The following is a 65,107-nucleotide window of genomic DNA, read 5'->3' on the forward strand; positions in this document are numbered from 1 at the left end:
TTTGGCAGAATCAGAATAGGTGGTGTTTAAATACAAAACTGAAAAACACAAACTACAAATATGACATAGACGATTAACAAGAAGTAGGAATGGTCACTTGATATAGTCTGTATTTCTTGAGTTTTCCTTTTCAGATTTTCTCTGTATCCTTCACCAAAATACAAATCACTAACTTTCTGTTTTATTTATTTCCCCTAAAATTATCTCAAGTCATCAAAAAACAAGACATTTAGCACTGTGATGTTTTGAATTCCTTTCTGCAATTGACACAGAAAGGATAAATTATTATATATGGATTATATAAAAAGTATGTAACCACAAGAGGCGTTCTGTAATACCAGGTAGAAGAAGCAATGGATTCAATAGCTTATTGTATACAAATTATGGCTAAAGTTTTCAAATAAACATCAGTCAAGGCATAAATAATCATTAAATTGATATTTTAACAATAAATTCTAAGATAATATTTCTTACTGATCTAAGGACAGTGAATAATTATGGGTTGGTTAAATAAAACTTAACTGTGTCCAAGTCACCAGATATTTGGCTTACATCTAAGGTACATGCAATGATTCAAAACTACCACACTCAGAATCAAGCATAAAGTCATTGAATGTGTCTTAATGAATTTCATTTTGTAGACTGTTCCGAAGAATCCTGAAGCTACAACTTACCTGCTCTCTAAGGTAGGGTGTCCAGTTTTCTTCTAAAGCAAATTCAAGAGTCTTCCCAGTTATATTTTAATACTCAGTAGAGGAAGAAACTGATATCTACAGCATTCATGTTGGCAACTATTCTTTATCACTCCTCAAATAGCACTTTTATGGCATTCTCTGGGGGAAATGAAAACAAAGACAATACATGGTTCTTATCTGATTCCCAAACAGCTTTACCTGGGAGATACCTAACTTGCAGAAATTTATTGCAGTATATTTGTGAGGTTAGAAATCCCCATTGGGATCATTGGACGAATGTGAAGCTGAACTTTTTTTTAATGTTTAAAAATGTTTTAACTTTATTCCAAGACCTAAAAATAATTTTATTTATCAAGGCAAATTTCTCTTGTTTGTATATGGAAACTAAGACCAGCTCAGATTCCATTTAATATGGGAATAGTTATACAGAAATTCTGATGTAAAGTTCCGTTATTCATCAGTTGCATATAACACCCAGTGATCATCACATCGCATGCCTTCCTTAAGGCCCATCATCCAATTACCCATCCCCCCACCAAACGCCCCTCCAGCAACCCTCAGGTTGTTTCCTAGAGTTAAGAGTCTCTCATGGTTTTTCTCCCTCTCTGATGACTTCCCAATCAGTTTTCCCTCCCTTCCCCTATGATCTTCTGTGTTGTTTCTTATATTCCACATATGAGTGAAACCATATAATTGTCTTTTTCTGATTGACTTATTTCACTTAGCATAATACACTCCAGTTCCATCCACGTCCATGTAAATGGTAAGTATCCATCCTTTCTTACGGCTGAGTAATATTCCATTGATTATATATATCACATCTTCATTATTCATTCATCTGTCAATGGACATCCCAGTTCTTTCCACAGTTTGGCTATTGTGGATATTTATTGCTGCTATGAACATTGGGGTGCAGGTGCCCCTTCAGATCACTACATTTGTATCTTTGGGGTAAATACCCAGTAGTGCCATTGCTGGGTCATAAGATAGCTCTATTTTTAACTTCTTGAGTAACCTCCATAGTGTTTTCCAGAGTGGCTGTACCAGCTTACATTCCCACCAACAGTGAAACAGGATTTCCCTTTCTCCACATCCTCTCCAACATTTGTTGTTTCGTGTCTTGTTAATTTTAGCCATTCTGACTGATGTGAGGTGTATCTCATTGTGGTTTTGATTTGTATATCCCTGATGCCAAGTGATGTGGAGCATTTTTTCATGTGTCTGTTGATCATTTGTACGTCTTCTTTGGAGAAATGTCTGTTCATGTCTTCTACCCATTTCTTGACTGGATTATTTGTTTTTTTGGGTGTTGAGTTTGAGAAGTTCTTCATAGATCTTGGATAGTAACCCTTTATCTGATATGTCATTTCCAAATATCTTCTCCCATTCTGTAGGTTGCCTTTTAGTTCTGTTGACTGTTTCCTTTGCTGTGAAGAAGCTTTTTATCTTGATGAAGTCCCAATAGTTCATTTTTTCCTTTTGTTTCCTTTGCCTTTGGAGACATGTCTAGCAAGAAGTTGCTGCGGCCATGGTCACAGAGGTTGGTGCCTGTGTTCTTCTCTAGGACTTTGATAGATTCCTGTCTCACATTTAGGTCTTTCATCCATTTTGAGTTTATCTCGGTGTATGGTGTAACAAAACGGTCCAGTTTCCTTCTTCTACATGTGACTGTCCAATTTTCCCAGCACCATTTATTGAAGAGACTGTCCTTTTTCCATTGGATATTCTTTCCTGCTTTGTCTAAGATTAGTTGACCATAAAGTTGAGGATCCATTAATGGTTTCTTTATTCTGTTCCATTGATCTCTGTGTCTGTTTTTGTGCCAGTACCATCCTGTCTTGCTAATTATAGCTTTGCGATATAGCTTGAAGTCTGACACTGTGACTCTCCCAGCTTTGGTTTTCTTTGTCAACATTCCTCTTGATATTCAGGGTCTTTTCTGGTTCCATACAAATTTTTGGATTATTTTTTCCAGCTCTGTGAAAAATGTTGATGGTAATTGGATAGGGCTTGGAATTGAATATGTAGATTGCTCTGGGTAGCATAGACATTTTAACAATATTTATTCTTCCAATCCATGACCATGGTATGTTTTTCCAACTCTTTATGTCTTTCTAAATTTCTTTTATAAGTGTTCTGTAATATTTAGAGTATAGATCATTTATCTCTGGTTAGGTTTATTCCTAAGTACCTTATGGTTTTTGGTGCTATTGTAAATGGAATTGATTCCTTAATTTCTCTTTCTTCAGTCACATTGTTAGTGTATAGAAATGCAACTGATTTCTGTGCATTGATTTTGTATCCTGCCACATTGCTGAATTCCTGTATGAGTTCTAGCAATTTTGTGGTGGAGTCTTTTGGGTTTTCCACATAGAGTATCATGTCATCTGCAGAGTGAGAGTTTAACTTCTTTACCAATTTTATTCTATTTTTGTCTGATTGCTGAGGCTAGGACTTCTAGTACTATGTTGAACAATAGTGGTGAGAGTGGGCATCCTTGTCATGTTCCTGACCTTAAGGGAAAAGCTCTCAGTTTTTCCCCATTGAGAATGTTATTTGCTGTGGGCTTTTCATAGATGACTTTTATGACATTGAGATATGGTGATCTACACAAGCTCTATCCCTCTATCCCTACACTGTGGAGAATTTTAATCAAGAAATGACACTGTACTTTGTCAAATGCTTTTTTCTGTATCAATGGAAAGAATCATATGATTCCTGTCCTTTCTTTTTTTTTTTTAAAGATTTTATTTATTTATTCAACAGAGAGAGTGAAAGAGTACAAGCAGGGAGGAGTAGTAGAGGGATGTCCTTTCTTTTATTAATGTGATGTATCACGTTGATTGATTTGCAAATGTCGAGCCACCCTTGCAGCTCAGGAATAAATCCCACTTGGTCATGATGAATAATCCTTTTAATGTACTGTTGGATCCTATTGGCTAGTATCTTTGTGAGAATTTTGGCATCCATGTTCATCAGGGATATTGGTCTATAATTCTCCTTTTTGATGGGATCTTTGTCTGGTTTTGGGTTCAGGGTAATGCTGGCCTCATAGAACAAGTTTGGAAGTTTTCCTTCCATTTCTATTTTTTTTAAACAGCTTCAAAAGAATACGTATTAGTTTTCTTTAAATATTTGGTGGAATTCCCCTCGGAAGCCATCTGGCCCTGAACTCTAGTTTGTTGGGAGATTTTTGATTACTGCTTCAATTTCCTTGCTGGTTATGGGTCTGTTCAGGTTTTTTATTTCTTCCTGTTTCAGTTTTGGTAGTTTATAAGTTTTCAGGAATTCATCCACTTCTTCCAGATTGTCTACTTTGTTAGCATATAGTTGCTCATAATATGTCCTTAAGATTGTTTGTATTTCCTTGGTATTGGTGTTGATCTCTCCCCTTTCATTCATGATTTTATTAATTTGGGTCTGGCTAGGGGTTTGTCAATCTTATCAATTCTTTCAAAGAACCAGCTTCTGGTGTCATTGATATGTTCTACTGTTCTTCTGGTTTCTATTCCATTGATTTCTGTTCTAATCTTTATTATTTCTCTTCTTCTTCTTGGTTTAGGCTTTATTTGCTGTTCTTTCTCCATCTCCTTTAGGTGTTAGTTTAGCTTGTGTATTTGAGACTTTTCTAATTTTTTGAGAAAGACTTTTATTGCTATGTACTTCCCTCTTAGGACTACCTTTGATGTATCCCAAAGGTTTGGAGCAGTCGTGTTTTCTTTTGTTTCCATGATTTTTTAATTCTTCTTTAATTTCCTGGCTGACCCATTCATTCTTTAGTAGGCCACTCTTTAACCTCCAAGTGTTTGAAATCCTTCCAAAGTTCCTCTTGTGATTGAGTTCAAGTTTCAAAGCATTGTGGTCTGAAAATATGCAGGGAATCGTCCCAATCTTTTGGTACTGGTTGAGATATGATATGTGACCCAGTATGTGATCTATTCTGGAGAATGTTCCATGTGCACTTGAGAAGAATATGTATTTTGTTGCTTTAGGATGAAATACTCTGCATATATCTGTGAAATCCATCTGGTCCAGTGTGTCATTCAAAGCCCTTGTTTCCTCGTTGATCTTCTGCTTAGATGATCTGTCCATTGCTATGAGTGGAGTGTTGAAGTCTCTTACTATTATTGTATTATTATCAAGTGTCTCTTTAATTTTTTATTAATTGGTTTATATAGTTGGTTGCTCCCAAGTTAGAAGCATAAATATTTATAATTATTAGATCTTCTTGTTGGATAGACCCTTTAAGTATGTTATAGTGTCCCTCTTCATCCCTTACTACAGTCTTTGGTTTAAAATCTAATTTGTCTAATATGAGGATTGCTACCTCAGCTTTCTTTTGATATCCATTAGCATAATAAATCATTCTCCACTCCCTCACTTTCAATTTGGGGTGTTTTTGGGTCTAAAATGAGTCTCTTGTAGACCACATATGGATGGGTCTTGCTTCTTTTATCCAATCTGATACCTTGTGTCTTTTGATTGGAGTATTTGGCCCATTTACATTCAGAGTAACTATTGAAAAATATGAATTTAGTGCCATTATATTACTTATAAAGTCCCTGTTTCTGTAGATTGTCTCTATTTCTTTCTGGTCTATGTAACTTTTGGGCTCTCTCTTCACTTACAGGGTCTCCTTTAATATTTCTTGCAGGGCTAGTTTAGTGATCACAAATTCTTTTAGTTTCTGTTTTTCCTGGAAGTTCTTTATCTCTCCTTCCATTCTGAGTGACACCCTTGCTGGATAAAGTATTCTTGGCTGCATGTTTTTTTCATTTAGCACCCTGAATATGTCATGCTAGCCCTTTCTGGCCTGCCAGGTCTCTGTGGGTAGGTCTGCTGCCAGCCTAATGTTTATACCTATGTAAGTTAAGAACCTCTTGTCTCAAGCTGCTTTCAGGATTTTCTCTTTATCTCTGAAATTTGCAAGCCTCACTATTTTATATCAGGGATCCTCTCTACATCTTGGACTTGAATGCCTGTTTCCTTCCCTAGATTAGGGAAGTTCTCAGCTATGATTTGTTCAAATATACCTCTGTCCTTCTGTTTCAGTCTTTCTTCTTCCTCAGAGACCCCAATAATTCTAATACTGTTTAACTTTATGGTATTGCTGATTTCTTGAAGTCTCCCCTCATGGTCCATTAGTTGTTTTTCTCTCTTTTCCTCAGCTTCCTTCCTTTCCATCAACTTATTTTCTTTGTCACTTACTTTCTCTTCTGCCTCACTTATTCTTGCTTTTAGAGCATCCAATTTAGACTGCATCTCAATTAGAGCATTTTTAATTTTGGCCTGATTAGATTGTATTTCTGCACTAAGAGATTCTCTAGTATCTTTTCTGCCTTTTTCAAGCCCAGCTAGTAACTTGATAATTTTTATCCTGAATTCCAGCTCTGATATTTTATTTATATACATATCAATTAGATCTGTGGCAGAGAGTATTATCTCTGGTTCTTTTGTTGTGAATTCCTTCTTATAGTCATTTTACTCAAGAAGAATGGATGAATGAGGGAACAAAATCAAAAATATCAACCCAAGTGAAACACACTAGATAAATTTGAAGAAGTTGGAAACTAAAAAAGAAAAGAAAAAAAAAGTGAGGGTAGAGAATATAATTTCCCAGGTGGACAAAACAGGGTGATCCACTTAGTCCTGGGTGTATTTTGGTTTGTTTGTTAGAAGACACTAAGTCCCAAAATTGTAAAGAAAGCCAAACATATATATATATATATATATATATATATATATATATATATGTTTTTTTTCTGTATATATATACAGAAAAAAAATGAACACAGTGAAAGGAAGCCAAAAATGTAGAGTATATCTACAAATTGTAAATGCAAAAAATGAGAGTTAAAAAAAGACAAAGACAAAGAGTTGATAAAACAAGAAACTAGTTGAAAAGGAAAAAAGAAAAAAGAAAAGGAAAATTTTGAACTGAAAAGTAAATGAATCATGAGAAAAAAACCCTCGAATTCTATATATTACTTTCCCCTAGCACTGGAGTTTTGTGGTCCTGTATACTCCATAAACAGTATTCACCTGTTGTTTCAGCTGGTCTTCTGGGTGAGGGGCCTTCTGCACTGTTTTTCAGGAGTCTTTGCCTGTGCAGAGTTGCACTGCTCCTTGCCAGGGGCCCAGGCTCAAGGTAGGCTGCTTCTGGTTGCTCTATGTGGCTTTTGTTTCCTGAAGTCTTTCTGTACCTCTTTAGAGGGGAAAAAAAAAAAATGGCCACACCCTGATCTCCAGCCCTGGTTCTGAAACAATCCTGGTCCCCTCTCTTTAGTAAACCCTCAGGGATAAGCCTTCAATTTTGTGTGTGCCAAACTCTGCAGGTTTCTGCGGTGCATGCCTGCATGATCCTCCCTGGGGAAGGTTGAGGGCCACCAGATTTCTGCCCTTTGCAGGGCTCCCACACAGGGAGCTATCACCCAATCATGACACCCAATCATGGAGGTTTATGGTGATTCCAGCTGAGAGCCCACTCCCGGGCTCACTGACAGTAACTGGTTTTCCTACTCCAGTGCTTGGGACCTCTGCAGGCTCAGGCATCCTGTTCATGCACAGAGAAAAGGCTACACAGAAAGGCTAAAATTCTTGGTAGCAAGAATTTTAACAAAATGACCACACATCTGTAACCAACACAGAGATCAAAAAGCAGGACGTTAACAAAACTCAGAAGAAAAAAAAAAACACTTGAACTTTTTTTCATTCATTAGCCTTCCTTTCACCAAAATAAAATTCAAATTTGTAATACCAATATTTTACTTTTTTTTAACTTTATATAAATGAAACTATACCGAACATGTCTTTTTAATTTTTTTTTTAAATTTTTTGTATCTGGCTTCCTTCGATCAGCATTGTTTATAACATTTACTCATCTTGTTGTTTGCAAATTCCTTTATTCTCTTTGCTGTATAGTACTCACTGAATAAATATACCCCAAATTTTATCCATAAAAATGTTGATGGCTTTCTAAGTTTTAGAAGTATTATAAATAATGACATTATGAAGAATCGTGCCATATTGTTTGGTGAACATAAATATACTTCTGTTGGTTATATACCTGGGTAAATTTTCTGGTAAATTTTGCATGTGTTCATCTATTTTAGGTATTGTAAAAATGTATACAAAGCAAACTGTCTAAAGAAAGCTCATGCAGTTATAATAATATAAGACATTATAGATTTTAAGTAAAATAAAATTACTGAAGATAGAGGATTATTTCACAATGATATAGGGATTTACCTAATAAGAAGAGATTACAATTGAGTTTCCATGCACTCAACAATAGGTCTTCAAAATAAGTAAAGAAAAAAAAATCCAGAGCTAGAAGAAATAGATAAGCCCTTCATCATTGTGTGGGATTTTAACATTTTTTTTTTCAATTAATGAATAAACAGCAATATGATGTCTAATAATATGGAAGTTCTAAATGACATAATTTGCATATTTGACTTAGTTAACTTTTATAGAATATGACTCCCAACAAAAATAGAACACATGTGTTTCTCAGTGCACATAGAAAATTTATCACAAGTGAGCATTTGCTGGATTATAAAGCAAACAACAACAAATTTCAAAGGACTCAAATCAGTCAGAATATTTTCTGTGAGAACAAAGAAACTAATTTAGAAATCACTAATTTATTCCTTAATTTTAACTTTGCTGAATCTCTTTGCTTACGAGTTTCTCTGGTATATAGAACAGTGTTGGATTTAACTTTGTCATTAAATCTACCAACGTGTTCTGTTTCCATTCTGTAATAATGTCAGACTTGATATTTTACATCATATACATGCATATGTGGACATGACACTCGTGTATATATAAATAGATAAATGTTTTTTCACCATTTAGTTTGTTTTATTTGCTTTTTTTTTTTTTTAGGAAGGTTTGTATTTTCATAAGGATTTTTATCTTTATAATAAAATCTTTATATATTATTAACACCCTTTTGATTTGTGTATTTACTCATTACAAGTAAATTGCAATAAACTGTTAACATTCTTTATTCCCCAAACTCTGTGATTGTGTAAGTGATCAAAAGCCAACACACATTACTTCTCGCTCAAAATTAATAAATGGGAAAATAAGGATAAATGTGAGTCAATGCTTGAATGTGGTCAAGTGATTTACGATCTTTGAACATTTATTCCTTTATCTCTGAAAGTAAGGTATGTGGAATGAACAATCTTCAAGGTATATTCAAGCTATGAACATGTTTTCTATTTGTTTCTCCTACTCTCTTTAAAGCAATTAATACAGAGATTTGAGTGTCTTGATTTAAATTATGGTATCATCCTGCCATCTAGTGGATAGTATATTTGTTTCACTTGTAAGAGAAAGAAACACTATTTTGACTGTATGAGATTGAGATGTTTATATGTTAAGACACGGCAGCATCTTAAATAATAGATATATTATTATTTCCATAAACCCAAATTATAAAATGAAAAATAGAGTAATAGCTTTTTTTCAGTTTCAGTAATAAATGTAAACATTGAAAATACTGTGGTCACATTTGGAAGAGTGATGCAAACTGTTATTTGTTTAAGAAAATCAGTGGTTTTCATAGAAAATGAAGCTCACAATATAATGTTAAATTTTTAAAAGGATAATAAACAATATAACTATATAATATGATACTTACTGTATACATTTTATATCCAGATACACACTGATAAATATATAACCTTATGGAGAGGGAAATCCACAAATACAACAAAGATTAAGTGTATTTATATCAGGATTATTGCACAGCAGCTGACTTTTGTACATTTCTGTATTTTACAGGTATTTCAGGACATATCATCTGGTTCAACATTTTTAAAAGACCAATGGAGGGGCGCCTGGGTGACTCAGTTGGTTAAGTGTTTGATCTCAGGGTTGTGAGTTCAAGCCCCATGTTGGGCTCCATGCTGAGCGTGGAACATACTTAAAAAAAAAAATTAAAAATAAATAAACAAATAACCAATGTATTAAAGTTCATGATGAAATGACTCCCCAGTCTTCAGAAGAAATCATATATGACCAAAATATCACATGGGACATTACTTTATCTAATTGCTGTGTTTGTGCCCTCCAAGGCAATATCAGTGATATTCTCGAGGGTTGACATCCCTAAGGTCTTGGTGGCATATATGTAGGATAAGTTTGGTATTAGGATTCAGCTTTTTGGTCTCCCTTTCTCTCTGTCATCTCTGAGTTTATTTTTTAATAGATTAGAGGAAAAAATCATTTCCCTGAAATATTCACTATAATATACTGTAGAAGTCTTTTACTATTTTTTCAGGTTTGTTACTGTTTTTTTTTTTTAAGTTGAATTCTCAGCAGGAAGTTTCCTGGAGTCCTTTAATCACAGCAAAGAAGTGTCAGTAAATGAATAAGCCAAATTATTCTGCACTCAGGTGAGTTGATTCATTCTTATTTTATTTTCCTTTAGAAAGAAAATAATGTGTTCCAATAATTTTGCAGGAGACAAACACATGTGTAAATTTAACTGTCCTGAGACTTAGTTCAGCTAAGTAGAAATACTCAGTTCTTTATCTTTAACCACATTTATTATTATTCACTGATCTTTATCACTAGGGAGTATTTTTCAGTTTTTCTGGATCATGATATTATCTGTCTTTATAAACACAAATTAAATTTTAATAACAATAGGAATTATATGTTGTAATATATCATTTGTAATATGTATCATTCCTCAGAATAATTCTCAGAAGAAAAACAATTTTGAAGATAAAGCCCACATTTTATCATTTTATAGTTTTTAAATTGTCCCTTACAGTGCTAAGTACATAGTGGAGATGCAATGAGAAAGCTTGACAGATGTCACTGGAAAGGAGGGAGAGAGTCTGCACAGCACGTTATGCTGTCCTTCAGCTGAACATGGTGGACACCTCCTAGAGCTAAATGGGGGACTGTGAACCTTGACCCCAAGTCTGTTGGTATAAATACAGAGTGCGGGAGATGGAGTGGAAAGCTACATGTGTGGAAAAGAGATGTGTGGGAAAAAAAAAAAGAAAGAAAAGAATGAGCTAAATATAAATCAGAAATTATCTTTTTTATTGTTTTTTAATTTGAGTATAGTTGACATACAATGTTACATTGGCTTAGTTTCAGGTGTACAACAGAGTCAACATCTCTATATGTTATGCTGAGCTCACCACAAGCAAAGCTACCATCTATCACCATACAACACTATCACAATATCACACATGGATGGAGCTAGAGTGTATTATGCTAAGTGGAGTAAGTCAGACCGAGAAAGACAAATACCATATGATGTCATTCATATGTGGAATCCAAAAAACAAAAACAAAACAAAACAAAGCAAATGAGAAACAGACAAACAAAAAGCAGAATCAGACCTATAAACGCAGAGAACAAACTGATAGTTGCCAGAGTGAAGGGCTGGGGTGTGGAAAAAATGGGTGAGGGGAGTGGGAGATACAGACTTCCAGTTATATTTGTCTTTGATGGTGATGATGTTCCCCTCAATCTTGAGCTGCTCAGACTTTCTTGCCACAGCCATATGGAACTAATACAGATTTTGGAAGAAGTATGTTCGGTTATGGAATTTGTACTTAACGAGTTTTATATTATATTGAAAAATATTTTCAGGAAATGATGATAAATGTGGTGGAAGATTAAGTCACGAGTATCAGAGAACTCTTAAAAGAGCAATTGGAGAAGAAAAAGTGCAGGGGTGTGGGAATGATATCTTTATATATATATACGCTTTCCTGCATACTTTTAAGTGCAGAGGAGGATAAAATCGTAACAACTGAGTGAAAACCACAGACTTTAATTTCAGCTCATAATAAGACATAGAAGGTTCACAGAACTCTGTGTGGAATGGTATTCCCTTCTATGCCTTGTGCTATTTTAGATTTCAGGAAGTGGTCAGAAAGTGGCTTTGAGAATAACTAATTGCATTGGCAGAAAAAGGCAGTTCAGTCAGTTTGGAGGAATATGGGATAACTTAAGAAAAGAATCCAGTGCTTCCTTTCTCCCCCCAAATGTCCTCATTTTATGCTAATTAAGGAAGTTTAAGTCCCTTGGGGTTTCACTGTTTCTACTTGTTTTGTAGGACTCAAGGTGTGTCTCAGTGCGTTGTGTGTGATGCTGATTTAATAGGCAAGCCTAAGTTTTTTAGCATTATTATAAGCTTTTACCTCAATACATGTATATTATATGCCTAGAGTTCACTCATTCACATGCTCATATTTTATTTATTCAGTAAATGTTATTGAATACTCACTCTTGCTTTAATGTCCCAAATTTGCTTTCACAAATTTATTTTGATGTGGAACAGACAATGATAAAATGGTAAATGATTTAAAAATAAGCAAAATACAAGTATGTTACAGATGTGGATAAAATTTGCATTTTTGAGGACTTACTTAATGGCATGAAGAGTATGACCATGGCCATGAGTAAAAGATCAAGTGGAAGTAAAATTATTGTAAGAGATCAAGAAATTAAGAGAAAAGGGCATTAGAAGGATTATCTTTATGTTTATGAAACCAGCTCAATGCCAAAAAGAAAAAAAATTCCTAACCAAATAACAACCACACTATATACTTCAGGAAGCAGTGGCCCATCTTTGGAGGTTTTGTGGTAGACTAATTGGAGCATGATGATAATGTGGTAGAAATATCTCCAGCATAATAAAAATAGTCTGTGCATATTATGATTAAGTCTCTTTCTTCACACATTTTGCTAAATACCTGATATTGCAATACACCAAGAAAGGGTAATAGATTTTTACAATTTTAAGAACACAAAGATAAGTTAGGAAGCTTGAGGGTGTATCATGGAATATTTGGTATAAATCAATAAGGTCTCTAATATTAAAAATTAGAATATTTTCTAATTTTAAATGCTGATTTTGAAGTTATGTAACTTGGAGTTTGGTACTTTAATTAGTTTTCTGTCTTTTAGTGGAAAATAAAACAAAAACAAGAAAAAGTGAAGTGTTGCAAAATCCTTTTAGAACAGGATGTTCTTTTATTTTGTAAATGCTCTTGCATATGCAGTTTATTTACACAAATATAATGCAAAATGCTTTTCAATAAACCTCAGGTTGTACTTTCATCCTTAAAGTTGACATTCTAATCTTGAAGCTAAACATATGTTAGGTAATATGCTAGTTCACTAATGGCTGTGTTAAGTGATGGTTATGGGCTATTTTTTTCTACCAGTGGATTTATATGCTACTCTTGCTTTAAAATTTTGGATGCAGTAGGCATAAGTGTGACTTTCTCTTCTCCAAGGCCTGTGGCAGAACAGGTCAATATTTAACACTATTTTCTTTCTTTCTTAATATGTGGCCTAGAGAAGGAGGTACAGGAATGACATAGATGGACTTAAAATGTCAGCACTATGACATCTGTGGCTGGACCTAAAGAATACAGCTGGATCTATAGCCAAGATCAGGATAACTAACATATCCCCACTCTCCCAAACCCCTGCTGAAGGCAAGCATATAAGCATATCACAAACAATAAGTCTTAATGGCTGAATGTAAAAACATATAGAGTATAATGTTAAGTGTGCTTCTATATAAATCCATGTAGAAGCACATAAGCAAAAGTGAGAGACTAAAAAAAGAATATCATAGCAACTATAATTATGCTAGGGTCATTGGGATAGATAGGACTATAATTTTTCATGATTCTAATAAGTTTAATGTCTATACAGGGGCAAATTATTATTATTATTATTTTATTTTACTTTTGAGAGAGAGAGAGTGCAAGCAGGGAGGGGCAGAGGGAGAGAGAGAATCTTAAGCATGCTCCACATCCAGCGCAGAGCCCAATGTGGGGTCGATCTTATGACCTTGAGATCATGACCTGAGCTGAAATAAAGAGTTGGATGCTTAACTGACTGAGCCACTCATGTGGCCCCTGGGCAAATTATTTTTTAAGAAGTAAAGATCAATATGTCAATGATTTAGAAGAAATTATAGTCCAAGTTGCCGAAGAGGAAGTTCTCTCTAATTATTTTGTTTGTAGCTCATGACAACACATGCTGTCAGGATTCTCTGGGATCTGTGTCCCCAAGGTTAGGTATTTAGAATAAAACAAACACCATCATGGAGTATAGATTCCAGGTCTGTCTACTCCTGAAGGACATCTCTATACTCCCTCCAAAATTTCTTGACCATTGCAAAAATGAAATTTCTTGATATCTTTATTGAATGATATTTTGTAAGAATCATCAACCCTCTGATCAAAGAACTAAAACATTTAAACAGAAATTTCAATTTTGAGACATTATGCAGCTTATTCATACAAGCAAAGACGCCTTCAATAAAAACACATCAAGAAAATTTGGCTTTTGGTGAGTTGATTAAACCTACATCAACATCATTCTGATGTGAGGGAAAATGGAATCCAGCACATTGTGGGCAGGAGCAACTTATGTGAGCTGAGTAACAGCAATATCTACTTGGTTTATGTTTATGTTTATGTTTATGTTTATGTTTATATTCAACCAGCTGCATTCTGCTTGCATTATCCCCAGGACTATTGTCCTGAACTTGAAAATATGTCTCCAGTTGCTAAGCTAAACACATTAGGGGGTCATAGAAGAAATGTTAAGCATAGGTGTTATCCTAAATAAGTGACATTCTTCAGGGAAAAAGCTAATGCACACACATACACTCATACCTGCACACACACACAGGCACATACATGTAACAAATGTGTAGCATTGCACAGACATTGTGGTAATGTAAGTGGAAAGAACATAGAGTAAGAGAAAAGATATTTAGATTAACCAGCAGTTTTCTTGGAAGAAGAATGTGGTACCTCATAAAGTGGCAACACAATATGAAATAAGGGTAAAGATGCCATTTCAGAGGGATGAATGGTAGAAGATTAGAAGATACAAATGCTTGTTTTTGTACAATAAAGATTTAAAACCCTACTATGCTAACCCATCCCCCCACGAGGGCACATACTGAATGGAGCACTGGGTGTTATACGCAAACAATGAATCATGGAACATTACATCAAACACTAATGATGTAATGTATGGTGACTAACATAACATGATAAAATTAAAAATAAAAATAAAAAAATAAAACCCTACTATGAATGAAGCAGTATTGTAGGCGCCGAAGGATGTGGTTATACAGTGCCTGGAGATATTAAAGACATCTAGGAAGAAGAGTTTTAATTTGATTCTTTTAGTATAAAATGCCCTCAAAAATGTTTACACTGTTGCATTCCAGGCCAAGTGAGAGTCAACAAAAATTAATCTTACAGGTTGGACTGCAGTTTGACGGCACAGTTGGAAATCTTATATCCAAAGAAGTGGATAGTGGATATAGTGGAAATGAAGAGGGAGGTACGCTTTGACTATTTCCCTCTTTCCAGCTTTCCTTGATTGCCTTTCTCACTATCACAGATACGAGATGGCAGAAAGGTCAGAAAGAGTAGGCAGGGTTAGGAAAGCAAAGGCAAATTAAGATTATATGTTGATGGGTTACAAATAGACACAATTGGGAATCCCAGATTCAGTGAAAAATCTAAAATTAAAAGGAGTCCAGGACATACAATTCTTTTCCAAATATGCACTGCAAAAACATTTAAGAACTCAAAATTCATACTATTTCCATGGAGATTAATTAACAGCATTAGACAATTAAGATGGAAGGAAGCTGGTATTTGTGGACGCCTTAACCAAGTGCAGGATTTGTTCCCAGATATTTTAAAGTCAGACCTCAGTTAAGACGTTTACACTAAACATTAAATGAGCTAGCATAGTATTATTACCTACATTATGTAGATGATAGAATTGAGGCCCATAAAATTAAACCATTTGTGAAAGCTGCTTATGTGGTACGTGATGTAGGTTGAATCTGAACTAATGGGATTTGTTTCCTAAACCCATGTTCTCTATAAAATAGCAGGATGTGAGGCTGCCTTTTCTCCACTCATTCAAGTTAGACCCTTCTTCTGAATGAGAAGAACAAAGAAGGTTGATAGTAGAGTTTTATAAGAAAAGTTTCTGATGAGAAATGCTAAGTGGGGGCGTGTCTGGGTGGCTCGGTCAGTTGGGCAACAGCCTTCAGCTCAGGTCATGATTGTCTGATCCTGGGATTGAGCCCTGTATCTGCCTCCTTGCTCAGCAGGGAGTCTGCCTCTCCCTCTGCCTCTGCCCCTCTCCCAGCTCATGCTCACGCACTCTCTCTCTCTCAAATAAATAAACAAAATCTTAAAAAAAAGAAAAGGTAAGTGGGATATTTTATTTTCCTTTTTCTGTGCTGTGAACAAGGATATAGTCTCTTTATTCAACCCCAGTCATACTCCCAGATACCAAGCTAAGTTAGTTAAAAACAATACCCAAATTGCTTTGATAAAATCATCACCATAACACCATAAAATCAACGTATAACATTATCCATTTCCATTTTTCCATTCTTCATATAACACCATAACATTATCTTAACAATTATTATCTTCTTTATGTATTTTTGTACCTGTATACTTTGTGAACTAACAAATATATATATTTGTGATATGTATATATACACATATATATATGTGTGAACTAACAAATATATATATTTGTGATATACATATATATATCACATAAACAATGTGAGACTGACCCTCGAAAGGATTGTGGCTTGGATGAAGAAGTCTCACATTCATTGTAAGTGACCTTGCATTCTTCTAGGTCGTTAAGAAATCCTGTGATTCTTTCATTTAAAGTTTATGTGGGGTACATGTGAATACAACATGTGCACTCTTCAGAAGTGAAGGTGAAAGAATATTTACCAAAATTTTAACAAATAGCCCCAATAGTAACATGAATGGGATGGGCACTGGTGATTGGTAATATGAATGGAACATGAAGGCATTCTGGGCAGACAGAGTGGCCTGAGGAAAGGCAAAAAGTAATGTTGTCTTTAGCAATTCAGTTAGACTGAAAGGCCATGCAGACAGTGAAGAGAAGAAAGGAGTCAACAGTGCATGAAATTTAATAATAAATGCACAACCCTCAACTTTGAACATTCCAAGTGCACATTCCAAGTCTGGGATTTGTTGCTTACTGGTAAATCCTGGACAAAGCTTGGCAGGGCATTAAATTGACCTAACACAGTTCAAATATTTGACTACAGGACTCCGGCATTATTATTAGATATATAGCAAGTGAAAGCAGATTGCCGAGTTCATTGCCTTTTGGCATGACAAGATATCCCTGAAAAGATCAGTTTAGTTCTTCGCTTCAATATTGCCTCAGAGGGGTCAATGCTCTACCCAGAATATTGAATAGGTCCTCCGGAATATTTAGAAATCAGTGTGAGGATGAAAATGGAAAAACAAAACATAACAAAACAAAAGACCAACACTAAAAATGTTACCCAGAGAATAAAAGAACAAGAGATCTATTTTAATGTCTTCAAATATTTGAAAGTCTCTTTATATAGAGGGTTAGCTTTAATTTCTGTGAATTCCAGAGAGTGAGAGAGACAGAGCCATTTGGACCTTGGAAGCACCAGAAAATACAATAGGAAGAATACTACTCATGATAAATTTTCAAACATAGAATTGACTACTTTGGTAAGTTCTACTGACAGACTTTGAAGAGAGACCATTAGATGTGAGGACAGGAGCTTTAATATAAGAAAGGAGCAGGGGAAGTATTACTAAAGAAGACTGCCCAAAAGACACATGAAAATACTCAGGAATTCTCTGCCTTTCAACTGTACCAAGTCTTGCCTTAATCTTGGTTTAGAGTCCCTACAAAGATGATGTAATGATTTCCTCTAACATTCTGGCAGTAATAGCAGATTGTATCTCAGAATTCTTAACGTGCATGAACGTGACCCAATAAAAGCTATCTAAGTTCCTGAATTTAGAGAAGACTTCTTTTTTTTTTTTTTTTATCAATACATATAACTAAATACATGAAGTTCACAACAGGTCAACCCAGTCTGCTATGTAATGGAAAATGTGGTCACATAACGGATGCAATGTTCCTGGATTAATGGTAGCTTAATGATAAGCTGTTGCTTGTAACAGACAAAGCTAAAAGTCGTGTGAGTTCATGGATGTGTTCAAGATGACAGAAGCGTATTTACTGTGTCTCCACCTCAACTTCTAGATTTAATCATGTGAAGTTTTTTTAATTTAATCATGTGAAATTTGTATTATTTAAACTTTAAACTTAACAATATAAACAAACTATTTATATTTTTTAATCTAACACATTTTTTCCATTCTTCATGGATGACCACACATAGGCTTGCTGCATCAGAAAATCAGAAAAAGGTTTTTGGTTGTTGTAGTAAGAGATATTTCTTTTTCACATTTTTTCCATTTTAATACAATATGCACTACAGATTGCATAACCAACAGATGATACTTGATGTGAAACTTTCAAGACTATTTTCAAAACACTCCCTCAGAAAACAGTTTTAAATCATTGAGTATTTGAGCCTTAAAAATGATGATATGGTGGGGATGTAATTGACAGAACATAGTTATCAGTGGAATTTTTGACCAGACCACTTAGCCTCTTAAGTAGACATTTTATGCACCCCTGATAATGGGATGCACCTAGAATGGGTAAACATTCAATATATCAATACAGATGATATAATTTCTCCCAAAGAAATTTACTATTGTGTTTTTTTTATGTATTAAAAGTGTTTAATCTTCTCAAAGCCACTTCTGCATGGTCATTTGACTACTAAGATATGCTCAGTATATTTTCTGATTTTGCTCTATGTCTCCATTGTTCTCATATAATTCTATTTTATCATGGGGGCATTCAATGCTCTAAGGATCATATATATTTGCAGATCTTTTATTGTACATACTACTGATAAGTCCTATTTTTTTTTTCTTATTTTCCAGATGAGGAAACTAAAGTACTGAAGGATACAGCTAATTGCACATAATCGAAAAGTCAGTAAATTGTCAAGTAAGACTCCAAAGCGAAGCAGAACACTCATGAGTACCCGCTGACTGCATTACCGTCACTGGCTTACACTGACCTGTCCTGATTTCCTTTTACTCTTCCTTCTCAAATTCTGCTCCTCAATTCTCTTTTCTTCTCCTTTATTTATTTTTTAACATCAAGAGCCATGTCACTGGGTGACGGGAATCAGAGCTCTGTGACCACATTCATCCTCCTGGGTTTCTCGGAATACCCACACCTCCAGACACCCCTCTTCCTGGTGTTCTTGACCATCTACACAGTCACTCTGGTGGGGAACCTGGGCATAATTGTGGTCATAAAGATCAATCCCAAACTCCACACGCCCATGTACTTTTTCCTCAGCCATCTATCCTTTTTGGATATTTGTTATTCCAGCGTCTTTACACCTAAACTGATAGAAATCTTGGTCATGGAAGACAGAACTATCTCCTTCAAAGGATGCATGGTGCAGTTTTTCTTTGTTTGTGCAATTGTGATTACAGAAATGTTCATGTTAGCAGTTATGGCCTATGACCGGTTTGTGGCTGTTTGTAACCCTCTGCTCTACACAGTTGCTATGTCTCAGAAACTCTGTGCCCTCTTGGTAGCTGGAACCTATGCTTGGGGTGGAATATGTTCCTTGACACTCACATATTCTCTTTTGGAACTATCCTACTGTGGTTCCAACATTATAAATCACTTTGGCTGTGAGTATTCTGCCATCCTCTCTTTATCCTGTTCTGACCCCTACTTCAGTCAGATGACGTGTTTGGCCATTTCTACATTCAATGAGGCTTGTAGCCTGCTTATTATCCTGGCCTCCTATATATTCATAGTTATCACCATTGTCAAGATGCCTTCTACTGGTGGACTCCAGAAAGCCTTCTCCACCTGTGCCTCCCACCTGACTGCCATCACCATTTTCCACGGGATCATCCTTCTTCTCTACTGTGTGCCCAACTCCAAAAGCTCGTGGCTCCTGGTCAAAGTGGCTACTGTGTTTTTTACTGTCATGATCCCCATGTTGAACCCCCTTATTTACAGCTTGAGGAACAAAGATGTGAAAGACACAGCCAGGAAGTTAATCCATACCAAACTGCTTTCTCACTCAATGGAATTTTGATTTTTACATACACGCACACACACACACACACACACACACACAAATACTTTTTATACATTGCATTGATTTTATTTATTTATTAATTATTTATTCTGGGATACATTTATAATTTATTTATTTTATTAATTTTTTCTTCAAATAATTGGAGAAAATTTATTCAGAAAATTAGTTAATTTATATACATCTGTGATTATTAAGTCTCACTGTACTTTAAGAAATCACTTGCAGGGATGCCGGAGTGGCTCAGTTGGGTAAGCGTCTGCCTTCGGCTCAGGTCATGATCCCAGGGTCCTGGGATCGAGTTCTGCATCGGGCTCCTTGCTCGGTGGGGTGCCTGCTTCTCCCTTAGCCTCTGGCACTGCCATTCCCCCTGCTTGTGTTCTCTTTCTCTCTCTGACAAATAAATAAGTAAAATCTAAAAAAAAAAAAGAAAGAAAGAAAGAAAGAAAGAAATCATTTGCAGGTTAAAAGAAAAGAAAGAAAGAAAATTCTGCTCAAGTTCCACTCCCAGAGTGTAGTATGCTAAATAATGGTCCTCTAAAGAAGTCCTCAACCCAACTCCCAGAATCTGTAAATATGTTGTCCTTCTATGTTCCCTTTCTCCCCTTTCTCCTTATTCTTCCCTTCCTCTCTTTCAAATCATGAAATATGACAAACATATAGAGAAGTAATTTTGACTAATTTCTCTGTGCACTACCTTTTCCAAGAAAGTAAAGACAAAACATTATCAGCACTTTTCAAAATACCCATGAGCACTTTCTAATCACTGTCTCTTCAGCACCACTAGGAGCAAACTCCATTGTGGAGTTTGTGGTGTTCAGAACTCTTTCTGTTTAGCTACAACTCCTAAGAACTGGTTATGAGAGCATAAATGCTAACCTTGCCTCCTTTTGAAATTCATATAAGTGAAATCTTAGAGTATATATTCCATTTTATCAGACTTCTTTGGCTCAACATTTGTTTTAAATGGATGTTGAAGTTATTAGCTGTAACAGTAGTTCATTTTCATTGGTGAAGAATGTTCCATAAAATAAATATGCCGTAGTTGGTTTATTTATACTATTAATGAACTTCTGGTCATTTCCTTTTCTTGGCCTTTATGAAAATGCTGCTAGAACATTTTGCACAGACATCTCCTGCCCTGCACATAAGCAAGCACTCACTCGGTGGGATGTGTCTTATGTCTGAAAGTTCTGGATCACAGGGAGCTGGTTTCTTCTCTTTTATCAGATGCCATCAAACCATATTCCAAAGTTGATGTATTAATTTAAATTCCCCCTATATTGTGTGTGATTTCTAATTACTGACCATTCTTGCCAACATTTAATATCATCACACTAAATATGTTAATATCTTCAACGTTAGTAGGTGAGTAGTGGTATCTCACTTAGGTTATGTTTTAAATTCCTCTTAGTATCAATGTGGTTAAATTTCTTCTTCTTTTTTTTTTAAGATTTATTTACTTATTTATTTGAGAGAGAGAGTAGGAGGAGCGGAGGAGGGAGAGAATCTTTGAGCAAACTCTCCACTGAGTGCAGAGCTGACACAGGGCTCATTCTCAAGACCCATAAGATCATGACCTGAGCAGAAATCAAGAGTCCAATGCTTTAAGGAGGGCACGTGTGGTGATGAGCACTGGGTGTTACACGCAACTAATGAATCGTTGAACACTACATCAAAAACTAATGATGTAATGTATGGTGATTAACATAATAATAAAAAATCAGAAAAAAAAAAACTAATGATGTACTATATGCTGGCTAATTGAACATAAAAAAAAAAAGAGTCCAACCCTTAACTGACTGAGTCACCCAGGCACACCTTGAATTTCTTTTAATGGTTATTAGTAGTCCTTTGGCTCTTTTTCCTTTGTGAGATGCCTATTTAGATTTTTTGCCCACTTTTCTATTAGGTTGTTTGTCTTTTGTCATAAACATGTAGCTCATTTTATATTTTAAATAAAAGCCCTTTGTTTGATAAAAGTACCATGACTATTTTCTCCTAGACCTTGGCTGTCTATCCATTCTCTCCATGATGTATTTAGATGCACAGATTTCCTAATGTTTACTAAAGCAGGGTTTATCAGATTTCCTTTACAGTGATGTGCTTCTAATGTCCTATTCAGGATATATTTATTTCCCCTAAATGAACAAAAATATTCCCATTTTTATGTGCTAAGTTGTCCCAGATTTCATACATTATTATGTCTTTGATATTATATTCTATTTTCTCTTGGATTCTAGATTTTGTTTTATTCCTTTTACACTGATTTTCAAATTTATTCTAAGATCAAACTGGAATTAAATTTTGGTGTGATATGAAAATTGGCTGATTTTATATTTTAACCTATGGATATATATTTTACCAGTAATATTTATTGCAAAATCACTCCATTAGCACTGGCCTATAGTGCCAGGTTTTTCATACAGTAAATGTTGCTATATGTATAGCATACAAACTTTCTATATGCTTCTCTCTGTTTCATAGTCAGAACTATACATAATTAATAAGAGATGGTATCCTGTAAAGCCACTCCTGAAAAGTTATTCTTTCTTACAGAATAATTGAGATATCTTTTGATCCTTATCTTTCCAAACAAATTTTAGAATCATTCTTGTTTGCATTTAATATAGAATTATAGCAAAAGTATAGATCTATTTGGAAAGAAATGACACATTTGCATCCTTAAGTCCTCCAAATCATGAGCATGCTATATCTTTCTGTTTGTTTAGATTTACTTCAAGTTTTGCAATAGACGTTATACCACATTGTTTTTTGTAAAGTTCTTGCATATATTTTGTGAAATTAATCCCTGAGTGTGTGATCTTTTTCATACTATTTTAAATTTTATTTGTAAGATGTGTGTTATTTTTAAATCAGAATCTAATTTATAGTTATATTGATTTTATTTTGGGACACTCCACTAAAAAATTCTCTGATTAAATATATTCCGATTTTGCTGTTTCCAATATTATTCCTTTTATATTATGCAGCCATCGAAAGGAATGAAATCTTGCCATTTGCAACGACGTGGATGGAACTGGAGGGTATTATGCTGAGCGAAATAAGTCAAACAGAGAAAGACATGTATCATATGACCTCACTGATATGAAGAATTCTTAATCTCAGGAAACAAACTGAGGGTTGCTGGAGTGGGGGGTGGGGTGGGAGGGATGGGGTGACTGGGTGATGCACACTGGGGAGGGTATGTGCTCTGGTAAGCGCTGTGAATTGTGCAAGACTGTTGAATCTCAGATCTGTACCTCTGAAACAAATAATGCAATATATGTTAAGGAAAAAAAAAAAAGAAGAAGATAGCAGAAGGGGAAGAATGAAGGGGGGGAAATCGGAGGGGTAGACGAACCATGAGAGACAATGGACTCTGAAAAACAAACTGAGGGTTCTAGAGGGGAGGGGGGTGGGAGGATGGGTTAGCCTGGTGATGGGTATTGAGGAGGGCACGTTCTGCATGGAGCACTGGGTGTTATGCACAAACAATGAATCATGGAACACTACAGCTAAAACTAATGATGTAATGTATGGGGATTAACATAACAATAAAAAATTAAAAAAAATATTATTCCTTTTAATTGCTTTTTTTGTTTGTTTTGTCTAACTACCTAAGAACTTCAGTGCAATTTTGAATATAGTAAAAGTAGGTATCCTTGATTTCTTCACCTCACAAGGAAAACATTTAATATTTTATATTTAAAATGGTGTTTTCTAGGGCCACTTGGGTGGCTCGGTCAGTTAAGCATCTGCCTTTGGCTCAGGTCATGATCCTGGGGACCTGGGATGGAGTCCTGCATCAGGTTCCCTGCTCAGCAGGGAGTCTACTTCTTCCTTTCCCTCTGCCCCACTTCCCCTCTCTTGCACTTTCTCTCTCAAATACATAAATAAATAAATAAAATCTTAAAAAAATAAATAGAATTGTGTTTTCTATAGGTTTTTTGTACATTCCTCCTTTTTCCAGATTAACAAAGTTATGTGCTTTATTTGTCTGTGTTTTTGTGATGTTTTGGTTTTTGGAGAGTAGATGTGGAATTTTGTTAAGCTGTTTTTTTCTTCAGCTGAGTTCCTTTAATATTTTCATATAGCAACTTATATTTTTTGGATTTTCCAATGTTAAATCAAGTGTTTTTTGTCCTGAGAACATGAATTTAAATATTATATAATAAATTATTCTATTAGTTGATTAGTTTGTGTCCATATTTTCACATTGCTGGTGAGTGTAGAAATTGGCAGAATTACTTTAGAGAGCAATTTGGTAATAGCTATCCTAAGAAAATATACATAGCAATACTGACAATTTTTCCTAGAGATGCTTTAAAAAACGAAAGAGATATACAATTGGATATTTTTGAAGTATTATTTATAATAGCAAAAGACTAAAGAATCTGAAATACCCATTAATATGTGTTTGGCTTATAAATTATTTTTTTAAAAAGAACATACCATGTAGCCATTAAAAATGTTAAGTCATTTTTATATATACTCATATTGACAAAGTAAAGTGTTCCAGAAAAATTGAGCAAGAACCACACAGTAGTTTTAATTTAACATCATTTATGTAAGGAGTACATATGCATATCTCTGTATATATGAACATATAAATGTATTATTATTTCTTGATGATTCAAAACAAACAAATAAACAAAAATAGGTGGCAGGTGGAAAACCTGATGGGATGACAGGCAGAAGGGAGGGAGGGAGATTTCTTTTTAACCTATCTTCGGAATCCCATTAAGTAAATGTATTACCTAATGAAAGATCATTACAATTGATTTATCATAAGTGGTTTTAGTATAGAAATTGATGATTAAAAAATGTTGGCATCATCTCTCAATTTTATAATCAACAAGGTATCTGCTTCTACCTTTCTCTTTTTTGTAGATTGATTGGTACAGATATAAATACACATTATACAGATAATAGATATAAATATATATTAATAAAATTGTGTTTTGAGTATTTCAATATTTACATATTTAATCTATGTATTTCAGATTGTAAATATATTACAAGTATCAGTATATGACTTTGAGAGCCAGATTATATTGAACTTGTAAAAAAATAAACTAAAATTTCATTGAGATTCATCTTCACTCTTTTATTCCATAATTTTAGAAGAAGTGTTATTGCCTTCTCTGAACGGTAATATGATGCATCACTTTTGCTTCAATAGTTATTTTAACCATTTCTGGCAATGTTCATATTTTACACTCTTAGCTTGTTTCATGAAATTATAAACTTTTGATCTGTTTTCAGGTTCTGGTTATTTTGTTGCTTATAATTAGGTTAGACTTTCAGAAATTTTCCATTGTGCTATATTGTGTGAAGAGTTACAGGGGGTTTCAAATACTACAGAGAGTTAATGGTCTGGGGATTGGTCCAATTCCTACTTTTAATTAGCACAACACAGGCTTGGAGTACTTACAACAATTCCCAGATTGTTAATCTCCAGAATGCAATTATCTTTATTAAAATCACATTCTATGACAAGGTAGACACTAAAATCTCATGCTAATTCCATTTTTATTTCAAGAAACAATTGAGATAATATGTATAGTATTGCTTTGCAAGTTGTAATTGTAGTTTGCAAATATAAATGGCTAAAACTATACTATGAGATAGTTATTTTCTTCTTTTCATTTCACAAATATTAAATATATAACTAAGACAGACACTAACGAAATAAAATACAGTGGGGGTTGACAATGGTTAGGGAGATACACAAGGAAAGCAATCAAATTAAAACACAACCTTAAGATAATTGCTATAATGAAATACTTCCGTAGTCTGTTGTGATTTTGTAGTATCTCTTTACATGAAGGGCTGGAATTTGAATCCTGATTCTTCTTTTTAAAAAAAAAAAAGATTATTTATTTATTTATTCATTCAAGATAAAGAGATACAGAGAGAGAGAGAACATGAGCAGGGGCAGAAGCAGAGTGAGGGGGAGAAGCAGGCCCCCCGCTGAGCAGGGAGCCTGATGTGGGGCTGGATCCCAGGACGCTGGGATCATGACCTGAGCCGAAGGCAGATGCTTAACCATCTGAGCCACCCAGGTGCCCCAAATCCTGATTCTTCTACATACCAATTTTGTGACCTAGAAAATTAGATTTTTTATGTTTAGTTCACTTCTTTGTTAAACATATTCATTATTAGAAAATAGTATGTAGGTTTGAATTCACTGAATAAATTCCATTTTGTTAGTAATTAAGAGTTTGAAAATGTTAATTACTACCCCTTACACCTCCCACCCCCTGATCCCACACCCACAGCCACAGACACTAAAAACAAAGTGGCAAACAGCATAGCAAAATGATTCAAAGTGGAGGCAAATGTGGATGTTGAGAGGTTACTTGTTACATTTATACTATTTCAGGTGATTGTGTCTTGGAAGCAATGGTTGTGATGGTGGAGAGTCAATGAAATGGGCCTATTAATGTGAATGTTGACATTTTAAAAATTAGATTTAAAATTTTTAATAACTTCCACTCTACAAAATAAATTGTAAAGATATTTAAGAGTTTCCATACAGTCCTTCCTCAATTATCTGCATTGTTAACATCATATACAATTACCATGATGCATTTGTCAAATCTTCTGCAGAACATAGGAAACAATAAATAACAAAAAGGCAACCTATAGAATGCTAGAAAATATTTGCAAACCATATATCTGATAATGGATTAATCTCCAATACTTACATTAAGGAACTCATACAACTCAATAGCAAAAACAAGTTAACAAACAAAAAACGAAAACAAAAACAAGCAAACAAACAAACAAAACAACGAGAAACCCAATTAGAAAGTTGGCTAAGAACTTAATTTAGATATTCCTTCTAAGATATACAAGCAGCCAATAGGTGTGCAAAAAAAAAAAAAAAATGCTTGATGTCACTTAATCATCAGGGAAATGCAAATCAAAACAGTAAGATTCACCTAAAACATATAGGGGTGTGTGTGTGTGTGTGTGTGTGTGTGCGTGTGTGTGTATGGCAAGTGTTGATGAGGATATGAAGAAATAAGAACCCTTATACACTGTTGATGGGAATGCAAAATGGTGCAGTTGGTATGGAAAACAGTATAGAGGTTCTTCACAAAATTAAAAATTTAACGAATATGTGGTCCAATAATCCTACTTCTTGATATTTATGCAAAAGAATTGAACTCAAGATTTCAAAAATATATTAGCATTGGCATGTCCATTGCAGAACCATTCACAATAGTCAAGATGCAGAAACAGCCTAAATGCCCATGGATAGATCAATGGATAAAGAAAATGTGGTATAGATACACAACGGGATACAATTCAGCCTTAAAAATAAAGGAAATAAAGGAAATTTCCACAATATGTGACCAAAAGGATGAACTCTAAGGACATTATGTAAGTGAAATAAGTGAGTCACAAAAAATAAATTCCACTTATATGAGGTATATAAAACAACCAAATTCTTGGCATCAGAGAGTGGAATGATAGTTGTTACGGACTGGGGGAAGGGGAGAAGGGGAGTTACAAATCAGTGGCTATAAAGTTACAGATGAGGAAGTGCTAGAGATCAGCTGTACAAAATTGTATTTGTAGTCAACAATATTGTATTCTACACTTAAAAATCTCTTAAGAAAGTAGATGTCACATTAAGTGTTATTACCATGATAAAATGAAAAATTTGAAAAGAAGCTTTAGTACATTACAGGACGGCCTGGGTGGCTCAGTTGGTTGAGCTTCCGGCTCTTGATTTTAGCTCAGGTCATGATCACAAGGTAGTGAGATTGAGGCCGAGTCAGGCTCCACACTCAGTGTTGAGTCTGCTTGAGATTCTCTCTCCCTTTGCTTCTCCACCCGCAAGTGCACGCTTTGCTTCTTTGCTTCTCCACCCGCAAGTGCACGCTTGTTCTCTCTCTCTCTCAATCAATCAATCAATAAAATCTTCTTTTTAAAAAGAAGCATTAGTACATTATGATCACTGAAATCTAAACTTTATATAACAGAAGTGAAACCTTTCTCATCACATCATATCAGGGAGTAAATGATATCCTCATTATATCACAGATGATGGTCACCTTCATCTTTTTGCTTAAGGTAGTGTTGACCAAGTATTCCACACTAATGTGGAATTTGAAACACAGTTGAGTTAATAACAGCTATATTTCTGGAGCACTGGGTGTTATACACAAACAATGAATCATGGAACACTACATCAAAAACTAATGATGTAATGTATGGTGATTAACATAACATAATAAAAAAATTTAAAAAACCCAGCTATTTCTGGATTGTTCTTCTCTTTTCTTATTTTGAACTCAACAGTTCATGTGTTCTTCAGTTAATACATATTATTTCAGGTGCTCCTGTGTGGCTCAGTTAGTTAAGATTCTGCCTTTGGCTCAGGTCATGGTCCCAGGGTCTTGGGATGTAGCCCTTCATTGGGCTCCCTGCTCATCAGGGAGTCTGCCCCTGCCTCTCCCTCTGCCTCTCCTCTCATTCTCTCTCTCATGCTCTCTCTCTCTCAAATAAATAAATAAAATATTTTAAAAATAAAAAATACATATTATTTCAATAATTCAATATCTAAAAGCAATTAGTGGAATAGATGTAGTGATGTAATTATCCCTAGATCTTTCAAAGGAAATGCATATGCCACAATGACACAAGAGACAGTGTTTCAACCGATTCTATGATTTGTGGTGCACTGAGGAACACTCCAATTATAATTCTCTGTAGTCTATATCTTCATAGTCATGGAGGCAGATATAAGACCCAGAGTTTGGCAGCGTTTAGATTGTGGATTCAACTTTCAAGTTTTTTCTTTGTATTTCTTAAGATTTTTTATATTCTGGAAATAAAGTGCCATTTTACTGGCATACCTATTGAAATTTACTGCTACTTTATTTCAAACCTCAAGCCTGTTGCTTTTTTAAAAAATTTTTTTATTGTTATGTTAATCCCCATACATTACATCATTAGTTTTAGATGTAGTGTTCCATGATTCATTGTTTGTGCATAACACCCAGTAAGCCTGTTGCTATTTTTAAAGAATGTTTTATTACTAAGAAGAAAAATGCCCGAGATTCATTAATCATAAGAAGAAATTCTCAGTAAATTAAATAAGAAATTCTGGTTTCAGCTCAGTTCATTTCTCTTTTGGTAGCTTTCAATTTAGGTGGGAAACATGGAGCTCCAGTTCATATAGATTATTCCAAAATTTTTTTTTTACCTTTTTGAGGTCAGAGATATTTTAATTTTCACTCACGAGGCATGAAGTGTTTCTGAGAACTAAATTCTGTATTACAGAAACTGGTAACAGTGAGCAATGGGGAAGTCACAGAAAATGATGGGGGTATTTGTTAATTTTATAATCCTGTAGGCCTAGTCTCAGTCTGAATACAAACTTAATCCTAATCCATTGATTTTCACCAAAATCATTTGAAATTGGTAGGGTCGGGATACCAAGTCTTTTTCTGAGTATCTTTTTGTTATTGACCTCATAAATATGCCACTAAGCCAGAACAGTAATGACAATCTCCCTAATAAGCCAGGGTTTTGCTAATAGGTTCAAATGTTGAAGGGAACTCATTTATTAAAATATCCCGAACAATAACGTATGTTTACAATGTATCTGTCCGGCCCCACTTGCTGTTGGAAAGAATATGCTGATGATGGATGCTCTAGGTGTAGGGTTGCTTGTGGTATGTGTAAATGTAGGCAATCATGTTGAATTTGAGACTGGTTCCAGGCAAAGCTCGGAAGATGGAACAGATAACTCATCTAATTCTGTTGCAGCCTCATGTCTAAATCTTGAGACTATTCATTTTATGTGCCTACTCCTCTTACTTCCTAATCTTCCCCAAGTTTGTTTCATCATAGGAGAGGGCTTACTTCTATTGGTCCAGAAAATGTGTAATTTTCATTGTATCAAAGAACATATTTTGTATGGAGTTATTGTTAGTGAATATGAGATACTTCTGTTCTTCTATGTATATACTATTTAGTTATATATTTATAAATTTATAATATATAACAGAATGAATGACCTAAGACACATTAATAGCTAATGAAATATTAATTAAATTTAATTAATAAAATAATATATGTCGAGCTAAATGTCAATAAAAGACCTACAAAACTACCCCTGGAGGTAGAACACCCTTAGTGGAAATTTTGATAGAAGCCAGATGATTATTTCATGAATAAGAGTCTGTAATGGATTCTCAAGCATTAGGTGGATGGCACAGACTAGACACATTTTAAGGTTTATTTCAAGTCATAAATTCCAGGGGTATTTAATTCTGTATAATGCCTAGAAAACATTGAATATATAAAAAACAATTAATACTAAGATTTACGTGGCACCATTTGCAATGCCAAGTGATCTTCATCTTTAGTATAATTCTTAGAACCATAACAAAATACTCTGTGCTTCTTTTCTGTCTCTCTTGCTCCTGTTTTGTACAATTCCTTTTGTGTTCTAAATTTATATTTCAATTCAATAGTAATAATACTAACAAGGGCTAAATTTTAAACAATAGAATGATTAATATATATATTTTATATACCAGTGGTTCCCATAATTTAGCAGGCATCAAAATCACCTGGAGAACTGGTTAAGTCAAGAATTGTGAGCCCCATCCTAGAGTTTCTGATTCAGAAAGTTGGTGATGGGGTTAGAGAATTTGCATCCCTAACAACTTCTCAGGCACTCATGCTGTTGCTGGCTTGGGGACCATACTTTGAGAGTCACTGTTCTATGTTAACTTCACAGCAGCCTATGAAGCCTCTTTCTTCTCTGTTTCTCTTTTCCATTCAGTTCTACATTTCAGAACTAACTTTGGTTCTTTATTCAACAGGAATCATGACGTTATCTGAAGGAAATTAAAGTATCATACCCACTTTTATTCTCTTGGGTTTTGCAGGATATCCAGCACTCCAGTTCCACTCTTCCTGGTTTTCTCGTCTATCTATCTAGTCACTACTGTAGGAAATGTGGCCATGATAATAATCATCAAGATCAATCCAAAACTTCACATGACCCTGTACTTTTTCTTAGTCACTTGTCCTTTGTAGATTTCTGTTTTTCCACTGTAGTTACACCTAAATTGTTGAAGAACTTGATTGTGGAAGACAGAACCATCTCCCTCTCCAGTTGCCTTATGCAGTTTTGCTTTGCTTGCATATTTGGAGTAACAGAAACTTTTATGTTAGCAGCGAAGGCCTACGACCGTTTTGTGGCAGTTTGTAAGCCCTTGCTCTATACCACAGCTATGTCTCAGAAGCTTTGAGCTTTCCTGGTGGCTGGGTCTTACTCATGGGGCATAGTGTGTTCTCTGACATTCACATATTTTCTTCTTGCTTTATCCTATTGTGAGTCTAGCATCATAAATAATTTTATCTATGACCACTGTGTAATTGTTTCTGTCTCCTGTTCGGACCCCTATATCAGCCAGATGCTGTGTTTTATTATTGCCATATTCAATGAGGTGAGCAGCCTGATGATTATTCTGATGTCCTATATACTCATTTTTATCACTGTTAGGAGGATGCCTTCTGCGAGTGGGAGCCGGAAAACATTCTCCCCCTGTGTCTCCCACCTGACAGCCATCACCATCTTCCACGGGACCGTCTTTTTCCTTTACTGTATCCCTAATCCTAAAATGTCTTGGCTCATAGTTGAAGTGTCATCTGTGTTTTACACAGTGGTGATTCCCATGCTGAACACCTTCAGCTACAGCCTTAGGAACAAAGATGTGAAAGACACATTCAGAAGATTAGTTGTCGCAAAATTGCTTTGTCACTCAATATAATATTGTTAGATTATTTAATTTCTGAAAAAAAAAAAAACTGATTTACTAGGCTAGAGATTGTTCAACTCTTATAGTGCAGTTGATGATTCAAATCACTTTTCAACAGGCTATTAGTTAATACATTTATGGCAGTACATTTTAAGATTATTGATTTTTCTGTACACTAATTTTAGTGAAATATCTCCAGACATGTAAACCAAAATTAAAAAAAAATAAAATTATTTGATTGTATTATGTAATATTTGTAAGTTATTTTAAAATATTTTATCACTTAGTGTAATTTTATATGTATGTTTCCAAAATAAAACTAATTGCCCATTCATCAAATATGTGCAGGTCTAGAATTGCAATCAGGCTGCTCCTCTTCCAGAGATGGTTTTAGCAGGTTTTTCAGTTCACTGCACCTTATACAGCAGCCGACCTTTTGCTATTTGTTATATTGAATGGCAGAAGTTGACTTTTATTTGAGAAAATTTAAAAGGACCCAAGCATATCTGCTCATTTAAATTTCACCAAACATGTCATTATAATTCAATGGAAAAAGGATGATTTTCAACAAGCATTGCAGAGAGACTAGGTATCCATATGGATAAAGGAGGCTTAACTCTTACCTCATACCACACACAGCCATTAACTTGAATTCAATGAAATGGATCCCAGTTCTAAGCATAAAAATTAAAACTAGAAAATTTTAGAATAAAACACAAAAAATATCATTTGAAATTTGGGGTGCAAATTTTTTTTTAGCTAAAACACAAAAAGGATGGATCCTCTAAAAACTGATAAAAAGAACTTCATCAACGTAAAAATATGTTGTAAAAGTTTTTTTTTAGTGGTAAAGGACCTTGGTAAGAAAATAAAAATGTAAGCCACAGGCTGGGAGTAAATATTTCACATATATATGTTTGCCACATACACACACACGTATGTATGTGTGTGAGTGTATATATACACGTTTGATAAAGGATTTGTTTGTAGAACATATAAAAAGCTCTTTACACTCAAAACAGACAATCTAGTTCAAGGTGAAATCTTTAAGCAGACACTTGGCAAAGCCAGACATACAAATCATCTATAAACATATGAAAATATAATAATCATCATTAATCATAAGTGAAATTCTTATTAAAACCACAGTGAGCTACCACTGCACACCGATATGAATGGTTAAAATAAATAAGACTGAAATGCCACGTATTGGTGAAAATGTGCAGCAAACAGAATGCTCACACATTTCAGATGGGGGTAAAAGGTGAAATGACTTTGAAAACAGTTTAGCCGAGTCTTCTGAAGTTATATGAACACTTCCCACACACCTCAACAATTCCCTTTTTAGGTATTCATCTTTGAGAAATGAAATCCAACTTATCTTAACTGAAGAGAAAATTGTCCTTTCTGGTATATGCAATAATACAGGGAATGGAAGAGTAAGTAAAGCAGTGTGTGGGGGATATTTTACCCTTTTATGAACTCTTCTTTAATTCTATTCCTTTAAAAAGTGATATTTCGGGGCACCGGGGTGGCTTAGTCAGTTAAGCGTCTGGCTTCGGCTCAGGTCATGATCCCAGGGTCCTGGGATTGAGCCCCACATTGACCTCCCCGCTCAGCGGAGAATCTTCTTCTCCCTCTCCCTCTGCCTGCCACTCCCCCTGCTGTGCTCTCTCTCTCTCTCTCTGTCAAATAAATAAATACAATCCTTAAAATAAATAAATAAAATAAAAAGTGATTTTTCTAGAAAGAGTAGATTTGCTTTAATGAAGAGCTGTTTCTACAGGCCACTGAAAGGTAAACAGGAGATGGTGGGAAAGGTACGGAAAGTTTTTGTCAGTTTAACAAAGAGAAATTTGTATTTATATAATGTCGATGTATGTAAATCTTGTCCTGCATTGTGCCTTTGATGACCTTCTCATTGTATCTTTGATGACCTTCTGATACCGAGACTTTGAAAACTGTGCCGATGAGGCATAATTGTCCTCATGTTAATTGTCCTTTTGAGAGTCGAGGTAAGGGTGTGGTTTGTTTATAAAAGAATGCTTTTCAAATTGTTATTAATTCTGAGAAAAGACAGACACAGCATATATGAGTAAATTGCCTGGTCAAGGCAAGAAAACCAGTATTCTTGGCTTTAAACAGAGGAAAATTAGAAGAAAGATTTGTCATCCTAGAAGGCCTACTGATAAAAGGGGGGAAGAGAGGTCTTCCAGAGATTAGCAAAGAAACATTTAAAATCAGCCATCCTGTGATTCATCTCTGTTCCTCGAGTGTGGTTGGCTTTTGACTGAGACCTAACTGGTATGTACCTCCCTCAGATCTCAAAGTGTGTGATGCTTGCACTCCACAACTCTGGTGTTGGGACTTTAGTTCTTTCTTCTGCTCCCCAATGCAGCTTAATAGCCAGACAAACATTGTGATGGGGGAAGATGGATGGTCAAGCCTTTGTGGAAGGTCTCAATTCTCTAGTGAGATTTTTAATTTTCTTCTTCTTAAGCACCATGAAATTTCTATAGGGCATTTCTGTCTGCCTTCTGTTTCAGATACCCAGCCTCCGCAGCACCCTAGAACACAATAAATGCCCTGCAGGGAAAATTGGTCATGAGTTTAGGGTTCCTTTAGTTTTCAATTTATCACTAATTTCTTAAATAAATTGATGAAATAAATTTCTCGTGTGTCCACAAAGCACTGCTAGATTGTTTTCTCAGTATTGTCCCTCTGCAAGGGCCAAACCTGCTCAGTCTGTTCCCAGAAGCAGCAAAAATGTGAATGTGAAGGAAAAAGCTGATAACTGCCAAGAAAATAAGTCATAAGAAGAGTTCCTCAAGCAGAGGGAAACCAGATGGATCTTGGGGAATAACTACAGACCATGGAAAACACAATCAAATAGTTGCCCTTGTGCAGATGAACATGGCTTAAAGCACATAGCAAGCAATCATTGATTTGGCAAATGTATTCTTTTCCTTTCTAATTTTATTTTTCATGTTTTAAGATTTATTTACTTTTGAGAGAGAGAGAAAGAGAGAGAGAGAGAGAGAGAGAGAGAGAGTGTGTGTGTGTGTGTGTGTGTGTGTGTGTGTGTGAGCGGGGGAGGGGCAGGGGGGGAGAGAGAGAGAGAGAGAGAGAGAGAGAATCTCAAGCAGAGTCCCCGCTGAGCACACAGCCCAACGTGGGGCTCGATCTCATGACGCTGAGATCATGACCTGAACTGAAACCAAGAGTTGGATGATTAACTGACTGAGCCACCCAGGTGTCCCCCTTTCTAATTTTAAAAGGAAATCAGAAATAATTCACATTCCCTGGGTGAGAGCTGTCAGTGGTGGGAGCAGAGGCGGTATGGAACTGAGGCCAATCCCAGTGGGAGAAAAACAATGCAGACCCCAGGGATTCTGGAACAAGGCCATGTCATCTACAATAAATAATTCTACTCCTTATGATAAAATAGCCTCTGTTATGTTATGGGTTCCTGGTAGTGCCTGGCAAGAGTTGGTCAGGTTGTCAGGGGCCCAGGGAAAGTGTTGAATGGATCTAATGGGGTGGTATTTGGGTGAAGTAGAACCAATGGGTTGGTTGACACTCACTGGTTTTAGAGAGAAACATACTTCCAAAATACATTTGTCATATTTAAGAATGTATGGACACAAAAAGATTATAATACTCAATTGTATTAATATAACCTTGGAAGAATAGATTGCCCATATTTGAAAAAAAACACAAATTAGTTTCAATGAAGTAAATCAATGTTTCCACAGACAAAAAAATGATCATTTCATATTAAATGAAAAAGCTAGAATCCAAATTATGTTGTTTATATATCTCAAGACAACACATTTTGCAGAGAAAAAGAGAAAAATCACACAGCAAATGTCAACAGTAGTTATCTCTGAGTGGTTGTATATTAGATGATTTTTCCTTCTCGTGTTTACTGTAATAACCATATTTTCTAAGTCAATTTGTATATTTTCTATAATTACATTTTAGAGGAAATTCATGAGGTAGGTTTGATGAAACATTGTTTCCAGTGATTTAGAAGAAATTACATTCTTTATAGATTTTGGATACTAGCCCTTTATCTGATACGTCATTTACAAATATCTTCTCCCATTCTGTCGGTTCTCTTTTGGTTTTGTTGACTGTTTCCTTTGCTGTGCAAAAACTTTTTATCTTGATGAAGTCCCAATAATTCATTTTTGCCCTTGCTTCCCTTGCCTTTGGCGATGTTTCTAGGAAGAAGTTGCTGCAGCTAAGGTCGAAGAGGTTGCTGCGTGTGTTCTCCTTTAGGATTTTGATGGACTCCTATCTCACATTTAGGTCTTTCAACCATTTTGAGTCTATTTTTGTGTGTGGTGTAAGGAAATGGTCCAGTTTCATTCTTCTGCATGTGGCTGTCCAATTTTCCCAACACCATTTGTTGAAGAGACACCATTGAAGTCCAATGTTCCACTGGACATTCTTTCCTGCTTTGTCAAAGATGAGTTGACCATAGAGTTGAGGGTCCATTTCTGGGCTCTCTATTCTGTTCCATTGATCTAGGTGTCTGTTTTTGTGCCAGTACTGTACTGTCTTGAGGATTACAGCTTTGTAGTAGAGCTGGAAGTCCGGAATTGTGATGCCACCAGCTTTGTTTTTCTTTTTCAACATTCCTCTGGCTATTCGGGGTCTTTTCTGGTTCCACACATATTTTGGGATTATTTGTTCCATTTCTTTCAAAAAGGTTGATGGTATTTTGATAGGGATTGCATTAAATGTGTAGATTGCTCTAGGTAGCATTGACATCTTCACAATATTTGTTCTTCCAATCCAGGAGCATGGAACATTTTTCCATTTCTTTGTGTCTTCCTCAATTTCTTTCATGAGTATTTTATAGTTTTCTGAGTATAGATTCTTTGCCTCTTTAGTTAGATTTATTCCTAGGTATCCTATGGTTTGGGGTGCAATTTTAAATGGGATCGACTCCTTAATTTCTCTTTCTTCTGTCTTGTTGTTGTTGTATAGGAATGCCTCTGATTTCTGTGCATTGATTTTATATCCTGCCACTTTACTGAATTCCTGTATGAGTTCTAGCATTTTTGGGGTGGAGTCTTTTGGATTTTCCACATAAAGTATCATATCATCTGCAAAGAGTGAGAGTTTGACTTCTTCTTTGCCGATTTGGATGCCTTTTATTTCTTTTTGTTGTCTGATTGCTGTGGCTAGGACTTCTAATACTATGTTGAATAACAGTGATGATAGTGGACATCCCTGCCATGTTCCTGACCTTAGGGGGAATGTTCTCAGTTTTTCCCCATTGAGAATGATATTCGTTGTGGGCTTTTTATAGATGGCTTTTATGACATTGAGGTGTGTACCCTCTATCCCTACATTGTGAAGAGTTTTGATTAAGAAAGGTTGCTGTACTTTGTGAAATGCTTTTTCTGCATCTATTGAGAGGATCATATGGTTCTTGTTCTTTCTTTTATTAATGTATTGTATCACATTGATTGAATTGTGGATGTTGAACCAACCTTGTGGCCCAGGGATAAATCTGTAAAGAACTTACCAAACTCAACACCCAAAGAACAAATAATCCAATCAAGAAATGGGCAGAAGACATGAACAGACATTTTTCCAAAGAAGACATCCAAATGGCCAAAAGACACATGAAAAAGTGCTCAACATCACTCGGCATCAGGGAAATCCAAATCAAAACCTCAGTGAGATACCACCTCACACCAGTCAGAATGGCTAAAATTAACAAATCAGGAAATGACAGATGTTGGCAGGGATGCGGAGAAAGGGGAACCCTCCTACACTGTTGGTGGGAATGCAAGCTGGTGCAGACACTCTGGAAAACATATGGAATTTCCTCAAAAAGTTGAAAATAGAGCTACCCTACGACCCAGCAATTGCACTACTGGGTATTTACCCCAAAGATACAAATGTAGTGATCTGAAGGGGTACGTGCACCCTGATGTTTATAACAGCAATATCCACAATAGCCAAACTATGGAAAGAGCCAAGATATCCATCGACAGATGAGTGGATAAAGAAGTTGTGGTATATATATACAATGGAATATTATGCAGCCATCAAAAGGAATGAAATCTTGCCATTTGCAACAACATGGATGGAACTGGAGGGTATTATCCTGAGGGTATAAGTCAATCAGAGAAAAACATGAATCATATGATCTCACTGATATGAGGAATTCTTAATCTCAGGAAACAAACTGAGGGTTGCTGGAGTGGTGGGGGGTGGGAGGGATGGGGTGGCTGGGTGATAGACACTGAGTAGGGTATGTGCTATTGTGAGTGCTGTGAATTGTGTAGGACTGTTGAATCACAGACCTGTACCTCTGAAACAAATAATACATTATATGTTAAAAAAAAAAAAAAAAAAGAAGAAGAAGTTAGCAGGAAGGGAAGAATGAAGGGGGTTGGAATCGGAGGGGGAGACGAACCATGAGAGACTATGGACTCTGAGAAACAACCTGAGAGTTTTAGAGGGGAGGGGGGTGGAGGGATGGGTTAGCCTGGTGATGGGTATTAAAGAGGGCATGTACTGAATGGAGCACTGGGTGTTATACGCAAACAATGAATCATGGAACACTACATCAAAAACTAATGATGTCATGTACGGTGATTAACATAACATAATAAAATTAAAAAAAAGAAAGATAAATACTCCTGTTATAGGAATCAGCCCATGAGTGTTAGTGGAAGAATTGTAAAGTAAATGCAAATACCCAATAGAACGAGTACAAGCAAAAAAAAAAAAAAGAAAAGAAGAAGAAGAAATTACATTCTTGTAAAATGCCACACAAGCTAGCATTCAATCTAATTGCTGAGTTTTTTGATGTAAAAAAGAAATAGTTCAGTACAAATTCTCTAATGTCTAAGTTCCTGGGGTCATGGAGGCTTACATAAACCCTACATTTTGTTCCTAGGAGTCAGATTCTCTGTCTCCCTCTCTCCCATCTTCCCTCCCTCCCTCTCACCTTTCTCTGAGTTTTTCTAGATTCTAAGAAAGAAATATATTCCTGTCACATTAATTAAAATTATTGTCTACTCCTGCAATATTTACCAACTTCTTAATATTTTTGATGTTTGAATTCTGAGTAGAAACGTCCTTGGGTACTGTTAATAACAGGAACAGGATCTTCAGGTGAGTTGGTCTCAGGTTGGCTGATCTCTTTTGTGTAATCTTTCATTAATAAGGGGGACATGGAAGTCCTACAACCTTTGAGACAGGGAACACTCTTCGTTAGTCTAAATGCCATGATATCTCTGGAGACCATCTTTCTGCCAGCTCACATTGTTGAACTTTGATTTCTTCCCCCTCCCCTAGGGTATCATCCTGATTTTTACCTTGAGGATATCCACCATGTGCCTAGCATAACATAGTCACACGGAAAATTTAAGAGGAATATTATAAAATCTGAAATTGTCCTCAACATCTCAAAATCTTATAGGAGATAAGAATAGTATGTATAAAGTAATAGTTAACACAATAGATCATGAAATTTTGATTTTTGAGAGTCATGTCTGCAGGTAAACCAAGAATGTAGAAAATATTGCTGGAATGAAAACGGAAAATTTCTTTGTGATAGTAGTTTTCATTTAATGCTTCATATATTGCAAGTGTGGCATCAGCACACCAGAGAAAAGGAGGTTATTTCAGGTCAAAGAAAAGAAAAATCAAATAAGCCACAATAAATGAGCATGTGTTGTTGATTATCAGCCAGGAATATTGGCGTTAAAGAAGGTTGGATGCTGGGGAATGGCTAGGGTTGGGCTTCAGGTAAAACCGAGCAGAGACATTTAGATTTGATACATTAGCGAATGGAAAGAACTCCGAGTTTTCAGAGCTAACGACTGTCCTAATAGCCACAGTAATCAAGGCAAGAAGAATTTGTTGTTCTCCCAGTGCAAGCGGGCTGTGCTTGGCTGCTATGGTCCACCTGAGTAATGATTGCAGTTTGCTAAGATTCCATACGTGCCACCCTGAGATTCGATAGGGAAGACAGAAAGAATCAGATAATAATGAGAAGGCAAAGGGGGAAACAGAATTTATTGAAGGACAGTAATTGGCAAAATAAGATGAACAGAGTCAAGAGGAAATTGGGGAAAGAAAAGTGGGCTTTCCTGTGCTGCCCCAAATGGTACCCACATGTCTATTGCTGCCCATTTTGGCCCTTGATCTGTTTTTTATATATTTTTAATAATCTAAGGGTTTAAAATAATATTAATTAGTCATAGCACTAATAATTTTTTTAAAAGGGTGAGAGTGCATAAACCCACATCTCCTGGAGTCCACAATTTTTAGACTCTGTGCTAAGTACATGAACATCATTTCCTAATTTAATACTTGGACACCAGTGCAATATGTATCATCCTGTCATTATTACTGACAAAACTGAGGCTCAGAAAATTTGAGTCATTCACCAAAGATCACATAGTAAATGACAAAGCCTGAAATTGAATTTAAATTTAGGTTTCAAGCACATGCTTCTTTCATTAGCTCTTTGTCACTTTCCCACCCATTCCTTTTCTGTATGTAGAAAATTCATTTTCATGAGTACCAACAAATAGAAGTTAGCTATGAAGGAAATAATAGTTTCTCTTTACCTTGATCTGGTCAGAAAAATCTAAAACGGTGTCTTTGTTTATGATATGCATGCTAATAGCCTTTTTTAAAAAATCTAAACATTTCAAATATGTGCCTGTTACTGGTTAATCTATTTTTTTAATTATTGTTAAATGATTAAGATACTTCTGTGGTTATAAACTGCTTGTGAATACAAGATGCTTTGCTTTCTCAAAATAACAGGTACAAGTAAAGATTATATGACTCACAACAAGATAATCACATATGTAGCTTTAATGGAAACCGATGTCCCCACTAGAAATTTTCAGGGTGATTGTGTAACTAACTATAGGTGTTTATTGCCATAGTCTCTAGTTTGAGAGGCTTGAGCAAAACACATTTTAAGTCATTCTCCAATTCAGATATTCTATGAGTATTTAATATCATGTATGCTTAGTAAAGTTACCAGATAAAAAGCTAATAGAAAGTTAAAAGATATAATTACGGAATCTAGGTGACTATGCTGAAAGCATCCATGACACTAAGTGAGAAAATACTTAAGTAGGAAAGGAAACACAGGAGTGAGGGAACAGCATGACACAAAGGCAACTTTATATATTTTAGCAAGTTGTTACATTGTTTTTGGAACACTGAGGGGATTATTGTAGCATTTGGTTGGAATCAGTGGAAAGCTTGAGGATATGCAGCCAGGGCTATGTTCCGTCAACATTCACATAGTGTGTGTGTGTGTGTGTGTGTGTGTGTGTGTGTGTGTGTGTGAAAACTTCAAAATTCCTGTGGTGACTTCTAAAGGCTGTCTTTCTTATGAGTTTCAGTTTGAACATCCTAACTCGAGAGGTATTATTGCCCCTAATGTTTTACTTCTGATCCATTATAAATCTGAGTGGTAAATTTATCTTCATTGTTATGTTAGTGCTCTGAAAAAGCACAGATCTTCAGAATGATGGAACTGACACATGTTTTCTACGACAGCATACAGTAGTTTTCTATCTGTCCCTAAACTTAATTTGTGTTCTGTCACTCAGGATCAACTTCCAAACCCAGCTCATCACTAATAAGCTGTGTAACCTCAAACAAGTTCCTTAACTTATACATGCCTCCCCATCCTTAAGTAAAATATGAGGCTACTTATTTTATAACTCACAGTGTTATTTGAAGATCTGAATCTATATATTTTAAAGTTTTAGCACAATGCCTGCCACATGGTAAATGTCATAGAAATGTGCTATCATTATTATCCTCGTTATTATTTTTATTTTATTTCAGATTTTTCTCCAACTGTGATCATGTTGTTCTCAGAAGGAAATCAGAGTATTGGAGCCACATTCACCCTGTTGGGCTTCTCAGAATACCCACACCTCCAGATTCCCCTGTTCCTGGTATTCCTGACCATCTACACAGTCACTGTGGTGGGCAACCTGGGCATGATCATGATCAGCAGGGTCAGTCCCCAACTCCACACGCCCATGTACTTTTTCCTCAGCCACCTGTCCTTTGTCGATTTCTGTTATTCCACCACAGTTACACCCAAACTGTTGGAGAACTTGGTGGTGGAAGACAGAGCCATCTCTTTCATAGGCTGCATCATGCAGTTCTTCTTGGCTTGTATATGTGCAGTGACAGAAACATTCATGTTGGCAGTGATGGCCTACGACCGATTTGTGGCCGTTTGTAACCCTCTGCTCTACACGGTTGTCATGTCCCAAAAGCTGTGTGCGTCATTGGTGTCAGGGCCCTACATATGGGGTATAGTCTCTCCCCTGACACTCACCTATTTTCTCCTGACATTATCCTTCTGTGGCTTACTCTGTCATTGTCTCCGTCTCCTGTTCTGACCCCTACATCAGCCAAGTGCTTTGTTTCATCATCACCATATTCAATGAGGTGAGCAGCCTGGTCATCATCCTCACTACTTATATTTTCATTTTTGTCACGGTCTTAAAAATGTCTTCTGCTGGTGGACGCCAAAAAGCCTTCTCCACTTGTGCCTCCCACCTGACTGCCATCACCATCTTCCATGGGACTATCCTGTTCCTTTATTGTGTACCCAACTCCCAAAACTCGTGGCTCATAGTCAAAGTACGTTCTTTATTTTATACAGTGGTGATTCCCATGCTGAACCCTCTGATCTATAGCCTCTGAAACAAAGATGTGAAGGAGTGTGTGAGGAAGTTAATAAATCACGTAATACAATTTTGTTGAAGATTTGTATTTACAAAAGAGATTTGATTTATTATATTGAGAATTGTTTGATGCTTCTAGTAGAGATGATGGATTCTAATCTTTTCATCAATTCACTGGATTAAAATCTCTTGTAATAAACCAGTTATTTGATCATTTGATTTCTATTCACTCCAAAGTTTAGTAAAAGAGCTATGAATCATATGTGAAGTAACATAGTGTTGCAGGTTGAATAGTGTCTCCCCAAATATCCATGTCTAACCAGAAGCTCAGAATGTGGCCTTATTTGAAAATAGGATCTTTGCAGATGTAATTAAGATAAGGATTGAGATGAGATCACACTGGATTAGGTGGGACCCTAAATCCAACAAGTGTGTCCATATACGAGACAGAAAAAAGGACACGCAGAGAAGGCTATGTGAAGATTGGTGTTTCTTTGCTACCAACCAGGGGGCTCTAGGTGGATGCAAAGAAGGATTCTCCCCTAGCAACATCAGAGGGAGCATGACTCTGCCAGCACCTTGATTTCAGGCTTCTGGTCTCAAGACCTATGAGGGAATGCATTTCCACTGGTTTAAGCCACCACATTTGTGGTAACTTACTGCAGCAATTCTAAGAAACTTATTTAACAGTAAATATCAGACCATAAAGTCCAAGTCTCTTGAATTGCATATTGGCAGGGCAAATCATTTTAAGAACAATCTTCAGTTCTACGAAACCAATGAGAATTTTAGGGTTATGGAGGAATTCTGTAAAGTGGTAACTAACTAGGAATGAAAATATGGAAAAATTAGCAATGACCCTGGAGGTGCTCTTTCTAAGACCTGGCCAATTTCTTTGCTCCTTCTTCCAAGAGCCTCTTGTACTTTTATTTAATACAGGAAGTGATGTGAAACATGATGACTTTGAATACCAAATAAAAATTATTTTACACAAATTTACAAAAGGATTATCAAGGTGACCAAAAACAAAACAAAAAAAAGTCAGTTATTTATCTCACATGTGTTACAATCTGATGTGTCAAAACTGATTTTTTAAATGCTAGCTACTAACACTGTGAATATTGTAATACATTTCAAGCATAGTTTGTTAATTCCTGTTTCGCTTTTAAAGGTTAATCTTTAGTTAATTACACATTTTGCCTGCTGGCGTAGCTTCATCTGCCAGACAAATACGGCAAGGTTGCAATTGTTTTGATTGAAATGTTCTCTAAAATTGATTATTCAGGGGCGCATGAGTGGTTCCATTGGTTAAGCAAGCATCTGCCTTCAGCTCAGGTCATGATCTCAGGGTCCCGGGATCCAGCCCCCTGTCGGGCTCCCTGTTCAGCAGGGGGTCTCCTTCTCCCTCTCCCTCTGCCCCTCCCTGGCTTGGCTCCTGCTCTCTCTTTCTCTTCCTCACTCTCTCTCTCAAGTAAATAAATAAAATCTTTAAAAAAAAAAAATAGGGGCACCTGGGTGGCTCAGTCGTTAAGCGTCTGCCTTCGGCTCAGGTCATGATCCCAGAATCCTGGGATCGAGCCCCGCATCGGGCTCCCTGCTCAGCAGGGATCCTGCTTCTCCGTCTCGCTCTGCCTCTCCCATACGCTTGTTCTCTCTCTCAATAAAATCTTTAAAAAAATAAAAAAAAAAATAAAATTGATTATTCATTTGTTGGTCTTAACCCAGTGATTGACTTAAAATCAAAATATTCTCTCTGTTTATTTCTTGCTAATCATGGTTTGTATCACACAAGGTTCCCAGGATATGCACTGGGCAGAGATGCAACATTGTTGCTCTACATCACTTTAGAAATTAAATGATAATCTCATCTCTAAGAGCAAGTGTGTTTATCTTAAATATGACTTTTTACTTCATCTTATGCTTTAAAAGTGACACAAACCTTTGTCTTACATCTGAAAGTAAACAATTATAAAATAAATAGGTGTCCTACTTTTAATTTTCCTCAGTTATAAAGTAGGGATTCCACATAACTTTACCATATTATTCTGACCAATTACTAATACACTATATATTGCACACTTTCCAGATAATACAGCTCAAGGTTTGTTCACTCTGGGAAATGAAACAACTTTCTGTTTTAATTCCACCAGGGAGGACTGTATGATTCTCTTTCTCCATGTGTGTGCAGTGTTGTGTTTTTAAAGGATACAAAATATATACACTCCCTCTTCCAAGACCTTTATGACAAAGTAACCATTATCAATCATTACCCTTAAGAATGTATTGATTTATTACATACGTTGTGTTACATTTGCTTGGGAATGGAGAAAGGATGAATTCTCTTTGGATTTAGGTAGTTTGTGAATAAAAGAGGAAAACAGGTGATCAGCAACCATGAAGAGAAAGGCAGAAAAAAAAATATATGAGTATATTCATTTACTTATTTTTAGTTTAGTGGAATATCTTGCCAAATCACCAGAATTTCCATTAAACCAAAGGTATCAAAACCAGGGATTTTCAAACTTTATTATTCATACAAATTATCTGGGGGTGCTGTAAAGTGCAGATTTTGGTGCAGTGGGCACGTAGGGGGCCTAAGATTCTGCATTTCTAATAGACATCCAAGTGATGCTGGTGATCCCAGCCATTGGACACAGACTCTGGGTAGCAAGACTTTAACCCAACAGATTTTATTTTAAATAAAGTTCAGCTGGTGTAGACTCATGTCTAACTGTGTATGGAGTCCATAGAGAGCCTATAGAATGAACTCCTTGTTTCTCTTTTCTTCCATTGACAACAATTTAAATAATTATTAAAATGATTTTGATTATGTTTAAAATAAAAATGATTTTAATTATGAAATTTTAATAATTGCACAAACTTTATAACAAGCACAATTTTGTAAATATATGAAACTTTTTAGTTAGAGAAATAAAGTTTTCATCACCCTTGTGGTCCTAATACACTCCCCTAAAATTCCTTTGAATCATTCAAATCTTTGCAGACAAAGTTTCTGAAAGAGCGAGCCAGGTGAGGAACAGTAGGATAGGAAGTCAGAAAGGCAGGAAACATGATCAAGCAGAGCTTTGTAGTACATTTTAAGAACTTTGGCTTTTATTTTGAGTGAAATGGAGAAACACCACAGGGGTTTACAAGAGTGATTTGGTCTAACTAAAATTTTTAAAAGAAAAACCCTGGCTGATGTTGAGAACAAGCTGTGAGATGAGAGAAAGGGTAGAAAAGGTAGAAAGCTGCAATTGAAGCTGCAATTTTTCCATGTAATTTCGAGGAAATTTTAGTCATTAAAAATTGTACACAACACCTGGCATTTCCTTAATTACCTGTTTTGATGCTTATGAAGAATGAGTTGCTCATGATTCTCCAGAGTTTGAGTCCCTAAGGCTACAGACTTAGATATAACAGCCTTGGTGGCCCAGTCACACTCAGCTTACTGAGAAACAGGGGGTGGTGACCTGTTTCTCTGTAGTAGGTAAGTTCATTCAGGTTTTCTATGAAATTGTGGGGTTATTATTTTCCTGATATGGTAACTAGGATCTTCTTTTATTTTACTTTTCATGTTAAATCACTGTAAATGCTATCCAATTGTGAACGATATTAAAGAAAGGTTAACATTCATGAAATATTTGGCTTTAAGTCAATTTCCAACCATTTTACAAAGAACAGAATTAACTTACCAGCTGGAAATGGATATTTATTCACATCCTCTTTAAATGCGCTGGAAATTGGTATATAACCTTTCATAAATGAGTTAATTCTGAGAGGACTCCTACCTGATAAATCTTGGGACCGTAGACTTATCTATACAATGCCTGGGCTATAAGAGAAGCTAACCCTTTGGATCTAAACCCTAATAAAGTGTACACTCCACTCAGAAGTCAAAAGGATGCATTGTCCTTCTGAACCGCTCAGGAGCTAATCTATTCAGTGAGAGAGGTAGCCTTTACTAAACAAAAGGTGTTAAAATGGGATTGCTATGCTGTTTTCCTAGATTTCTCTAACATTTTGCTTTGACCTTATCTTCTTAAAGATTTTAATTGATTTGGTATACAGGCAAAGTATAGTATGTATGTTTTGGGACAAGCATTGCACATTTTTTCATACTCTTTCACTCATTTATGCATTTATGTGCAAACATTTACTATCAGTTATGTACATGTTACATTACTAGCTAATGTGTGGATGTACACACCGCAATATGGTATAATTATTTCCCTTTTTTAAGATTTTATTTATTTATTTACTTGAGGGAGAGAGAGATGAGAGAGAGAGAGAGAGAAGGAGCAGTGGGGGGCGGAGGGAGAAGCAGACTCCCCGCTGAGCAGGGAGCCTGATGCGGGACTAGATCCCAGGACTCCAGGATCATGAGTTGAGTTGAAGGCATAAGTTTAACCAACTGAGCCACCCAGGCACCCCTGGTAATTTCTTTCTTTCTTTCTTTCTTTTCTTTCTTTTCTTTCTTTCTTTCTTTCTTCTTCCTTCCTTCCTTCTTTCTTTCTTTCTTCTTTCTTTTTTTTCTGTGTGTGTGTGTGTGTGAGAAAGAGAGAGAGAGAGTAAAGTGATAGAAGTTTATTACATGAAGATACAGAAAAAGCTCTCAAGAGTGAGAGGGGTCCCGGCAGGGTTGCCAATGAGGGCCTTTAGGGTTGGTCTTTTATAGAAAGCTAACCAGGGAACTTAAATCATTTAACATCTCTATTGATAACATCTTCAATGGCTTACTTCCTTTTTAGGGGCTGGTTATTCTTTGTTGGTCACAGGTGATTATCATAAAGACACCCACCCCACAGCCTAGGGCAAGATGCACAAAGTGCAGTGGAAATGCAAAGACATTTCAGAGACTCAGCTCAGGGACTAGGTTATGTGCATAGCAGTTATCTGCATGAGGCATGTTCTGTATGGAAGAAACTAAGACTGATAACTCTTGCCTCTCTTTTTTTTTTTGTCTACCATAAAGCATCATGCATATTTGTCACTAACTCCATAAAGCTTCTCTTTGACAGAAACAACTTCTTCCCATACCCCGCCCCCCTCACCTCCTTTCGAGGACACTGTGGTAATGGTGGTAAGAAATCTGAGTGTGGAGACAACCTTTGCCCTCTTGGGCTTCACAGATTACCCAGAGCTTCAGATTCCTCTCTTCCTCGTGTTTCTGATCATGTACATTATCACCGTGGTAAGAAATCTTGGGATGATAGTAATCATCAAGATTAACCCCAAATTTCACACTCCCATGTACTTTTTCCTCAGCCACCTTTCTTTGGTTGATTTTTGTTACTCTTCCATCGTGACTCCCAAGCTGCTTGAGAACCTGGTCATGGCGGATAAAAGCATCTTCTACTTTAGCTGCATGTTGCAGTACTTCCTGTCCTGTACCGCTGTGGTGACAGAATCCTTCCTGCTGGCGGTGATGGCCTATGACCGCTTTGTGGCCATCTGCAACCCTCTGCTTCATACAGTGGTCATGTCGCAGAGGCTCTGTGCCCTGCTGGTGTCTGGCTCATATCTCTGGGGTATGTTTGGTCCCTTGGTACTCCTCTGCTATGCTCTCCAGCTAAACTTTTCTGGACATAACATAATCAACCATTTTTTCTGTGAATATACTGCTCTCATTGCTGTCTCGAGCTCAGACATACTCATTCCCCACCTGTTGCTTTTTGGCTTTGCCACTTTCAATAAAGTGAGCACACTGCTCATCATCCTCACTCCGTACATTTTTATTTTCGTGACTGTACTAAAGATCCATTCTGCCAGCGGGTGTCGAAAAGCCTTCTCCACCTGTGCCTCCCACCTGACCACCATCACCATCTTCCACGGGACCATCCTTTCCCTCTACTGTGTGCCCAACTCCAAGAACTCCAGGCAAACTGTCAAAGTGGCCTCTGTATTTTACACAGTCGTCAACCCTATGCTGAACCTTCTGATCTACAGCCTGAGGAATAAAGATATGAAGGATGTCCTCCGGAAACTAATAGACACAAAAGTCCCATTCCACTGAACTAATCTCAACAGATGTTTTTAATCCCAGAGAACAATGGGAACAGAGCCTTATAAAACCTTTAACATATGTGTGCATGAGGTTTTTATATATGACTTTAATGTTAATATATTGTGAATTGGTAAACTCAAATCCCCTGAAGATGCAAGTTAACTCTGGGATGAATTCCATAGGATTTTGATCCATAAAGCCTCTATTTCTTCAAATTGTCTAAAAACAAACACATAAAATATTACAAAGCCCAAGAGATGGTTCAGTGTGGGGAATAAAGTTACTGAAGGATCATGTTAACTCACCATAGAAAAGGTCTTTCTGATTTATTACTGCATATGAAGACAAGTTACTTGCCTTTAAAGTTATGTGTGTTGTAGTCACTAAAGCATTGTCTTTGTTGGGAGATGCAGATGGACATGCTGTGTGATAAGAGGAGAGGGTGATGATTCTTTTCTGACACTATTCTTTGGGCTCTATGTATTCTATGAATGGATGGTCTTATCTTCAAACAGCTTATGCTGAGAAGGACACAGGGCAAGGACAATTACACCTGTTGTGTAGATAATGACACAGAGTTTCAAGAAACTAGTCTGGAAGTGACTGAAATGATTGATCTCTGATCAAAGGGTCTCAACTCTGTTGACTATAAATCTAGTGTTCCTTTCATGATAGTATCAAGGCTATTAGTCTGAGAGGTCACGGAAGTTAGTTTTGTCCTAGATTTTCTGTGACAATCTGTGGAGTCATTTCAATATTCTTACATTATGCTTGAATAGGATTACTCAGAAGGCTGCATTCCCAGTATTATCAAGTCTGGAAATCTCTACAAGCATTATCTAGTCTAGCTCATATGTATTAGGCCTGGGATGAAGGCAATATATGTTCTATTTGGGGATACCAAGGAATCATATTTCAAAGTTTCTGTTCTAATGGTTTATATGAATGACTAAACAAGCACAAATATCTGGTAACAAACACCTTAAAAATTCAATTAAATTGTTTTATTTAATTTTATTTTATTATTTTATGTTAGTCACCATACAATACATTATTAGTTTTTGATGTGGTGATCCATGATTCATGGTTTTCGTATAACACCCAGTGCTCCATGCAGTACGTGCCCTTCCTTAATACCCATCACCAGGCTAACCCATCCCCCCATCCCCCTCCCCTTTGAAACCCTCAGTTTGTTTCCCAGAGTCCATAGTCTCTCATGGTTCATCTCTCCCTCTGATTTCCCACCCTTCATTTTTCCCTTCCTTCTCCTAATGTCCTCCATGCTATTCCTTATGTTCAATTAAATTGTAATAGGAAGGCTAACCTTATTTTAAATTTAAAGTCATTGTTATTAAATACAGCATCATACTGAGACAAATAGAGAACCTTATGAGAAAGAAGATAAGACTAGATCCCTTCGTTATTTCACACACCAAAAGAGAGTTCTAAAAGCAAGTTTAAAACTTGGATTACATGAATATACAAAACTTCTTGACAAAACAACACAAAAGAAATTAAAATGACAAATGAAAAGCTGAGAAAAAGTCACTACTTATACCACATATAGTAGAGAAGAAAATGACAATCTTATAGGAAAATAGACATAAAATAGAATTAAGTAGTCTATATAAAAGGAATAAAAATAGCCTTTAAACTTTGAAGAATTTTTCAAGCTGACTCAAAATAATAGAAATACAAATGAAATCTGCTCTGAACTATCACTTCTCAGCTATCAGAATGATAAAAATCCTAAAGTTTAATGACGTATCCTGTCGGTCAATCTGCAGAGAAATAGACATTTTATACATCGGGGTCAGGAAGATCACATGTTTCATGTGATAGGAGCTACTAGCAACCTTACATACACATTCATCCTCTTTCAACGTTCATGGTTCTAGGAATCAGTCCCAAAGACAGAGTAGCAGAAGAACTATACGTAACATACTCACTAGCATTATTTATAATAACAACAGACTGGATGCATTCCAACATAAAGGTGGTTGAATAACCTATGAGTCACAATAAAAAGTATCTGGTCATGAAAATGGGAAGAGGAAGGTTTCTATTTATTGCTGTGGAGGACATTTTCCATGTTCTCCAGTACAGTTTTTTTAAGTGAATAAAGACAAGATGTAGAAAAGTTTTTCTAGTATGGTAACTTGTGTGAAAGAAGAGGGAAAGGAAACAAAATTAATAAGGATAGGAAGAGATGGAAGGAAACTCTTAGGAATGTACCTTATAATAAAGCTTTGATTTAGGGGAAATTTGATAGTGGACATATTTTAAAAGACATACATTTAGGTCAAAATGTAAAAATAAACCTTTAAAACTTGAAAACAGATAATAACGAATCTGTTTATAATGTTGGAAACATGATCACACGGTGTAAAACATTTTCTCTAAAGGACAGCACTTTGAGTATACCTTCTCATCATGCAATGTTTATTTTAGTATAAATAAATAACTATTAAAATGCCATTGAAACTAAGGTTATCAGCATGAAAGAAAAATTACAGCTCTAGAGTAAGAAAAGGTAAGTAAAAAATTTTCATCTTAATTTGAATTAGAAATCTAGTTTGAAACTATTTCTTATTTGCTCGTCTAAATAATACCACTAATAATGACAACCCAGTAGCAATGTATATCCTTATTCCCCAAATTTCTCTGGAAGGAAATATTTGCTTTCTAAACAGAATTGGAGTTTTTCTGGACAAATAGCTGATCTGAAGTCTGAGGTAGAGATTTAATGAACTTTGAGCAACTTGATTTTCCAGAAATCAAGAACAGTATTTTTTTAAAGATTTATTTATTTGACAGAAAGACACAGCAAGAGAGGGAACACAAGCAGGGAGAGTGGGAGAAAGAGAAGCAGGCTTCCCGCCAAACAGGGAGCCCAATGTGGGGCCCGATCCCAGGACCCTGGGACCATGACCTGAGCCGAAGGCAGACGCTTAACGACAGAGCCACCTAGGCACCCCAAGAAAGCAAAAATAGTATTAACAGCTAGTCAGATCATTTCAAAGAGACATAGGAAGCAATTTGAAATGGCTCCAACTAGCTTATAGTTGACATACAAATGAATATAGACTGCAATTAATTTAAAGGCATCAAATATGTTTAAGTCTAAAAATTTAAATCTAGATACTTTTAAAAAAGAAAAACAGAGTCATTGGTTACCATTAAAGGTTGCTGGGGATTTCAAGGCGTTACTCTTAAAACTGGTAAATAAAGGAGATAAATATTTATTCTGTCTTTCCTTTATGAATTGTATTTCAGGGTTACCTAGTGGTTTATGAGGGGGAAATTCAGAAAGAATAAAAGCAGAAAATAAGATGGAATTAGAAAATCACTATTTCTGATCTCCAAAAAAAAAAATGGATCAAGGCAATGGCTTCAATAAGTATTAAAATCATTAAGCAAAATGTTGGTGGGAAACGCTAAAATGAAGTAATCTAGCTGACACTACCTGAATTCACAGATCACACTGAAGATCACTAGAAGCCAGACAATCAAGTTAACATGTGCTTTGCCATTTGATGCAATAGGAATAGTCAAAACCACATATGAATTCTTGCCTAAAAGAAGCTACAAGAGTGACCCGGAACTAGTAAGATTTCTTGGTGTATCAGTTTAAAAGAACTGGAGCAGGAACAAGTCAAGGGACACCAAACAAAGCAGTAAGCCAAAGGCAGGACATGCAGCATTCCATAAATGGTCCAATTTTTCCACAAAATTACCTGAACACACATACATGTGGGTACACACGTGCACATGTGCCTGAACACACACACACACACACACACACACACAGAACTGTTACATAATATATGGAACATAATGTTACATAATACACTGAATGTTTTCATAAGAAAGGAAACTCAGTTATAACAACCAAATCTGTGTGGAATTTTTAAGAGTATATTTTTGTTCGGCACTATTTTGGCATGGCTACACATTTTTGTTTCCTTGAATATTTCCAAAAGATTTAAAGTTTTAAAATTACACAGACAAGTCTTTTTTTAAGTTTTATTGTCTCAGATTATTTCTGCAGACCCGAAATTTTCAATGGTAATTTCTTAATGAAAATGTACTACAAAAGTATTCCACTAATGTCATACAATATTTTGTTATTGTTCTAAGAAATACCAATGTAGTGGCATAAACAGGGCTTTAAAGGACACCCACAGATATACCCAAGTAGGATTCCTTCTTTTCTTTTTGCCATAAATAATGTCACCCTGAAATATCCAAGTTATAATTTTGCAAGCAGGTTTAGATAGCAGAGAACATCACCTCAACTGCAGAATTATTGAGATGCATAATAAAATTGAATGTCTATTTTTTTCAAGTTTTTATTTTAATTCCACTTAGTTAACATACAGTGTAATATAAGTTTCAGGTGTAGAATTTAGTGATTCCACACTTACATACACTACTCGTTGCTCATGACAAGTGCACTCATGAACACTCATCACTTATTTACACCCTCCCCAGTAACCCTGTTTGTTCTCTATAGTTAAGAGTCTGTTTCCTGGTTTGCTTCTTTCCCCCCACCTATGTTCCTCTGTTTTGTTTCTTAAATTCCACATATGAATGAAATCATATGGTATTTGTCTTTCTCTGGCTGACTTACTTTGCTTAGCATAATACCCTCTAGCTCCAACCATGTTAGGTGTTGGTGAGGATGCAGAGAAAGGGGAATCCTCTCACGCTTGATAGGAATACAAACTGGTGCAGCCACTCTGGAAAACAGTATGCAGGTTCCCTCAAAAAGCCAAAAATAAAACTACCCTATGATCCAGCAATGGCATTACTAGGTATTTATCCAAAGGATACAAAAATATTGATTTGAAGGGATACATGCACCCCGATGTTTATAGCAGCATTATCAATAATAGCCAAATTATAGAAAGAATGTAAATGTCCATTGATTGAATGGATGAAGAAGATGTGGTATATACACAACTCTATGGTCAACTAATCTTCAACAAAGCAGGAAAGAATATCCAAAGGTAAAAAAGACAGTCTTTTTAATAAATGGGGTTGGAAAAACTGAGCAGCCACATGCAGAAGAATGAAGCTGGACCACTTTCTTATACCATACACAAAAACAAATTCAGAATGGATGAAAGACTGGGGCACCTGGGTGGCTCAGTCGTTAAGCATCTGCCTTCCCCTCGGGTCATGATCTCAGGGTCCTGGGATCGAGCCCCGCATCGGGCTCCCTGCTCAGAGGGGAGCCTGCTTCTTCCTCTCCCACTCCCCCTGCTTGTGTTCCCTCTCTGTCAAATAAATAAATCTTAAAAAAAAGAAAAAAAATGGATGAAAGACCTAAATGTGAGCCAGGAATCTATCAAAATCCTAGAGGAGAACACAGGCAGCAAACTCCGTGACCTTGGCTGCAGCAACTTCTTGCTAGACACATGGCTGGAGACAAGGGAAACAAAAGCAAAAGTGAACTATTGAGACATCATTAAGATAAATCTTGCACACACTGAAGGACAAAATCAATAAAACTAAAAGGCAGCCTATGGAATGGGAGACGATATTTGCAAATGACATATCTGACAAAGGGTTAGTATCCAATATCTATAAAGAACTTATCAAACTCAATAACCATAGAACAAATAATCTAGTTAAGAAATGGGCAGAAGACATGAATAGACATTTTTCCAAAGAAGACATACAAATGACCAACAGACACATGAAAAAATGTTCCACATCACTCATCATCAGGGAAATACATACATACATATATATATATATATATTTTATATATATATATATATAAAATTTTACTATGCTGTACATGATCTTGAAAATTTCAAGATTTCTGTTATAATAAACCTGACTAAAGATAGGAAGTTCAGTGGAGCGGACATTTGTTTTGGTTTGGCTATGTTTTGTTTTATTTTGACTGCAGTTTCAATAATCACTTCTGAAACATTCTTATCATTCTTTGTGTACTATCTCTTCTCTGCACTGAAATTCCTCATAGTTCTGGTAGTTTGGCTCTATTCCCAGTTCCTTTGGAAAGTCATATTTATTTATTTATTTATTTATTTAATTTTTTAAAAAGATTTTATTTATTTATTTGAGACAGAGAGAGAGCACATGAGAGGGGCGAGGGTCAGAGGGAGAAGCAGACTCCCTACTCAGCAGGGAGCCCAATGCGGGACTCGATCCTGGGACTCCAGGATCATGACCTGAGCTGAAGGCAGTCGCTTAACCAACTGAGCCACCCAGGCGCCCTGGAAAGTCATATTTATTATTCAATAAAGATTCATGATACGCCGACTTTATGCTAGTCATTCACCTAGGAGCTTGGAATATATTAGTGAGCAAAGCAGTGAATGGTCTCTGCTTTCCTGGAATTTTTATCTTAGCAGGGGAAAACAAGCAACATACAATGAAAGAAATAAGGGTTAAAATATATTTGAACCATATGAAGTACTTTAAACACTCAACTGGGTAGTAAAGTAGCTCCTGCAGGAAAACAGTAAGTCCATGGAAGGTTTCACTGAAAAGGTACATTTGAACAAAAACTTAAAGGAAAGCATTTCAGCATACAGGAAACATGAGTAGAAAAGACCATAGAGAATGAGTAGGTAATATTTTTTTTTTGAAAAACAAAAAGCAAGGGAAAAAAGCAAGGAGGTCAGTCTAGCTGGAGGAAGAAGAGATGGGAAAGAGTAATAGAATAGGACAAGATTTCAAAGGGACTAGATCGTTTTCTCAACTTGATGTTTAATTTTGTAAGTATTTCTGCTTTAACTCTCAATGAATCATAGTGACCTAAAAGTTGGATCTTCACACTTCTGCAGCAGGGTCAGAGTGGATGGTAGGGAGGAAGAGGGTTATGCCCAGCATATGGTAGTCACTCAGTATTTGATAAGGATGATTTTTATAATTCCATAATATTGATAATTGTAGGAAGGTATGGGAGTAATCAGGGGTTGAGGAGGTGATTTTAAAATATAAATTTTGGGGGCACCTGGGTGGCTTAGTCAGTTAAGTGTCTGTCTTCGGCTCAGGTCATGATCTCAGGGTCCTGGGATTGAGCCCCATGTAGGGCTCTCTGCTTATTGGGAAGTCTGCTTCTCCCTCTCACTCTCCCTCTGTGTTTTCCCTTTCTCTTTCTCTCTCAAATACATAAATAAAAAATCTTTTAAAAACAAAAAATAAATTAAATAAAATATAAATTTTTATATAAAATGCTCCCAACGCTGCTCCAGGTTTTCAAGAATTACATCAGAGAAAGGTGATTAATTTTAATTGTTTATTTCATGACCTCAAGAGAATGGGGCAAGACATTATCCCTAGAGTTCATGTCCCAAAGGTTATGCTATAGATATAAGAATATATCCATCAGTCCCAACCAGGAGAGGGCCTACCTTTGCCATCAGCAGGTTTGTTTTTAGATTCTAGAGACAGGTTGATATTAACTTCAGTGTAGGGTATCTATAAAACAACACGGGAGGGGGGAACTTACCCTTTAGATCTAGACAGTTCTTGAGAAATATTTAGTCAGTGCAAAAGTAACATATCTGAATATGCAAGGAAGATAAAGTGCATTTATTCACACAGTTTTGTATTAGAGGACCTGGCTCAGATGAACAAAGGGTACCTGGAGTGAGAGAACAGAAGAGGTCTGAAAATGTTGGGGATGTGCATTGTCTTTTTTCTATAAATTATTGAATAAATAGGCAAGGTAGAATAGAGAAAATTTAAATAAAATGAAGCTAACAGAGTTGGAACAGACTCTCTTGTGAAAAAAATTGAAAGGGACGAGCTTCGATTAAGATTATAAAACAGGAAACACATGTGTCTAAGCAAAAATTACAACAAAATGGGGAAAACATAGGTAAGAAGATTACAGCTGTCATATTTCTTAGATTCAATGATAGAGAAAATTTTTACCAACAATTTAATGATAGCATTTGGGATGCAAGGACCATCACATTAAATGTTACATTAGTTTAAAATAAATTCTTAAATGCTTTAGATAAGTTAAATATTGTATTAAGCAAAAAATGTGATAATTAGAATGTCTGGCTTCATGATGGATTGTCTTTTGAGGTTGTCTTTAGTACTCAGATGTGTGGGTGTGGGGAAGAGAGGGTCATTGAGTTCTCAGTCTCGAGTATGATCTGACATCTTTATTGATGGGCCATCTAAAACTATTTCTTGGGTTGTGGGACCAGAGATAACCTTACCAGAGAGATGATTAAGAGTTTCCTGCTATGGGGCGCCTGGGAGGCTCGGTCAATTAATCATCTGACTCTTGATTTCAGCTCAGGTCATGATCTCAGGGTCCTGGGATCCAGCCCTTCGTTGGACTCCACACTTAGCACTGAGTCTGCTTCTCCCTCTCCCTCTGCTCCTCCCCTCCCCCTGCCTCTCAAATAAATAAATAATATCTTAAAAAAAAAAAGACTTTCCTGGTATGGTAAGATTTCAGAGGTGTTGGGCACCTACTGGAGAAATATGATGATTCTTTTGTATTACTATTTTCTCCTAAAATGTCTTTATAGTGCATTACTACCTCAAGTTTTTTAATCTTTCTTCTTACAGATAATACTGGGACAGAATGAATATCCTCCACGTCTTGAAGGGAGAGGAGATGTGACGAGAGAGGGAGAGAGAGAGAGAGTCCTAGGCAAGGAAAGTTCCTAAGTCTGTCTTTACTACACTTAGTTATTTCTGGGAGAGAACATTTCCCTAAATCCCGTTCTCATTTCATCTTGATGCTGCTTTCTAATGGAGCTCTGTGGTCTGTAGACTGTCAGCAGACTCTCTCCCATAGGTCCAGATATGGTATGATCATTAATAAAGGAAATATCTTAGTATCTAGACCTAGAACATGGGTCAAGGAATGGACACATGGCTGGGATTCCAATCAGGGCTCTAGTCCCAGATGTGTAGATTGGTCCTTATTCGCATGTCATTGGGGAAGTCAAGATTTCTCCAGCTTCTGTTTTGTCACCTCTAGAATAAGGAAGTAGACATGATTATCTTTATCATCTATTCTAATTGCATTATTCATCAAGCAATGTGGAAGGATTGACAGGAGCTCACTAGTTGAGAGGATTACTCTGAAAAAAACCTAAGATTTATTTTGATATCAGATTTACTGAGTCAGAAAGAAAAAGATTAAAGTGTTATATGAAATTAATAATAAAGGCACAAATATAAAGTGTTAGGGGTGTTTATTTTTATTTTTTATTTAAGTTCAATTAACCAACAGATAGTACATCATTAGTTTTTGATGTAGTGTTCAATGATTCATTAGCTGCTTAACACCCAGTGCTCATCAGATCACCTGCCCTCCTTAATGCCCATCTCCCCACCCTCCTCTCTTCTGCAACCCTCAGTTTGTTTCCCGGAGTCCAGAGTCTCTCATGGTTTTTCTCTCTCTCTGATTTCTTCCCTTTCAATTTTCCCTCCCTTCCCCTGTGGTCTTCTGTGCTAGTCCTTATGTTCCACATATGAGTGAAACCATATGATAATTGTCTTTCTCTGCTTGACTTATTTCACTTAGCATAATCCCCTCCAGTTCCATCCATGTTGATGCAAATGGTAGGTATTCATCCTTTCTGTTGACTGAGTTATATTCCATTGTATATATGAACCACATCTTCTTTATTCATCTGTTGAAGGACATCTCAGCTCCTTACACAGTTTGACTAATGTGGATATTGCTATGAACATTGGGGTGCATGTGCCCTTTCTTTTCACGTCTATATCTTTGGGGTAAATACCTAGTAGTGCAATTGCTGGGTTGTAGCATAGATCTATTTTTAACATCTTGAGGAAACTCCATACTGTTTTCCAGAGTGACTGTATCAGCTTGCATTCCCACCAACAGTGTTAGAGGGTTCCCCTTTCTCCACATCCTCTCCAACATTTGTTGTTCCCTGTCTTGTTAATTTTAGCCATTCTAACTGGTGTAAGGTGATATCTCATTGTGGTTTTGATTTGTCTTTCCCTGATGGCAAGTGATGTGGAGCACTTTTTCATGGGTCTGTTAGCCATTTGTACGTCTTCTTTGGAGAAGTGTCTTTTCATGTCTTCTGCCCATTTCTTGAATGGATTATTTGTTTTTTGGGTGTTGAGTTTGAGAAGTTCTTTATAGATCTTGGATACTAGCCCTTTATCTGAAATGTCATTTGTAAATATCTTCTCCCATGGTGTGGGTTGCCTTTTAGTTTTGTTGGCTGTTTTCTTTGCTGTGCAGAAGCTTCTTATCTTGATGAAATCCCAATAGTTCATTTTTTCTTTTGTTTCCCTTGCCTTTAGGACATGTGTCTTGCAAGAAGTTTCTGTGGCCAAGGTCAAAGAGGGTGTTTATTCTTAATGCCACAGTATGAACCTGTGATGTAAAAATTAATTTGTTTGGAAATTTCTCATTTCTGTACTGATTAGAGGACTGACATAATCAGTCATCATATTATGCTAGCCATATCTTTGTATGAACTTATAATGTTCAAGAGGAATTGAAAGTGTTATAGGAAGATTTGATTTAAAATAACCATAAATCCCTTTATCTCATATTCTTATTTGTAAATATTAAACATTACAGTTAAGAACTTATAAGTTTTTAAGTCCATAATTGTATTGCTTTTTTACTTAAAGAAAATTTTAAAAATGATTTTCATGTTTTAAAATCTTAGACATTTGCATATCTTCATAATAAACACATAGCATAGAGAAATTATGAAAAGATATTTTGCTTCCTCTTCCAGTCTTGCTAAAGGGTAGCTAAACAAACTTCTCATAGCCTCACTCTCTTTAATATTTTTGTTTTCAGGACCGATTCAGATTCTGACAAACAAAAACCATCATGTTACTGTCAGAGAAATAAAAGTGGGGCTACATTCACTCTCTTGGGCTTCTCAGATTATCCAGAACTGCAAGTTCCCCTCTTCTTGACTTTTCTGGCCATCTATAGTGTCACTGTTGTAGGGAATATTGGGATGATAGTTATAATCAAGATTAACCTCAAATTGCACACCCCCATGTACTTCTTCCTCAGCCACCTCTTATTTGTAGATTTCTGCTACTCTTCCATCATTGCTCCCAAGGCCCTGGAAAACCTGGTTATAGAAGACAGAAGCATTTCATTTCCAGGATGTGTAGTACAATTCTTTTTCTTTTGTAACTTTGTGGTAACTGAATCCTTTTTATTAGCTGTGATGGCCTATGACCGCTTTGTGGCCATTTGCAACCCTCTGCCCTACACAGTTGCCATGTCCCAGAAACTCTGTGCCACGATGGTGGTCGGATCGTATACATGGGGAGTAGCATGGTCTTTGATACATGCTCTGCTATCAAATTATCTTTTCAGGGTTTCAACACAATCAATAACTTTTTCTGTGAGTTCTCTGCATTGCTCTCCCTGTCTTGCTCTGATACTTACATCAGTCAGTTGCTGCTTTTCATTTTTGCCACCTTTAATGAGGTCAGCACACCGCTCATCACTCTCTTGTCTTACGTATTTATCATTGTCACTATCCTCAAGATGCGTTCAGCCAGCGGCCGCCGCAAAGCCTTCTCCACCTGTGCCTCCCATCTGACCACCATCACCATCTTTCACGGGACCATCCTCTTCCTCTACTGTGTGCCTAACTCCAAAAACTCCAGGCACACAGTCAAAGTAGTGTTTGTGTTTTACACAGTGGTGATCCCCATGTTGAATTCCCTGATCTACAGTCTGAGAAATAAGGATGTCAAGGGTACAGTCAGCAAGTTAATGGACACTGAAGCCTTTTCTTTTTGAGCATGTTATTTTAGTAGCGTTTATCCCTGAAATGTTAGTAGCATTTATCCCTGAAATGTAAATAAAGTGTGCCCATAAAGGTTGATTGTAAAGATATCTTTAAAATTAATGAAGAGGTAATGTACAATGGGGTGGATTTTGATTCAAAGAGACTACCCTTGTCTCTTGCTTACTGGAAAAAAAAATCAGCAATCTCTCCTATCTTTGGTTTTTAATCTACAAAATTGTGGTAACATAAACTAGCTCCTAATCTGATTGTGAAGACTAAAAGATAATATAGATATCATTTGGAATACTTTGTATAATCTCAATAAACATTAATTTCATTCCCCTTTCTTATCACCCACCTGGAATAGACTAGGCTGTCAATAAACACATGAATTTATCTCGTAAAAGTACAAGTAGCAGTTAAAATGAGACACAGTCTTCATCTTCAAGGAATGCAAAATCCTGTGTTGACAGTAGGGCAGTGAAGAAAGAGGCCATTGTGTTTGAAAGAAAGAAAAGTTCAAGTCCATTTTAGGGTTTTAGAGTGGTGTACTTAAAAATACCTTCAGAAACTAGGTATTGTTTGAACTTGGCTTTGGATAACAGGATGGACAGAGTTTTAGGAGACAACAGGGTACGAGGGGTAGGTAAAAAAGACACCCAGAAACATGCCTCAAACTCAGGGAATTATCAGATGAATCAATCTTAGGAAGATGCATGTAAGTTAATGAAAATTTGAAAACTGATTATCTGTAACTAATTACATCCATGGAGTTCTTGAAATGTGTGATTATATGCAAGGACACAAACCCCAGGCAGTGGTTTGCACCCTACTGGTTTAGGAGGCATTCTACAGCACACCTGGGGGAAATCCTAGAGCCAATCCTGCTTAATGGCTTCTGGAGTCCAGCAGGGAGATGCCATCCTGGCACCGTCAGAAGCTCTGCTCTTCCTCACGTGGTCATATGGGTGGCACAGATTTAAAAGCAGCACATGGCCTGATTTTATCTATGATTTTGGGTGTGACTTTGGGCAAGTTACAACAGTCCGTACCTCAATCACCTTATCGTAAAGGTGCATAACTGTAGTGATCACACTGATTTTTTTTTTTAAAGATTGTATTTATGTATTTGACAGAGAGAGACACAGCGAGAGAGGGAACACAAGCAGGGGGAGTGGGAGAGGGAGAAGCAGGCTTCCCGCTGAGCAGGGAGCCCGATGCGGGGCTCGATCCCAGGACCCCGGGATCATGACCTGAGCCGAAGGCAGCCGCTTAACGACTGAGCCACCCAGGCGCCCCAATCTCACTGATTTTTATAAAGATAAAATGTGTTAATAGTTGTATTCAGAACAGTGCCTAGGACGTAGAAAGTGGTCAGTATATGTGAGCATTTATTACTAGTCTCAGTGAAGGAGGTTCATTATTCCCACCCATTTCTGGTATTTGGCAGAACTCTGGTTTGACTTTTCAGACCCCATGCCTTCCAGGAAGGAGCTCTTCAGTAAAACACAGGCAAAGTTTATAAGACCTATTCATATATTTCATAATGACAGTATGATCCCCGGTTCTCCAAGCAATGCTAGGATGCAGGATACATTGCTCTGGAATTTATCATGAACTCTGAAAGGAACCTTGTTGGATAATAATAACATGTGCCAAGCTGGGATAGCTTTTCTCCTTGTTTATACTTCATAGAGGTCATTAGTTGTTTGAGTCTCAGGATAGTATGGTTTTCTTGATATCTCATTTATATGCCACAGAGATCAGTAATTATTTTGGGAGGCTTAAGGAACATGAGTCCCAGAGATATGTACACACAAAAACATAAAGCCTTTCCATGATCGCATCTTCAGAAACAGAGGAAGCGATATTCACCCACAGGTTAGTTGGGCTCTACTCTCTTTCCTTGGGAATGGACTTAAATGATATTTTCTCAGAGCTAGAAGCTTTTTCTCTTTTTTTTTTCTCATAAGGTAAGTTATTATAGCCACGTATACAAGAAAGAGGAACAGTAGAGGAGGGCCGTAGTATTAAACATATTTATAAAAATCTGTGTTTTGCTCTTTCTTAATTAGAGAGTATTTTAAGAAATGCCGTGTTTGGATCACTTCTTTATGAAAACGTTTTTTCTTTGTGTATTGAGAAACAATCTCAATGGGGGATGGAAACAAGTCTAATTTGCAGGACCAAATACCTTGGTAAGAGGTGTAAGAGGGAAAAGGGTGTAAGCAAGTTGGAAAGAATACTTGGTCTCCCCCCAATCTTCTTCCACCTCGCTCACACTGACTCATCCATGGAACCTGGAAAAGACCACATGGAAATTCCCAACAGTCACTCTGATGCTGAGAGCTGCAGGAAGAGGCCCTCAGGACTTTGTGGAGGGACACAGACATGGGGATCACCTCTGAAGCAGAAAGGAGAGGAATTATTTTGGTCTTGGGCACCACACTCAGAAATGTCTTTCCATAGCAGGCTTCTCAACCTTAGTACTGTTGACCTTTTGGGCCACATACTATTTTTGTGTTTGCATGTGTAGTTGGTATGTGTGTGGGGGGAGGCAGGGGTGGGGCTGCCTTGTGCATCTTTGAGTGTTCAGCAGCATCCCTGATCTCTGACCACTAGATGTCACTAGCACTCCTTCTTATTGTCACAGACAAAAATGTCTTCAGACAGAGACCAAAGTCCCGGAGGGATCAAAATCTCTCCTGTTGTGATGAACATTGGGTGTTATATTCCACTAATGAGTCGTTGAACACGACATCAAAAACTAATGTTGTACTACATGTTGGCTAACTGAACATTAAAAAAAAATCTCTCCTGGTTAAGAACCACTTCTCTATAAATAAACAAAATCCTGATTTTTCACCTTTAGACCGGAAAACAGGCAAGATTTTCAAGATTATGTACTACATTGAACTCAGAAAGAGACAACTCACTTATACTAGTCATCGAAGAGAGAAATCATATTATCAGAATAATTATTTGTTTTCAAACTGAGATTTCTTTTTTTTTCACATTTCTAAAAATTTTTTAATGAAAAAGTTATCTTTCTGTAAACATTTCATTATACTACAAATGAAACATTTGAATCCATTACAGACCACCTCTTAAGTCTTAAAAACCAGGATAAAACGTTGAAATTTAAAAGTAGTCTTGAATATTATATAGGCTAGCAATCCTTATATCACCCCCGCATTAACTTGCAAATTATTCAACTACTTGTGACATCAATTATTGGAACTCTGAGATACTGTCCTTAACTAGAAATGTTTCAAGTTGTGACTTACATAGTAGAACTCTTAAAAACAAGCCTATTTCAGTTGTTCAGATCCTTAACAAATGATTTTTATTACTCAATTTTCTTCAAGATTTCAACTGGGACTTCTTAAGGCACATACGCTTTACCTCTTTGAAGTCATTTGAAAAAAGGGGAAATACCTGACTGCATTGAATTTTAGTGTAGACTCTTTCCTCCAGGAATAACCAACGTGTCTCCACGTCATGAATTAAGGCAAGTTTCTACATTTTTTTTTCAAATGATTAGAATAAAATATTCACTTTTCATGGATTTTGTGAGGGTTAAATATGCAAAGCAACTTATGTATATATATATATATAATATTCTCTCTGTGCAATCTAGCTTGCTATTTTTTTAAGGATTTATTTATTTATTTGTCAGAGAGAGAGAGAGAGCTCAAGCAGGGGCAGTGGGAGAGGGAGAAGCAAGCTCCCTGCTGAGCAAGGAGCCCGTTGTGGGGCTGGATCCCAGGACCCTGGGATCCTGACCTGAGCCAAAGGCAGACGCTTAACTGACTGAGCCACCCAGGCATCCCATGGCTTACTATTTTTTTAACTTACCATTGTATCATAGTTATTTGTCAGGTCATTAAATGTTCTTCAAAAATATCCCCTTAATAGCTGCATAGTTTTCCATAATATATATGTACCATAACTTTGACCATTTCCCTCTTGTTTGACACTTGATTTCTGACTTTTACTATCATAAATAATGCTACAATGCAGCAGCAAACATTTAATACTTTCATATGTACATCTCTGATTGCTTCTTCAAATGGATTTAAAGCAGTGAATGTATTTGTCATCTAGGTCTTTATAAGGCTTCAGAGTCATAGTTAGAGGAAGTTTGAATACAAGTGCCAATTCCCTGAACAATGGCTGGCATGGGATAGCTTAATTAACAAAATCACTATGTTAATTTTATAGAAAAAAAGCTAGTATGGAGCATAAAAGCTACTTCTCCATCTAAAACATACTGATAAAAAATGAACACTTGTGGATTAACAATCTTCAATACATAGACTTTTCATCATTTCAGTGGAAAACAGAGAAGAATGCTGTGTATTTTTAAAAATTATTTCCCGAGATCTCAGTATTTTCAGTACTCATTAAACATTTTGCCAAGAAAGAGGGATTTCAGTTTCATAAAACAATATGGCTAATTAAATAATGTTTGATGTCTTTCCAATGACTCAGTTTCAAGCTCTGAATTGTGTAGGACTCCTTTAAGGGATCATATAAGCTGTTATGGATGTGATTGTTTTTGTGTGATCTGTGAATTAAACTGGTATCTTATGCATCTTTGCCATAATGCCTGCAAATTTCCTAAACTTCAGGAAAGCAATGTCCTGTTTCTTCACTGAAAACATTAACTTTCTTATTTGTTATCATGTCTTTTTTTAGGAGACAGTCAAAAAATGAATTTGGAATCATATAATGGAGAGTAACTATTAATATTTTTCTCCATGCTCAATAAAGTGGGAACATGGGGGAGGAGAACTGCACCTCTGTGACAGAGTTCATTCTTCTCGGATTAGCAGATGCCCCGGAGCTGACAGTCGTCTTCTCCCTGGTGTTCCTTCTCATCTATGGCGTCACTGTTTTGGGAAATCTAGGCATGATTGCAGCGATTCAGGTCAGCTCTCAACTTCACACTCCCATGTACTTTTTCCTCAGCCACTTGTCCTTTGTGGATTTTTGCTACTCCACAATCATCGTGCCAAAGATGCTGTCCAATATCTTAAACAGGGACAAAGC

The 65,107-nt window shown here is 36.3% G+C and overlaps 3 protein-coding genes and 2 pseudogenes across 3 annotated transcripts; all 5 read left to right on the forward strand.

The window, feature by feature from the left end:
• Positions 1-18,810: 18,810 nt before the first annotated feature.
• Positions 18,811-19,767, forward strand: LOC116638640 (olfactory receptor 5D18-like). The gene has a single exon (XM_032414746.1). It carries the CDS (start codon positions 18,811-18,813, stop codon positions 19,765-19,767), a length of 957 nt encoding a protein of 318 aa, XP_032270637.1.
• A 10,861-nt stretch (positions 19,768-30,628) lies between these two features.
• Positions 30,629-31,577, forward strand: LOC116638642 (annotated as a pseudogene).
• Positions 31,578-41,440: 9,863 nt separating this feature from the next.
• Positions 41,441-42,356, forward strand: LOC116638643 (annotated as a pseudogene).
• A 4,121-nt stretch (positions 42,357-46,477) lies between these two features.
• On the forward strand, positions 46,478-48,293 carry LOC116638644 (olfactory receptor 5D14). Its single transcript, XM_032414749.1, has 2 exons — positions 46,478-46,496; positions 47,299-48,293. The coding sequence occupies exons 1-2, from the start codon at positions 46,478-46,480 to the stop codon at positions 48,291-48,293; spliced, it is 1,014 nt and encodes a 337-aa protein (XP_032270640.1).
• Positions 48,294-58,275: 9,982 nt separating this feature from the next.
• On the forward strand, positions 58,276-60,063 carry LOC116638876 (olfactory receptor 5D18-like). The gene is given in 3 exon segments (XM_032415039.1): positions 58,276-58,287; positions 59,141-59,597; positions 59,600-60,063. Coding segments are annotated over 3 exon segments (933 nt in total).
• Positions 60,064-65,107: the final 5,044 nt, after the last annotated feature.

This window comes from Phoca vitulina, unplaced genomic scaffold, assembly GCF_004348235.1.
Source record: "Phoca vitulina isolate PV1807 unplaced genomic scaffold, GSC_HSeal_1.0 scaffold16, whole genome shotgun sequence".
In the NCBI taxonomy this organism is placed as follows: Eukaryota; Metazoa; Chordata; class Mammalia; order Carnivora; family Phocidae; genus Phoca; species Phoca vitulina.

Bases quoted from the DNA above. Each gene is read 5' to 3' on its own strand.
- LOC116638640 (XM_032414746.1), top strand. From the start codon at position 18,811: ATGTCACTGGGTGACGGGAATCAGAGCTCTGTGACCACATTCATCCTC.